The sequence below is a fragment of the Apodemus sylvaticus genome, chromosome 13 (assembly GCF_947179515.1).
Source record: "Apodemus sylvaticus chromosome 13, mApoSyl1.1, whole genome shotgun sequence".
Classification (NCBI taxonomy): domain Eukaryota; kingdom Metazoa; phylum Chordata; class Mammalia; order Rodentia; family Muridae; genus Apodemus; species Apodemus sylvaticus.
The window spans coordinates 67714540-67769389 of record NC_067484.1 but is presented as its reverse complement, the minus strand read 5'-3'; the positions used below and the strand labels follow the sequence as shown (position 1 = coordinate 67769389).

Here is a 54850-nt window from a genome sequence, read left to right as displayed (position 1 = left end):
ATGCCCTTAATCCCTGCATTCAGCAGGCAGAGACAAGCAGATCTTGGTGAGATCAAGCCCAGGCTGCCCAACCAGGGTTGCACAATGAGACCCTTGTTTTTGTTTCTGTTTGTTTAATATTTATTTATTTGTTATATGTAAGTACGCTGCAGCTGTCTTCAGACACACCAGAAGAGAGCGTCAAATCTTGTTACAGATGGTTGTGAGCCACCATGTGGTTGCTGGGATTTGAATTCAGGACCTCTGGAGAGCAGTTGGTGCTCTTAACCACTGAGCCATCTCTCCAGCCTGGTTTTTGTTTTGTTTTGTTTGTTTGTTTGTTTTCTTTTGTCTTTTGGGTTTTTTGTTTTTTTGTTTTTTTGGTTTGTGGTTTAGTTTTTGGAAACAGGGTTTCTCTGTGTAGCTGTGGCTGTCTGTAGACTAGGATGGCTCTGCCTACCTCTGCCTCATGTGTGTGTGTGTGTCTGTGTGTGTGTGTCTGTGTGTGTCTATGTTAACTGCTTGATAAGACCCTGTTATAAAACAAAACAAAACAAAACAAAAAACCCCCGCTGTGTCGTAGAATATTGTACTAAATCCCAAATCCCTGACCCCAGACCCTAGCTTTGCTGCAAACTTGCCGTGTGCAAGTCACCTGTTTCATCTTTCTGTAGCCTTGGCTATAAAATGAAGAGTTGAGACCTGACTGTGACAGTCATACACTGGTAATACCAATACTTGGGAGGTAGAGTCAGCAGGATCAAGAGTTCAAGGCCATCCTCCACTCTCATGAAGATTTGAAACTGCAGCGTTCAGACTATGTGTACAATGGTTCAGTGTCTTGGAGCCATGCTGCATAAGCCCGTACAGGTCCCATATTTCCTTGGGCATCTGCTGTATCTTCTGCTCAGATGAGAATGCTTATACACCAAGCTCTGTCTGGTGTGCAGGAGGCCAAGGCCTGGAGTTTTAGGACTAGATGGATACGATGGTTTACTGTTGGGTTCTGTTTTGTTTTTCTTTGTTTGAGACAGTTTCTCCGTGTAACCCTGGCTACTTTGAAACTTGCTCAGTAGACCAGGTTGGCCTCAAACTCAGAGCTCTGCCCCCCTCTGCCTCCTGAGTGGTGGATGTGTCCTGGATGTCCTGGATGGAGTGCTCCTGATGTGTCACCACTGCCTGACTTCTATAGATCAGGTCTAAGCTATGGTTCCAGCAGTCCTAGGTCACCCCCCACCCCCAACAAACACTCCATCTCTCCTCAACCTGCAAATCCACCAATTACTTGTGCGGTCAGCATACTCTATTTTTGTATTATAGTCTTCAGACTCTGCTTTTAGGCAGTAGAACTATTCCCCCGCCCCAGTGAAGTCCTACTGGAACAACAACATAAATAAAAGGAAACTCTGAAGCATCTGTTTACCCATTTATTCAGTCATGTGTCTACTCACAAGTATTTCAAGTGTCACCTGTGCCACGCACCTGGCTAGACAAAACGGAGCTCCTGCTTGCCTGATTCTCGTAGCCTCTCTTAGTGGCCTGGAACCCAACGGCTCTATGAAACAGCTTGGTATTCACAGGTCTTATAAGATGACCCTGACCCGGAGTGAGGTAACCACTAAGACCTTGCCTCTGAAATGCTTAACTTCTTCAGGTTTCATACTCCTCATCTGTAAGATGGAATAACACCACTGCATTCTCTGTGTGTGTGACTGTCACCAGCCCTAGGCGGGACCACAGCTGGCCTGTCTACAGATGAGAGTCAAGAGCACTGAGCTCCCGCCTCCGGTGTCCAGGAGAGCCCCGCCCCACCCCCATACTATCCTAAGCCAGCTGTGGCTGCTTGGAAATTTCCAGGAACAAAAACAAAAAGCCTTGGGAAAATATTAGCCATTTCTTTACTCTTCCCAACCCTGAAAGGCTGGCTACTGTCAGTATGGATTTTCTAGTTCCAGTTCATACTCCATCCTTTGGGGCCTCAATTCACAGACCCAAGCCTGCCGATAGAGGAAGACTTCCCCAGGTGGGGTGTCAGTACGCACAGGAAGGGCTGCTTCCTGGAAAAGGAAGGGACTGGTCTGGGCAGATGCAGGCTCGGAGCTGTGCTTATAAGCTTGGACCCCTTTGGGCCTGAGGGCCTTCTATGTGTAAATCTTCATCCCATTCCTTGGTTTGCAGGCTAAGTGCCATGGTTGACGATGTGGGCTTTGGTACTGGGCCAGCCTGAGCACAAATCCTGGGTCTGCCTCCACGCCCTGCTCAATCTTGGGGAAGACACTCAATGTTTCCAAGTTTCGTTTTTGTGAAATGGGTATGAAAATACTACCGACCTAGCATGGGGGTGGGGGTGGGGGGAGATATCAAATTAAAGCCTAGTGCTGGGCTCATATAAATACTCTATTTACAGTCTTGCTTTACTAACGCCCCGATTTTCTAGATGAGAAGCATATTGTTGGATAACATAGTAGAACGGGGTCAAGGACACACATGTCCATCATCTGCGTACCTGTCACTGTGAACCAGCGTGACCCACTCCTGTCATGACCCAACAAGAGTTTCATGCCAGGAATTCGATGACAAACAGCCCTCACTCTGGTTCTCTGTCCTCCCTTGTGTGGTGTGCAGACAGGAGAGTGAGCTGCAATTGTTCCTTTATTAGTAGGTCAGAACGCATGGCCCTGCTCTCCCAGGAGCCTGCCCTCTGCCTCCAGTGTCCAGTGAAGCCATCCCTCTGTGCGTGATACTATACTCTGTGGTATCTGATCCTCCTGAGGGCCACCTCTTTACACTCTGCATGTGTTTTACCACAAAGCCCCAGGAGAGAAACAAGCTGTCCCTGTTGTTATAAAGCTCAGCCACCCAGACCATTACAAGGTCTGCTCTAGTCAGATGCTTGTGAGTGCTGGGCTCCTGCTTCCTCTGTGAGGAAAAGCATAGCATCAGTTACCGTAAAGTAAGGGATATTTCTGGCCAATGAATTCCACAATTTTAGAAACCAGCTTATTCCCTGAGATCCTCAAGACCCGAGTGCCCTAACATTTCCCAGGGGACGCTGGTCCTGGATCCAAACACATCCCAACCAAACACGTTCACAGATTCCTGCCACCGCCAAGCCTGCTCTCAGCTGCCTTCTTTCTCCCAGGCTGTGCTTCTGAGCCCGAGGCCCCACTGGTGGCTAGGTCTAGACTGAGGGTCCGCCCGCACACGGAGAGCCTCCTCAGAGCCGCAGACGCAGCTTCCACAGGCACCGTGTGCTGCTCCAACAACATCTCTAGCAGTGAGCTCATCTCCGAGACGAAAGTGCTGGCCAGGCGTGTGCCTGTTGGGCTTAGCTCAGGTCCTGGTCCGACTGTCTTGCCGAATGTCTGGAAGGTTCTTGGTTCCTCTGACGCTGCAGCGTCAGGGGAAGATAAGTTGTCTCGGTAATTGGTAGTGAGGGGCAATGACAATCTTGCCATCCAGGCTGGGTCAGGGGGACTCAGCTTGTCCAGGGCTAGACCTGCAGAGAGGAAGGAGGGACACGGTGAGAGCCAGCTGCACAGAAGGGCAGGGAAGCCAGGCAGGGTGGGGTTGTATGCAGGACAAGAGCAGTGGACAAAGAAGGAAAGGGAAATGGTGGGGGACACACCACGGTGAAAGGGGAACGGGAAGGAAGAGGCCCTGACGGGCAAGCTCTCTGGGCAGGAAAGCTGCTGACCAAAGCAGCCGGAAGAGCTTAGTCGGAAGGGGGCATGAGGACTGATGGAATTAGCCTGGTTCAGCCTGGCATGGAGGCACACCTATGGTATCCCAGCACCAGGGAAACTGAGTCCAGAGAGTTCTATTAAATTTGAGGCCACGCTCATCTGTGCTTCAAGTTCCATGTCAGCCAGGGCAGCATAATGAGACTCTACCTCAAAAACAAACAAAACTGAAAGAAATAATAATGACCATTTATGAACTGCTCATATGCCAAGAAATCGCATAATTATCTCATTTCACCTAGTCAGACCCTTGAGGTCAAGAGTAATTAATTAATTAATTTTGCAGTTTTACTCTCTTCTTGGCAAGACCGGCTGCAGGAAATTCTTCTCTCCATTTTAAGGATGAGGAAACTGACCCTCAAAGACAATCTTGTTTAATAGGTAACCAAAACTGGGTTGGACCTAGGTCTGGTGACTTTGAAGCCCCTGGTAGTCTCCTACCCACACTCTTGAAAGCATGGTCTTCTTGTGTGCGGCTGGGGTCGACCTCTGGAGTTCCCAGGGCCTGCTTTGTCACCACCTGTCCCTGAGCACCTCCCCTCACACTGTTGCTTTTCCACAGGCAGGCAATCCTGGTCTAGTGCCCAGTTGAAAAGGGGCTGTGGCCTGAGGATGGTCCCGAGAAAGGGACAGGCCAGGGGCAGCAACAGTACCTGCCTGGTGTTTGATGCTTAAAAAGAAAACTTATCCCTTAGAGTCTCATGCCACACCACACTTCTCTCATTTTCCCAACAGAAAATCCTGTCTCAAAAATAATTCTAGGGCTGGAGAGAGGGTTCAGCAGTTAAGAGCACTGACTTTCCAAAGGTCCTGAGTTCAAATCCCAGCAGCCACATGGTGGCTCACAACCATCTGAAATGAGATCTGATGCCCTCTTCTGGTGTGCCTGAAGACAGCTACAGTGTACTTACACCTAACAATAAATAAATCTTTTTTAAAAAATTCTAAGGCTGGAGAGATGGCTCAGTTGTTAAGAGCACTGACTGCTCTTCCAGAGGTCTTTTTTGTCCGGAGGTCTTTTTTTTTTTTTTTTTTTTTCTCGAGACAGTGTTTCTCTGTGTAGCCCTGGCTGTCCTGGAACTCACTCTGGCTAGCCTGGAACTCAGAAATCCGCCTGCCTCTACCTCCCAAGTGCTGAGATTAAAGGCGTGCGCCACCACTGCCCAGCTCTTCCAGAGGTCTTAAGTTCAATTCCCAGCAACCACATGGTGGCTCACAACCATCCATAATGAGATCAGATGCCCTCTTCTGGTGTGTCTGAAGACAGCTAGGGTGTACTTAGCTGTCTTTAAATCTTTAAAATAATAAATCTTTAAAAAAATAATAATAATTCTAGAAGCAAGTTGTGTTGGCACTTGCCTGTAATCCCAGCACTTACAAGGCTAAGGCAGGAGGATTACTGGGAGTACTAGGCCAGCTAGGACTACATAAGATTCTTTCTTAAATAACAACAAATAAACAAATAGACATGAATTCCAGCCCTGGAAGCAAAGGCAGACAGACAGACAGAGAGAGAGAGAGAGAGAAAGAAAGAGAGAGAGAGAGAGAGAACAAACAGGCATTTATAGTGACCGGCATTTAATGTTTGTTTCAGGCTAATGGTTTTAAATCTGTGCAAGAAGAAGATGCTGGAAGGAAATAGGGCAAAATGTTAACTGAAACTCTCTGGGCACAAATGATCTGTCTTTCTTGTTTGTTTGTTTGCCTATATTTCCTGCATTACCGGAATGCTACTGTTGCAATGTGGAAAGGTTATCCAGGGTGCAGCTAATCATTTGTTTGCATTAGTGAACGATCCCCTGGTTCTTGTCTTCAGTGTTGGACTGTACAGCATGGGGGAATCCCCCTCCCTTCTCCGGTCTGGGAAGACTTTTAGTGAATGTCTGTTGTATGAGAACAGCTGGAAAATGGCATGAGTTCCCTGTGTAGTCTTTACTATGGCTTCAGTGAGATTATGGCAGCTAGTAAAATAGTCATTACCTCCCCCAGCCACTGTGTGTGTGAGTGTGTGTGTGTGTGTGTGTATGCACCAGAAGTCAACATCAGATGTCTCATTCCATTCCCTTCTTTGTTATTTGTTTGTTTGTTTGTTTTTGAGATGAGATCTCACTCAGTATCCCTTGCTTGGCCTGAAACTCCTTAAGAAGACCAAGCAGGTCTCAGACTCACAGATCTCCAGCTGTCTCCACCTTCTGAGTACTGATTCTCTCACTAAACCTGAAGCTCCCAGTTCAGCTAGGCTGGCTAGGAAACAGGCTTCAGGGCCCCTCCCCAGCCCTGAGATTACAGACGCACCCTCGCGCCTGGCTTTTACATGGGTTTTAAGAAATCCAGATTTAGGTCCTCGAACTTGTGTGGTAAGCATGTCCTCCCCTGCCCCCACCCTTGAGCTGTTGCAACCCATTATCATCACACCCTCATTTAGGCTTTTATCTGTTCATCAAGTCTCCAGTCCTAAGCTCACCCCTCAGTAGCCCCAGGGCATCCAGTTCTTGAACAGCAAAGTCTTTCCCACCCCATTTTTTTTTCTTCCAAAGCTACTTTGCCCTTCTGCCTCCTGCCTAAGGAGGCAGGTCAGGTCAAGCATTGAGCCTGCGGGTTCTAGCCACAGCTGGTCAATGACAGAATTCAAAACTGTAGCCACCAACCACATGTGGGTTCTGAGCCCTTGAAGTATAGCTGGTATGACTAAGGACTCAATATTTCATTTTATTTAATTTCACTTCATTTAAACTTAAAGAGCCATATGTGGCCAGTGGCTATCATATTGAGCAGCACAGCTCTGAAATTTAGAGCCATAGCGTCTATGTTAATAGCCATTAGCTGCGTGACCCTGGGCAAATTATTAAACACTCTTGACCCTCAGGTTTTTTTTTCCATTATGAAATGAGGATAATGAATAGCCCCTTTCTCTTCATATTTTCTCCAGAGAAACTGGACATAGGTGACTTGCACTTAAAAAGCACTCTGTCAATGCTAGTTATGGGTTTTTAGGCCCAGAAAGGGCAAAACCTGCCCTGCCTCGCAGCCAGATGGAAGCCATGAAAAGTAAATCCACAAACAGGGTGGGCGCTCAGGGGAAGCGCGTGCCACCTAAAGGAGGGGGAGTCCACTGAGGGCGCGCGTGCCACCTAAAGGAGGGGGAGTCCACTGAGGGCGCTTGGCTGCAGGAGCCCAGCACCAAAATCCACATTATGTTGTTTGTTCGTTTGTTTGTTTTCGAGACAGGGTTTCTCTGTGTAGCTCTGGCTGTCCTGGAACTCACTCTGTAAACCAGTCTGGCCTCGAACTCATGGAGATCCACCAGCCTCTGCCTTCTGTGTACTGGGTTTAAAGGTATGTGGCACCACAGCCTGGTTCATATTATGTTTATTGTTAAAAATAATTGCTTTCCTTTCCTCTTCTTCCTCCTCTAAACAACAACAACAACAACAACAACAACAGCAAGAAGCAGGGTCTTATATAGCCCAGAGTAGACCAGGATTCATCATGGAGGGCCTTAAGCTGACCTTCCAATCCCAAATTCTGGTATTATAGGCGTGTATCACAGGCACATTTAATACAGTGCCTGTGAATGAACCTAGAAACACTCTACCAAACCAAAACTAATTGTTTTCTACCAAAATTTTTTTTTCTTTCTTTCAATTAGCACATTAAGGAGTTGCCTCCTTTCTGGAGGGAAAAGTTATTTAAATATGCCAAACGAAAAGGTGCAGTTGAGTTGCTACTGCCTGGGTTTGAGCACCCCAGCTAGGAACAAGGAGACTTTGGGCAGGCCGGCTTAGTTCCTGAGCCTGTGGTCACCTGTTTATACACTGCACTTGATATTACGTGCCCACAGAGGACGGCTTGTAGGCTTTCCTGCTGCTGGGCACACAGTCCAAGAATGAAGTGACTGATCACTCAGCACTGACCCTGAAGTCAAGCCTTGTGCTATGTTATTTTTTTTCCTTTTTTTTAATGTTCAAAAGATTTATTGCTGGGCAGTGGTGGTGCACGCCTTTAATCCCAGCACTTGGGAGGCGGAGGCAGGCAGATGTCTGAGTTTGAGGCCAGTCTGGTCTACAAAGTGAGTTCCAGGACAGCCAGGACTACACAGAGAAACCCTGTCTCGATAAACAAAAGAGAGAGAGAGAGAGAGAGAGAGAGAGAGAGACAGAGAGAGAGAGAGAGAGAGAGAGAGAGACAGAGAGAGAGAGAGAGAGAGAGACAGAGAGAGAGACAGAGAGAGACAGAGAGAGAGAAGGAGAGAGAGAGAAGGAGAGAGAGAGAATTCAAGGTTAGCCTGGACTACATATTGACAGAGTAAAACTCTGTCTTAAATAACTATACCTACCGCCACATAACTAAATGAGCAAATATATAAATACTTTCTGAGACTACAAGGCAAATAAAATGCTGGCCATGCCCCTCTCTGCAGTGGACTGGAGCAGAACTCTGCAGCCTGGGTGCCTGGGAGGATGATGGGCACAGAGACAGCACCAGGGTGACCCCCGGGGCATTCCTACCTGTATTGGGGTCCAACAGGCTCGACAGCTCTTCTTCTAGAAGTCGCTTTACAGAAAGGTCCTCCTCCGGGCTCGGGGGCCCTTCCTCCAGGTCAGGTTCTGCTTGGCCACCAGGTCTGACACCTACAAGGCCATCTGTGTCTGGGATGGTACCCCTATGAAGAAAGCCAACGGGGTTTCAAGTGAGGAATTCCCACATAAATGTCTGTTTAGGCAGCGTTTGTCATCTATACAAGGAACTGGTACATAGCCTGGCTTACAGAGTCAGGGTGACCTGGGTCTTACACTCCTGAAGATTGTTTCCTCCAGAGTGAAATGGGAGTAATACCTAGTAACTTTCCTGGGGGGGGGGGGCTTGTAAAATGAGTCTTCATAGGTAAAGCCTTTAGCATGGTGCCCTGCGACAGTGTAACCGGTAGGCACTCAAAGAGAAAGAAAGCCATTGGGAGTGTTGCTCACTACTGCCCCCTCACTCCTCCGATGAGCATAGCACAGAGCAGAGTAAACTTCAGTCAACTTGGTCATCTACCCTGCACCAGCCAGGCAAGGCTTTTTTTTTTTTTTTTTTTTTTTTGGCTTTCTTATTCCTCATTCTTTTGTCAAGCACTCAGGACATGGCCTAGCACACGCAGGGTACTTGACAAACATATGGAATGAGTGAGCAGCTACCTTCCTACCAAAGCCACATCTCTGAGCAAAGGAGTTGATCTCTGTGTGTGTGTGTGTGTGTGTGTGTGTGTACATCATGTCTGCATCTGCACCCCAGCTTCCTGGCTTAACATGGGGCCCCTATGTCTCACTGATCCTCAGGGCCTCTGACAGCCATTCAGGAAGAAGCTCATTCTGTAGACGAAAAGCCTCCCCAGAGCCCCTAAGTCCTATCTGCTGTCTGTTGTCCTCATTTCCCGCTGTGACCCTTGCTGCTGCTGCTGTTGCGCGATCTCCGGGAGGTAGTGAGCTGTGGGTAACAGTGTGGACTACCCTAACCCAGGCGAGGGTGTTCTGCAGGTTGCAGGCACTCGCTCAGTGGACCTTTTCAAGCCAATATGGAAGCGTCATACCCATTTCATCAGTGAGAAGATTTTTGCAGCTTGCCTATCCCCACGCCCCCACTTGTTGACTAAGTAATTACGCAAGAATTCAAATCTAGACTCATGACTCTGGAGTGTATGTACTATTAAGGCTCTGGAAAGCACACCAAAAAGCAAAGGCCTTTAAAGCTGCCCCTCTGACCTCCTGTCCCAGGGCTCCCACCCCCAGGCAAGTAGATAGCAATCTAGAATTCCTTTCCCAAAGTAGGTCATAGAAACTACAACTCTTCACAAAGCCAGCCCTAAAACCTAAAATCAGGACTTGAATTTCCCCCTTACTCCTCTGGGTAAGAGTTGACAATAAAGGAATTCTCTGAGCTGCCTAGCTTGCTTGCAGGCCATAAGTCCCTCGTTCCAGGGGCTGGAGAGATGGCTCAGCAGTTGAGAGCATTGACTGGTCTTCTGAAGGTCCTGAGTTCAAGTCCCAGCAACTACATGGTGGTTCACAACCATCCGTGGTGAGATCTGACGCCCTCTTCTGGGGTGTCTGAAGACAGGGACAGTGTACTTACAGATAATGAACAAGAAATACTTGGGGGAACAGTCAAGAAGCTATACAGATTAGGCCTTGCTAGGAATCCCTGCTTGGTCTAAATTTCCGTTTGCTCATTCCCCTTTTATCCAATTATATTTTTATAGGTACTCCTGCAATGCCAAACCCAATCTTAAAAATGGGTCTTTGGATCTTCAATCTAAAGGTTTCTGTATCACATAAAATTAGGATTGAGAAAATTGTAATGGGGCCAGTGAGGTAGAAGCCTTAGTGGCTAAGGGTACTTGTCACCAAGCCTGATGACCTGATGGGAAGAGAAAGCAGACGCCCCCATGTGGTCCTCTATCCTCCCCACCTGTGCTTCCACCCACTCATATGCAAAATAAATGCAAAATAATTTTAAAACATTTTTATGGCTTTTTCTCTAGATCATTGGACTAATTACCAGTCTATTTCCACAGGCTCAAAAGTTGAGCCTGCAGAAAGAAAATCTATTTCTCCCTTGTATAGTGAGGAATAGGATTTGATATCCTCTTGAAGTGTGTTCAATTCCAGGACCTGTCCTAAGGGCCATACCCTCACATCTATCTACATCCTGATATAGTAAGCCAAGAGAAAGAAAGGAGTAAGTTACAGATTTCAAACCAATCAAGTCATGAGGGGACAGATAGTCAGAGGTAAGAGATGAGGTAATTTCCTTAGTGACACTAGAACCTGTAAATATCATAAATACAGTGGCCCCAGGACGTAGCTTCCAGAGTGGGGGATGGGTGCTGCCTGCGGCAAGTCCCCTCCAGGCTGGGTTCCCAGGGTGTGCTCACCCTTCCACACTTCCCAAAGGCTGTGGGGAGGGTGGCTTGGGGGCCCAGAGGGGACTGTGTTGTGGGTGCTACGTGCTGCTTACCTGCTGCTGCCGGGCTTGGCCGAGTATTTATTTCCTCGGTGGTTTGGTTTGGGCTGGAATTGGCCCTGATGTAGCAAGGACAGCAGCTGGGAGATTTGCTACAAGACAGGAAAAATCTGTTGACTCCACACAATTCCGACCCTGCACGCTTCCTCGCCGGATGTTTCCCTCAATGCTGGGGCTTTCTTTTTATAGTTTTTCCTCTGGCTTCAGATGCTTCTGTGATCAGATAGGGGGTTGGGGGGAATGGACCTGTATGACTGAGTAAGAGACCTGGGGGAGGGTGCTTCCTGGCTTTGTCTGCCACTGCAAGCCCTGGGCAGCTGAAGGAGATAGCATGGGGACCCTTGAAACCATCCCGACAAGTTCATTCCCTGGAGTGGATGGTGGACTTTGAGGGTTGGAGTGAAAAAGGTATTTCCTGATCTGACGGTTGCTGCTTTGATAAGGATTATCTTGGAACTGTATTCAAGCGTTCTGGCCAGTTTGTGTGGGCAATAGGGACGACTTCATTGTGTAGGGAAGAAATGGTGTCACTTCACCCATTCACTTATTCACCCTGTCAATCAGTAGTCATGCATGTAAAAGCATTTGTGCCAAGCATAGTGTTTCTGTGGGACTTGTAAGAACAAGAAAGGGACACTTGCTTTTTTTGTCTCTGGAAGTTCATGGTTTATAAGGAAGGCAGAGATGGGGGCCAGGGTGACAGAAACTGTATTTGAGTGTTGGGAAGGGGCAAGGTCTCAAACATAATTTGTTTTTTGTTTTGTTTTGTTTTGTTTTGTTTTATTTCTAGACAGGGTTTCTCTGTGTAGCCCTGGCTGTCCTGGAACTCACTCTGTAGACCAGACTGGCCTCGAACTTAGAAATCTGCCTGCCTCTGCCTCCCAAGTGCTGGGATTACAGGCATGCACCACCACTGCCCAGCTTCAAACTATTTTGGAGCAGGCAGTAAGTAGGGAGGGACTGCTGAAGAAAATGATCTATCTGCTTCCCGTCCATTGAGACAGGGTCTTACTATGCTGTGCAGGGTGGCCTTGAACCCTCTCTCTAGCCTCCTGAAAGGCTGGAACTACAGGCATAGGCTACCAAACTTGGCTTTCAGACAATTTGACAATTTGACAAGACAAATGGTTTTTTTTTTTTTTTTTGAATTCTGACTGCGTGCCAGGAACTCCTGCTAAGACCTAAGACTCCACAGGAAGTCCACCAGAGTCTAGGGGGTCTAGACAGTAACAGAAGACAGCTTCTGTTAAGGGCCAGGGAGGAAAAAATGGAAGTTTCAGAAGGTGAAAGAAGAGGCGATTGTCTAGATGTCAGCCCTATACCCCGAGGTCCTAGAGAGAGCAGAAGCAGACCTTCCTTGTCTTGGCAGACTGAGGTCTCTTCGTGGTCACTAGCTTGGGAACTTTCAGATTTTGAGATCTACTGAGACCCCACCTTAGTGGTCTCTCATCTCAGAAGTGGGTTCCTAGCTCTACAGCATTGTCCGTGTTAATTAAATATGTTGATACTAAAAATCTCCGACAGACTCAGGGACATAACCCCTAAAAATGCTGCTTTTGGGGGGGCCAGGACTAGGGTATCACTGCAACTTGGGAGGGTTAGGGTCCCATACCCTGCCTCAGGAAGATCCTGCCTCCCCACCAGGCACAGAAGCCCTTAAAAGGAAGCCACCTGCTACCTTTTACCCAGGTAAATCCAACCTGAAGAGCCACGCCCAGTGCTGCATCCAGGCATTCAGAGTCACTTCACAGTTGGAACCCAAATTCTGCGGTTGGACTTGGGTTCACATTCTAAATCTGTCCCCACCTTATCTCCTATCTCCATGGCCCTAGAAACTTACTCATGGCTTCTAAAGCAGTTTCCTCAGCAGTATGGGAATGAGACTGAAGTCCCATGGTGCTTATATTTCAAAATGAGCTGAGGCACCTGACTCACTTGTTGATCGAGCCTGTGGTAGCACTTAGTAATTACCTGCTGACAACTAATCTCATTTGTGCCCCCACAATAGCTGCGGGAAAGAGACACCATCCCAAACCTTTAAAGAGATAGAAGCTGAGGTTCACAGTCCTCCCAGCCACAAGGCCTGGAACTGAAACTTAGGTCTGATCTGATTGAGGAGCTGAACTGTCATAAAGACCTGGGTGTTGGGTATCTTTCTCTCACCCTACAACTGATTCCTCGACGGTACCTTTCTATCCATCACTTTAGTGTGTTGTGCAGAGTGTCTGCTCTCTACTGCCACGGCCAGTGACTTGGCATAAGAGTTCATTCAGAAAGCAACTGGTGGGTGAATGAGAGTGAATGAGTGAAGTCTTTGGCTGTAGCTTCCTCTGGGTTTGTAGGCAGCTGGAGGGTAAGATTCCTAGAAGACTAGCTAAGCCACCCCTAGGTGGTTTCCTGAGAAGGGGGCTGGGAAGGAAGCTGTGTCCTTACTCCATGAGAAACCTGAGCTGATTGTCTGGTCCAACAGAAGTGTGTCTCTGACGCACAGGCAGGCACAGAGAAAACTCTCTGGATGTCAGAGAAACAGTTAGGGATGTGTTAAGCACTATCCCTGAGAAGACCTCCGGTTAGTGTTTAGTAAATCTCAAAGCAGGAAACAGTCACTCATCATCCCATTAATCCTCCCCTCTAGGGCAGTAGAGACCAAGTAAGCTTGGTTTTGTAATCCCATTTTGTAGATGAAGACAGTGAGACTCCACTGTTAAAGGTCGTTCGCTGTGTTCTGCAGTTCTGAGCTGCTGTGTTTGAACTTGGATCTACCTAGCTAGAAGGGTTGTTTCCAATGTGTTGTTCTGTGAAACCAACACATAGACCTTTGGGGGCTGGGGGGGGGGGGTCTCAGGCCAGTCAAATGCTTCCCCTGGAGCCTGTGGTAAGTAGGCCTGGCTCCTTCACAGGGAGGTTACCTAGCTAAGCCAGGCAGGTTTGTAGCAGGCTGGAGAGGTGCTTTGTGGAGATGATAGTACTCATTTGCTGAGCATGTGTTGTATTCTGTTGTACTACAGGACAGACAGACAGTTGTCCAGGCATTGCTGCCATTGGTTGATTCCTTTTGTTTTTAATGCAGACTTGGGAGAAGCATGCTAATAAAGTAGATACCTTCAATAGATAAGCTGCGTAGCTTCTCTATGAGCCACAGGTGGGAAGAGGTAGAGGCAGGATTTGAACCTAGGCAACCTTATTCTAGGGTTTTTACTCCTAATTACTACCTTTGCCAAGAATGCATTAGCACATTACAGGAATTAACTGGCCTGATCCTCAGGACAACTCTACAAGGCACATACCTCTCACTGACATACCCATCTCACCGTTAAGGAAACTGAGGCCCACAGACAACTAATTAGTCTAGGATCCCACAGTGATCCCGGCCACTGCGCCCTTAACTTCTGCATCACCGAGTACTGGGTGAGTCTAAGGTTGAATATGGGAAATGAGGGTGCCTAATGCTTTTAGTGGTCTAATTCTTCTGGGGGTGACCAGAAAAGGTGCTGCCCAGGCCAGAGGTACCTGCACAGGAGGAGAATCCCCAGCAAGCTCCTCCACAGGGTTCCGTTCCGCAAAAGCAGCCACAGATAGCCGAACCAGGCTCCTCAGAATCTGATGAGGACCAGACTCTCCTCTAGGAGACACTTTGCCATTGAGATTCCGCTGTCGCCTTAGGGTCGCAGAGGATGCTGGTGGACTCTGTGGGGCCTCCTCACTGCCTTGGTCTCCAGTCACCCTCCCTATGGGGCTGCCAGGAACCTTCAGAGGCCTTAAGAGTGGCTGGCGTAGGGCAGGTGGGGACTCCGGAAGGTTTAGGTTTTCCCGGGAGGCATTCCTCTGCCTGGGATGGTTGAAGAGAAAGTTGAAGGGGTCCTGCAGTACCTCCTGGCTCTCTGCCAATGCTCCCTGGTTGCCTTGGTTACGCAGGGTCCTGTATAGGGTTGGTGTGAGGTGGAAGGGGGCCTGCAGGCAGGACTCCCAGCCTGCCTCCATCAATGTCTCCTTACTGGTATCCTTGTGAGATGGCCTAACTTCATCAGCCTCGTCCTCCTGGGCTCTAAGCACAGGCACCAGGTGGATATCTGCCTTCTGGATGTGTTTCTGGGGCCTCTTAGGCTGGTGGCGGTACGTTGACTCAGCTTCGCGACAGTTGTAGGCCCCATTATCCTTTTTCTCTGTCCGGCAGATGGACACGAACAAAGCCAAGAGCAGTCCAAAGATGGCCAGCAGTACAGCCAGGCAAATCATAGCCAGGGCTGGTATGCTCAGAACTCCAGGCTCATGAGCAGAGTCCCTTAGATGGTCCACACTGGTGACAAACACAACCTTCAGTGAAACTTGGGTCTGTAAGGAGGGGCTGCCCCGGTCCTCTACCACTATCCCCAGGTCCCACTGACTCCCGATGAGGCTGCTGGCGTTGGTGACATTAATGAATAGCTGCCCCAAGGAAGGGCTGAGGACAAAGAGATGGGCATTGTTCCCACTTTGAATGCTGTAGAGGAGTTCCCCATTGGCCCCCGAGTCTGCATCCCTTGCCACAATTGTCACCAAAAGGAAAGACCAGGGGCTGTGAATAGCCTTTGGTGGTGTACCAGTACCTGCTAGATCCATGCTACCGGGATTCTCAATGGGCAACAGAAGGTGGCCCGTGGAGGCATTTACAAGCACCGAAAGGGTGGCTTTGCCTTCGCTGAGCACAGGCTGAATCACTTCCGGGGCATTATCATTGGCATCCAAGAGGCTAACCCACACTGAGATGCTGGATGCGAGCTGGGGTTGCCCTCTGTCCTCTGCTATCACCTGGAACTCAAAGCCTGCAGTCTGTTCGTAGTCCAGTGACCTCTGAGCAGTGACTTCTCCTGTTTCAAAGTCGATAATGACTAAGTGAGAAACGGGAGACTCCTTGATACGGTATGACACTTTTCCATTACTGCCCAAGTCAGCGTCGTGAGCTTTGACTGTGATGAGGTGAAGATTGGGTGGGTTGTTTTCCCAAGTGGAGACCTCATACTGGCTCTTTTCAAACACGGGGGCGTTGTCATTGACATCACTCACCTGGATCTGGAGCTCCTTCTCAGCTGATAAGGGCTGGGGTCCTTGGTCCTCGGCAAACACAGTGAGAGTGTATACGGGCCACTGCTCTCTGTCCAGTGTGGCATTGGTCAGCAGCATGTACGAGTTGCCGTTAGTCCTTTTCAGTCTAAAGTGGTCCAGCTCTTGATTCAGCCAACAGTGGACTAGACCATTGTTTCCCGAGTCCAAGTCATTCGCGCTGACAAGAGCGATGAAGCTGTCCCTGGGAAGATCTTCTGACACCGGTGACATCTGGGAGGCCCACGTGATATGGATGCTTGGGGCATTGTCGTTGACATCCAGAACTTTGATGAGAACTTTGCAATGGCCTGGGATGGAATTGGGACCCAAGTCCCTTGCCTGGACATCCACCTCATAGGCAGGGTTCTTCTCGTAATCTAAGGGTTGGCGCAGAATGATCTGGCCTGTCTTGGCATCTACACCAAAGGTGTTCATCACCTCTGGGGACACATGCTTGCCAAAGAAGAACTCTACCTCCCCATTGGGTCCTTGGTCCGGATCCGTAGCAGTTAGGTTTATGAGAAGAGTACCAGGGGCAGTGTCTTCTGGGATTTCTAGTGCTAGTGAACTCTCAGCAAACACTGGACTATTGTCATTGGAATCCAGGACATTGACCTTGATCACGCTGGTACCTGATTTACGGGGATTCCCATTGTCATAGGCGGTCAGCACCAGATCAAAATATGAGTGGACTTCCCTGTCCAACTCCTTCACCACCACAAGCTCTGCATGTTTACTCTCATCAGGGCCCACGATAACCTCCAGGGCAAAGTGTTCACTGGGAGACAGGGAGTACGAATATAAGCTGTTAGGGCCGGTGTCTTGGTCAAGAGCTCTATCCAAGGGGACTCGTGTGTACAGAGAGGCACTCTCCGAGATTTCCAGCTCCTGCTCTTCTTTGGGAAACTGTGGCTGGTGGTCATTGATGTCCAGCACCTGAATCTCCACATGAATTAAAGCAGAAGCCCCTGTGGCAAGCACATCAAAGGACACCAGGCAAGGATCTTGCTGCCGACAGAGCCTCTCCCGATCCAGCCGGCTGGAAGTGCTGAGCAGGCCGTCCTCAGAGTTCATCTGAATCGGCAGTGCCTGAGGCAGCTGCAGAATCTGGAAGGCATCTCCTGCCTTCCCACGCCTCTCCTCCACTCCTGGCTCGTGGGACAGGTTCCCTATCACTGTGCCAGACGGCACTTCCTCTGACACTTGGAATTTCACCATGACAGTGGCCACCTCCTGACAATCCCCTGAAATGAACAAGTAGCTTCCTGGCCCTGAGAGCCCTAGCAGGAATGGCAGAAGTAGCATCATGCTTACCGGAGGGTGGGCTGGACTGGAGGTTTTCAAAGGCAGGACTTGTCCCCAGTAGTTCCTGAATGGCTGGGTCAGCCTGGATCTCCCACTTCAGACCTATTGGTACAACTCTGTCCCATAATTAGAAGATGCTATAAGAAGCAGGATTCCCAAGCAGGGCCATCTTCGTGACAAGTGATCTGAGAGGTCCCAGAACAGATAAATTGCTAGAAGAGATTCCTGCTCCACAGCAGCACCAGCTGGTCCACTTAGCAGTGATGGGCAAGTACCGGTCTGAGAGAGACTTGACCTAGTAAAGCAGGATGTAGGGATTTGACTTCCAAACAGTCACTAGACTGGGGAAGCAGAGAAGCAGCTTTTTCCTATGGAAACCCCACCTACAGGAAAAGGGAGGGAGGGCTGTGAGTTTCAATGGCAATTAGAGAAAGAGCATTTCCTGTGAGGCCCAGAGGGCCTGTTGCTGAAGAGGATGAGGCCAGGGCTCCTGGGACAGACTGGATGAGAAGGTGCTATCCATGCAGCAAGGCAGCCAATGAGGGACAAGGAGTCACTGGTAGCCAAGTGAACAAAGGACTTGACCTATCCTGATGCCCCTCTAGGGCATGCCATGCTCCCCATCTCTCTACTTCATCTCTCTTGCTTGCCTTCCTCTCCCATTCTGCTGCCTTCTGCCCCACCCCCATGCCCTGTCCTTGCTGGACTCTCAGCCTCAACTTTGCCCCAGTGCTTGTCCCTTTGAAAAGCAGCTGTGATGAGCACAACAGTCACAGGAGCGAAGTGGCGCGCGGGCTTAAATGCTGACTTTGCAATTTGTCATCCGGGTCTGCCGGGACAAATGACTTACCCTCGCTGAGCTTCTATTCCTCCATCTTCGGTGAGGAGTGGGGAGCAAAAGCGTTGTCCTCTCTGTAGGGAGTTGCGAAGCTTGGATGAAGTGATGTTTGCAATCCCTTGGCCTGGTCCCAAGGGTAACATTGCTGTAGTCCCCACAGCCTAGCCCACCTGTGACTGGAGCTTACATCAGCCATGGGGTAGTTTTTGTTCACACAGACCCCCAAGGGTGCCGGTGGCACTGCTAAAACCTGTCTAATCTGGCTACAAGGCTCCCTCCGCCTCCCTTCCTGAGATCCTTGAGATCCATTGTTCTCTGCATCTGGTCCAGCTTGAGTCCCTGTCTGGGGAACCCCGAGCCTTTCTTCCTCTGTCTCAACCTTTTTGCCATTCCTTCTCCCACACCTTCCTCTCCCTTTCATCTGTCTTTCCTCCAATTCTTCTCACACACTTTTGTTTATGAGAGTCCTACAAACAGCAACTGCCCTGCTGCCTCCACTCCCACCCCAAGATGGAAGGTGACCTCTCCCCTCCCGTTTGCCTTCTCTCTCAGGCAGAGGAGGAGCAGGTAGCTTGCACCACGGCCTCTTGACTTCGCTTCCCCCACTCAGTATGCTGCCTCCAGTACTCATCCAAACTTAAGGCCCAGCTTTATTCTGGAGGTCTGTAAAGCAATTTGAAAGTGTGGAAACTAAGGTCAAATTCCCAAAGATGGGTGTCTGTGCTGAGTCCTTGGGGCCGGCAATGCCCCATTTGGACACAGTGACACCACTCAGGGCTTGTGTTGGCATGGAGACCCAGTCAGGTCGGGGTGCTGAGGGCTAGTAGCCACGTGTGCTCCCTCCCCTTCCTTTTGCCCTTTCTTTCCTTCTCTCCTGCATTGGCTTACTGGTCTCACTGGGTCCTCTAAGCCATGGTGAGCGTCCCGAGTTCATAGACCATTTCCTATGACTCAGCTCTGGGGGCACTCAGAACCCTCACAGACTTAGAGCACAAATTACTTGAATCTCTGAGCCTCAGTTTCCTTTTTTGACAGTGTGTTGTCATCTATAAGGTTATAGTAAGGATGAAAAAGAAAAGCGATTCACACGAAGGCCTGCGTGTGGGGCCTGGCAGAAGCACTCAGCAGACAGGACTACTATTTTCTCCTTCTTGTCCTGCAGGTCTAATGGCTCAAAGGCCAATGTGAAGCCATTTATGCCTTTACCCTTCTGGTTTTGTTCTTTTTTTTTCTCCCCTGGTCTGGTCTATCTTAGCTCCGGATGAGCAAGAGGCAGGCTATACTACAAGGAGAGCTGTGTGGTCCCCTCAGAGGACAGGAGCACAGTGGGTGCTCATTGGCCTCTGATGACAGCGTACATGATGACTTCACTGTCTGACCCTTATTCATCCCTACTACAGCACCAGGCAGGGAAGAGACTGTGACCCCAAAAGGCTTCCAGTCGATGCGGAAGTAGGGGAAATGGAAAGGTGAGCTCAGAGTGGCCTGAGAGTCAGCAGCGATGCCTCAGGCAGGACAGGTGCTCCCTGGCGGGGCAGGTGCTCCCTGGCAGACAGGAGTAGTTAGTTCACTAAGGCGACAGAAAGAGCAAAGCAAACAGACCAAGGAGGCCGACTGGGCAGAGACCCCGAACTGGACAAGCCGGTTCCTGGCACTGCATCTGGGGGCTGTGTGAAGATGGAACCAAGGTCACTGGACGATAAAAGGCCCCGGTTCCCACAGAAAGGGCCTACAACTTACTCTGGAGAAGAGCTTTGGGAAGAACGGTGACATCAGCCACGACTTGCCAGCCGATCTCCTGAGTGGTTTATTTATGTCCTCCGTTTCAACCCCACAGCCAAGTCATCAGGGTAATAAAGAAACTGAGCACAGGAAATTGTCCCAAGATCTTACAGATTTTCCTTCCAGAAAGCCTCCTTCAGCTGCACCCGGGGAAGGTAGCAGAGAGAGGGGGAGGCCTTTGAGAGTCTGCAGGAGGGAGTGCCTGGATGCAGAACGGTTGGTTCCAAACTGGCAATGTTTCCAGAATGCCATCTGGTGGCCAAAGGCAGAGAACGAAGCAGAGGCACGGAGGGGACAGTCACCAACTGAACAGAACAGAACCAGAAAAGATAACACAAACAATAGCACATCTCTTAATAGATGACCCAGCCCGGGTGTGGTGGTACAGGCCTGTTATGCCCAGCATTTGGGAGGTAGAGACAAAATGATCAGGAGTTCGATGTTATTCTTGGCTGCATAGCAAGTTGGAGACCAGCCTGGGCTACCCTGTCTCAACATAGCAACAACAGCAAAAGATAACTAGTGCCCAGAAGAATGGCGGTCATGATTTTATGTGTTATTTATATTCTTGAAAAGAGATTGCTGTGGATATATAGTAATGCTATATAAAATTATATACAATAAATATGTGTGCTCATGCATGCATATGTGTGTTGTGACCCTGAATTTAAAAAAATGGACTAATGAGACTTTGAATGTGTATTGTACATGTGTTTTGCTGTTATTGCTTTGTTTTGGTCTGGGGGGTTCTTTTTTTGTTTTTTGTTTTTGTTTGTTTGTTTGTTTTTCTTTTCTTTTTTCTTTTTTTTAAAAGATGTATTTATTTATTATTATTAAGTACACTGTAGCTGTCTTCAGATACACCAGAAGAGGGCATCAAATCTTACTACAGATGGTTGTGAGCCACCATATGGTTGCTGGGATTTGAACTCAGGACCTTCAGAAGAACAGTCAGTGCTCTTACCCGCTGAGCCATCTCTCCAGCCCCTTTTTTTTTTTTTTTTGTTTGTTTTTTGTTTTTTGTTTTTTTTTTCAAGACAGGGTTTCTCTGTGTAGCCCTGGCTGTCCTGGAACTCACTCTGTAGACCAGGCTAGCCTCTAACTCAGAAATCCGCCTGCCTCTGCCTCCCAGAGTACTGGGATTACAGGCATGTGCCACCACCGCCCGGCTGGGGGTTCTTTTTTTTTTTTAATATTTATTTATTTATTATATGTAAGTACACTGTAGCTGTCTTCAACCGCCATTAGAGGGTGTCAGATCTCTTTACGGATGGTTGTGAGCCACCATGTGGATGCTGGGATTTGAACTCATGACCTTTGGAAGAGCAGTCGGTGCTCTTACCAGCTGAGCCATCTCTCCAGCCCTGGGGGTTCTTTTTTAAAGACAGGGCTTCAGATAGCTTAGGTTGACCTTGAACTCTTCATGAAGTAAAGAATGACCTTCAATTCCTGCTCCCACCTCCACCTCCTGAGCACTGATTGAGGTTACAGATTCGTGCTACCATTCACAGTGTGTTCTATGTGATTTTGTTGGTGTTGTTTGCTTGTTTTTCTAGACAAGGTTTCTCTGTATAGACCTGACTATCCTGAAACACACTCTGTAGACCAGGCTGGCCATCTGCCTGCCTCTGCCTCCTAAGTGCTGGGATTAAAGACATGCCATATGTGTTTATTTTTTAAACTTATGTGTTTATTTTTTAAACTGTTACATGTTTGTTTTATTGGCATTGGTGACATGAAGCGAAGCCACCCCTTGAAAGTCCCAAAGGCTTATGGAACAAGACATCAGACTGTTCACAGTGATTGTCTCTGGGAACACATCCTCCATTTTGTCCTTCTCTCCTTCTTTCTCCTGGGTGAAGCTGACCTTTAGCAGCAACAGCCTGTCAAAGGATGAGCTGCCACTGGAGTTTGTCCAGAAAGACTTCATTTCCTTCAATTTGGAAAAAAAGTTCGGAAGGAGGTAGTATTTGAAATACCTTAAAAACAGCTGAGCACAGCCTCCTTCGGGTCCTAGAGATTTTAAGATGAGGGTCAGTTAAGGCTGGAGCTGATGCCCTTGTTCACCCTGAGCCTGGTGAACTCTTGTCTACCGGGAGGAGCCGAAAGGTGAAATGAGGATGGTGAGAATCAGAGGATCTCTTCAGAGCCCTTGGAATCCCCGGGGCTCACACTGTTAAGATACAGCATTGACTGACAGGACAGCTAGAGAAGCCCACCCCTCAGTCCAGACATCCGGGTCTGGTCCTCTGCATTGGCTCTGCCTGAGACTGCTCTCTAAGCCAGCTCCAGAGAGGCCTGCAAGCACTGCCTCAGGATCATTCCACTCACGACGGTGGCTGGGCAGACCCTGTAGAAGGGAAAGACAGGAGTCTTGACTAGGGAACTCAGCTTTGTTACTCTGGACCACTTGTTCCTGACGTGGCACTTTGGGACTTTCCTAGGACAGGTGACAAATGTCAACTCTCACACTGTGGCATCTCTTTCTAGACGAGTATGGGAAGAGAAATGGACTCTTCAAGGAGAAACTTGCCAAGATATAGGACTTTTTCAAGAAACAAAAAGGTGTTCTGTCTTAGAAAAGAGTGGTAGTCCTCAAAGGGGCCCCACACAGGAATGAATTAGAAAGCTTTGCCAAATGCCAGAGGCAGGGTAAGAAAATTCGTATTTCTCCTTTCCTAGTCTGCCAAGGATGACTCTCTAATTTCTAGCTCAATTATTACTCTTTCTAGAAGGCCTCTCCTTTAAGATCTTTGGGGCAGGGCTTGGGAGGTTGGTTGGATCCCTTTTCTGGAGAGACTGTGTTGTTGTCTATGGAATAAGATGAAAAAAGTAGCAATGAAAGTTGAAGTTATGTGAGAGGGGCACTGGGGAAGACAGTCAGGAAAGGGAGATGACAGTAGGACTTTGGAAGAAGTTATACCAAACTAAGGACCTTCCTGTGATCTTCAGGAAAAATGCAAAAAATAGATGGATGGTAGTTTTAAGCATGCTCTCTCTCTCTCTCTCTCATCCCAATTTCCAGAGGGGGAAGGCACTAATTTACTTATTTCTTCCTTTCCTTTCCTTTCCTTTCCTTTCCTTTCCTTTCCTTTCCTTTCCTTTCCTTTCCTTTCCTTTCCTTTCTCTTTCTTCCTTCCTTACCTTTCTCTGTTTCTTCCTTCCCTCCTTTTCTTTCTTTGTTTCGTTCTTCCCTTTCTTTCTTTCTTTCTTTCTTTCTTCTTCTTTCTTTCTTTCTTTCTTTCTTTCTTTCTTTCTTTCTTTCTTTCTTTCTTTCTTTCTTTCATTCATTTTTCTTTCACATTCTACAGAGTTCCTCTGTGCAGCCTACCTGTTCCAGAACTCACTCTGTAGACCAGAGTGAGTCTGTGACTCTGTGATTCACTGTGTCTGGCTCCTTCTTCCAAGTGCTAGGACAGAAGACGACATGGATCACTACTGCCACCACTGCCACCACTGCCACCACTGCCACCACTGCCAAGCTTCATTGACTTGTTTCAGTTCTGTCTCCATTTGTTTGTCTTGTCATTGTTGGTCTTACTGTTTGAGGCAGGCTCTCAATTTCTCAGCTGGCCTTGATCTCCTGGTCATCCTGCCTCATCTCTCATCTCTCAGGGTTACACGTGTCTCTGCTCCTGGTTTATAGACTTTAATACTGTTGTTCTATGGGTGATTCTGCATGGACCCAATCTCCAACCCAGCCATACTGGGAACTCTGGTTAGTTTCTCAGAAGCACTAGCAGCCTTATAGAGCCAAATTCTACAACCAACTCCACAGCATCACCAGGAAGTGAGGATGTTTCCCCACTTAGCACCCTGCAGGTCACCTTACTCCCAATACCTGCCTCTCTGCCGCCCTGACTTCAGTGGCCACCTGGCTCTGTCTCCACATTCTACATAATTCTCTGCTTCTTAGATCCCACTTTTGGCTCTTCTTCCTTATGGCTCCCAGGTGTAGCATGGCTCCCAGGTGTAGCATGGCTCCCAGCTATTGTCCTCAGCCTTCTGAGCATTATTAGCTCAGATACAGATGGTCGGATTTGGCATAGGAAAATACAAGTTGCCCAGTTAGTTCTGAATTTTAGATAAACAGCGAATATGTTTTTTGCTCTTAAGTATTTTTACTCAACAGACCTGCCCAAAAATAATGTTTGCCTTTAGCACAACTCTCTTCCTGTCCTCCCAGCGACCCCTCCCCATCCCTACCCCAGAATTCTGGTCTACACAGGGAATTTTATCAAACACATTGACTGGGAGCATCATCTGCACATGAATATTCATAAGATGACTCTGTGGTTGGCCTTGTTATACACTCAGCATTTCTGGGTCAGTCCGGGATCGAACTGTTCTCACACTGAAAGAACCAGCCCAGAGGAAGCCTGGATCACACTCAGTCATTAAATCATTCAGTCACCCAATCATTCATTTATTTGGTGGAATTCAGCATGTTCTTCTCTGTTTACAAGGTCAATTTTTAGGGGGCAAGGGAAATAGTTCAAGTTGACCCACATTTTCCCTCTCTCTGAACCCAGGAGTTGGGCTCCCCCTCCCCTCGTATAGAATCTAGTCAGCTTAATCCTCCCCTTGCTCCAGAAAGGCTCTTACAGGAAGGAAAACGAGCCTTCCCATCGTTACATAAATTCTCATGGGGCTTCCCTTTACAAGTTTTTGACAGTTAGGAGTTGAGCCTGGAGCTCTGAGAGAAACTGCCACACACTGATTTATGATGGCAGCTGCTGCTAAAGCTCACCCCCCTTCCTCGTCACAGAACCTCGCTACCTGGAGGTTACAAAACTCCTTTCAGTCCTATTCAAGGGAATAATAATAGAGTGCCAGCTTGCAAGTATAAACAGGATCATTCTGTGCCTGTTATTGTAATCAAAATTTATCTTGTATCAAAAGTACAGGAAATACTCCATGCTGTCAGCCACCTGAAGCCTCTGTAGAGATCTGTCTTGACGTCATCCTGGGATGACCCAGGGGCTTCTTTGGACTGCACCGATCCAGGAAGCCAGTCACACCAGTGATCTTGACTATCTTTCCTTACAGACCCAATCATCCACTCTATTTGTGAAACGTGTTGAGTTGGTCTAAGCACGGCCCTGGGGATGATGTTGCAGGCTCAGGACTGCCCAGGATCATAGCTCCGCTCTGGGATTTACCCTGTCAGAGACAATGGTAAACTGACCTTCTCTGTAGTCAATTCCTCAACTTTGGGACTTGGAGTTTAGTTCAGTGATAGAGTGCTTGCCAGCAAGCACAAGGCTCTGGGTTCAGTCCTCATCTCAACAACAACAGCAGCAGCAGTAGCAGCAGCAATTCTCAGCTTTAAAACAGAGGGAAGGGGCTGAAGACATGTCTTTGTGATTAGGAGCATATTCTGCTCCTGTAGTGGACCTGAATTTAGCTCCCCGCAACCATGTATCCGCAGTTCTAAGGGGATTTGATGCCTCTGGTCTCATACTGTGTACTTATGTGCACAAACTTTCACACACACATGCATAATCAAATTTTAAAAGACAGTAAAATAGGGATGATGACAGCTAGGTTGATGACGACGGTCATGGTGATGACTGTGTTGAGCCACTGTATGTTTAGCCCTGTTAGTACATAACTTCTTCCAGCAGGACCTAGTGCACGGTTAGGATTCTGTTAATTACTCATAGCAGGGTTATTTGCATGCTTCTGTTTATCAATTTATCATTGGTTTGTTTCATTTTGTTTTTAGGATGAAATCTCCATTAAGAAAATAATCAGCCAGGTGGTGGTGGTGCACACCTGTAATCCCAGCACTTGGGAGGCAGAGGCAGGCAGATTTCTGAGTTCGAGGCCAGCTTGATCTACAGAGTAAGTGAGTTCCAGGACAGCCAGGGCTACACAGAGAAACCCTGTCTAGAAAAAAGAAAGAAAGAAAGAAAGAAAGAAAGAAAGAAAGAAAGAAAGAAAGAAAGAAAAGAAAAGAAGAGAAGAGAAGAGAAGAGAAGAGAAGAGAAGAGAAGAGAAGAGAAGAGAAGAGAAGAGAAGAGAAGAGAAGAGAAGAGAAGAGAAGAGAAGAGAAAAGAAAAGAACAATCAAGTTTTGAGATTCCCTGAAGATCTACATGGTGAACAAATGAACAGTGACAAGCCGTGTCAATGGGAAGAGCCACTGGGTCTTAGTTGACTTTCTTTTTTTTGGAGGGAGGGATTTGTTTTTTTCGAGGCAGGGTTTCTCTGTATAGCCCTGGCTGTCCTGGTGCTCACTCTGTAGACCAGGCTGGCCTCGAACTCAGAAATCCGCCTGCCTCTGCCTCCCAGAGTGCTGGGATTACAGGTGTGCCCCACCACCGCCTGGCTCTTAGTTGACTTTCTAATGTATGGGAAAACACAATCCCTCCACTCTTGTATCCTTTGTGTCTCTAAAGCCAGAACCACACAGACGTAGCTAAGGCTTGGATGGCCCTGGCCCCCTTGAATCACATGGGCAGAGCTTTTGTTGAGCTGTGTTTTAGGAGCAGAAAAAAAAAAAAAGGACAAGTTAGAAGGTTAGCTGAGTGTGGCTTTGTCCTAAGGGTGCCCAGCCCCTCATTCCACTGCAGAGCCCGCGGTCTCTCCTAATCTCTTTGCCTCTTTCAGCGCAAGCCTTGGCTGTAGCTGAGTCTACCCGTGCTCTCCTCTTCAAGTTACGCACTTTGTATTTCTCTCTGTCTTATTTGCTTTTTTTTTTTGTAGACTTGTATAGCAGATTAAATAATATGCTCTCTTGAACTTGCCTCCACCCAAGAAATGAGTCTGTAGTTGCTTATTTAGCTTCAGGCAAATTCTTAGGACAAGGGCAGAAGGCAGCCACATTCTTTGTTAAAGTATCACAGGAGTGGCCTCTAGCACAGCTGCTAATATTATTCCCTTCTAAAATCTCTTGAATTGAGTCTCCACAGAACTCCTTGCTTTCAGCACTCTCTTACAAGATCCCAGACAGCTCATTACACTCTGCTTACAGCATGCAACCACTTTTCTAGTCTTCCACATTCCTACAAAAAAAAAAAGAAAAAAGTCAGATTCTTCCCAGAAACAGCCCACTATCTGGTACTAATATCTATCTTAGTTACTTTCTATTGCTGTGATGAAACACCAGGACCAAGGCAACTTCTAGAAGAAAGTTTATTGGGCTTACGATTTCAGAGGACGAAGAGTTCATCACGTCTGAGAGCATGGGAACAAGTGGCAGGCGTGGTGGCAGAAACAGGAAGCCGGGAGCGTATGTCTTGAACAGCAAGTGTGAGAGGAGAGAACAAACTGGAACCAGGTAAGGCTCTTTAGTTGTCAAGCCCACCCCCAGTGACACACCTCCTTCAGCCAGGCCACACAGCCTAAACTCCCCCCAAACAGTGCCAACAGCTAGAGACCAACTGTTCGAATGCCGTCAACTATGATAAGAGGGATATAGTTTTCTTTAAGATTTATTTATGTATATGAGTACACTGTAGCTGTCTTCAGGCACAGCAGAGGAGAGCATCGGATCCCATTACAGATGGTTGTGAATCACCATGTGGTTGCTGGGGATTGAACTCAGGATCTCTGGAAGAGCAGTCAGTGCTCTTATCCAATAAGAGGGATATTTAAACCACCACAGTGGGATAGCATAGTGATAGAATGCTGCCTATATATATATGTGTGTGTGTGTGTGTGTGTATGTGTGTGTTCCTGAGTTTGATTTTCAGAACTGAAAAAAATTCAAAATTCAAAAATTAATGGTATTTCTGTGCTAGGCAGGGCTCACCAGCTTCAGTATTCTTCAGGGACTGGGTAGAACTTATCTGTCCACACTGCTGTTGTCTCTAAGCATAAAGAGCTTGGTTCAGGGATGCTTGTGGGTGGTGGACTCTGAAAAGGAGGCTGAGTGCCTGGGAAGGGAGTTTCTGATGCCCAGTGGAGGGCAATGACTTGTGGAAAGTCTGTTGACTTCTGTAGTAACCATCCCACTGAATGACTCAAGCCCACTATCTGCTCATGGTCTGGGTCTACTCAGCTGCTAAGCTCACATACTCCACTTTCACACCCAGGCCCCTCATCTGTGCACAGAGGATGAAGTTAGGTCTCTTCCACTCTGAGTTCTTACTCTTACCTATCATTATCCTGTAAACCTGTTATTTATTTATTTAATTTATTTTGGAGATAGGGTCTTTTTTGTTTTAATTTATTCGCTTTACATCCTGATAGTAACCCCCTCCCTCACCCCTGGAGATAGGGTTTTATTCTGTAGCCCATATAAACTGGGATTAATTTCTCTATGTAGCATAGGCTAGCCTCTGACTTATAGGAAGCCTCTTGCTGAGCCTCCTAAATCCTGGGATTATAGGCATGTGTCACTAAGCCTGGCTTCATTATGTCATAAAGTTTGAAGCTACATCCATAGGGCCTTCAATTTTACAGCATTGGGTCAAAACTATGTCTTCCTCGGCATTATTTATTGCAGCAAATTCTAATTCTCTCACAGGCTACAGAAGAGTCAGACCATGAGGAATCTGCCCTCATCTTGGCTGCATCCTTGTAACAGTATTTTTTCGTTGTTGTTGTTTTTTTTGGGGGGGGGGGTGGATTTGTTTTTTTCGAGACAGGGTTTCTCTGTATAGCCCTGGCTGTCCTGGAACTCACTCTGTAGACCAGGCTGGTCTCGAACTCAGAAATCTGCCTGCCTCTGCCTCCCAAGTGCTGGGATTACAGGCTTGCGCTTGTAGCAGTATTGGAATGATCACTTCTTCCTAGTAACACCATTTCTTCTTTTACACAACAGGGAGACAAAACTACCTAAGTCATGGGGTCCTGGATTTTTAAATGAGATCATGCATATAAAATGTTTAATGGAGAGTTAGACACAAGGAAAAAGTTCAGTCTGAAAACTTAACCAGGCACATGAAACCAAAGAGAGAAAAACATGCTGTTTTCATGGAGTTTAATGACACGTTTATTAAAAGGTTCTAGCCAATCTTTTTCTCAAAACTATAGTCCAAATCTTTAATTTGCTTTTAATTTCCATCACATTATTAACTCTGCTTTGAAACACTCTTCCTCTCAATGCTGTGCTGTGATCTCTGGTGTGAGGTCATGGCATGACGTCACAATCTACCTTCAGCTCCGACCTGAGACTCTCTCGAGGTGATTCTTGAACCCCTTTGCTCTTTACATCTGAGAGACCGTGAGGTATTTGGTGTCATTGGAGGTTCTCCTCTCTCCCTTTGCATCTTTAAAGGGTATGTATTTCATTTGGTATCTGTTCCAGGATATCTTACTTGGCCAAGACCTGAAGAATTTTGTGTGCTTGCCCTAGAGTCCCAGATCTGCAATTTACATTTTGGGGGGTTGGGGATGGGGTCCGGGGAGGAGGATACAGAATGAGAACACGGGAGTTTATTAGATCATTAAAAGCACACTAGCTTGATGGTTCCCAGAAGTAAAACGTTTCTGTTTAAATGTCACATATTAATGCTATATAAGTCCCCTCTTGTTTAATCAAGACACAATTCACCTGCACGGAAAAGTTAACTCTTTAAAAAATATACAGTTGGTGGTATCTAATACATCCACCAAATTGTACAATGGTTACTGCTAATTCTACCTTGTTCTATTCCTCAAAAATACTAATGCTTACATCCCATATCCTTCCTGATAACCACTGACCAACTTGCTATCACTTTGCTTACCACAGACATTTCATATAAGTGGGAAAATATGAAATGTGGCCTCTTATATCTGACTTCTTCCATGTGGCATAATGTTTTCTAGGTTCATCCGTGTTGGAGCATGTAAATTGTTTATTGTTGTATATTGTTTTTAATTGCTGAGTAATATCCTATGGTTGGATATGCCACATTCTATTCATTCATTGATGGATTTTGGATTTTCACTTTTTAGTTCTTGTACACATTGCTGCTATGAACATTTATGATCAAATATTTATGCAATTATAGTTTTTTTAGTTCTCCCGAGTATTATACCTAACAGTAGAATTATTGAGTATTATTACAATTCTATATTTAACTTTTCTGAGGATCAGAAAACTTTATACAGTATGGGCTGTCTTTTTACTTCCTTAGTAGGGTCTATTGAAGCACAGATATTTCTAATTTTTTTCCCACAAGCTCATGATACTTTATTTAACTGTTGATTATGTTTTAAACCTGTTAACAGGGAGGATATTTTCTATTGAAACCATTCCTTGCTTAACTAAGAATGGGTAAATACATGACATCTTAGAAAAAAGTGCCAAAGCAGGCATTTTTCTTTCTATTTTAGTATTTCTAGACACATGCAACATAGTCTTGTGTTTGTTCTCCTAGCCGCATCTGTCCTAACAGCATTGCATTTTTCTTTTATTTTTATTTTCTTTATTTACATTTTTCTTTTTTTTAAAAATGGGGGTGGCATTTATTTACATTTTAAATGTTATCCCTTTTCCAGGTCTCCCCTCCAGAAACCCTCTATCCCATCCCCCTTCCCAATATTTCTAATTTTTATAAATCTAATTTATGTTTCCTAAAACTATTGTCTTTGAATTCTTGAAGATCTGGCTCCCATATTTACTTCCTAGAGTTTTATGGCTATGCCTCTCACATTTAAATATCCGGTCCATTTTAGCTAATGTTTGTACTATGCCGTGAAGTAAGAGGAGATGTAATTTTAAATCAGGCTAACTATGTCAATAATCATTGTGGTTTTTAGTAACGTATTGAGGCTGAGTGTCAATTTCCTATGTAAAAGAGACTAGCAAACAGAACCCGAATAATAAGGCCTTGGTAAAGAGCAGGAAAATGCTCAGTGCTTGAAGCCTCCAGCTGCTCAATAAATGCAGCAGTTAATAAACGCAGTGCGTTTTTAATGTGTTATTAAGGGAAACATGGGAAGATGAATTCAGCATTCACCTCAAGGTGTGAATCCCAGGTCTGGGATTGATTGTTAAGGGAGTCTCTGCCCCTAGGTAGTCCGTTACTTCAGGTTCACGTTTAGGGATTGGTAAAACCTCTCGCTATTCAGAACCTGCATTTGTACAATGAGCTTGTACAAGGCTCATTCGGTCGGTGGCGGCTCCTGCAGCGAGGGCCACCGCCTGTAGAGGGCGCGCAGGGGCCAGCTGCGCTCACGGCGGCTGCGCAGAGCCCACCCTACGCCCGCATCCGCCCCTCTCAGCTGACAGCTCTGGAGACGGAAGAGGCGGTGCTCAGGTGGTGCGGATTGTCTGCAGGCCTGGCAGGCAAGCGGCTTGCGAGGCCCAGTCAAGGGCATACTGCGGAACTATAGGGCCCGGCTCGGCTGAGCGGCCGGAAGGTACGGCGGGGCGGCGCTGTGAGCGCGCGAGGTAGAGCCAAGTGGCCCGGCCTGCTCTTGGACACCCGGCTCTCCTGCCCGGGCCGGAGCGGGGCGGCCCGCTGCGTGGGCGCCGAGGGTACAGGGCGGGGCGGATGGGCCCAGCGCCTCTGGCACGCCCCGGGGACAGTTCTTCTGCGCCGTTGCTAGCCCCGGGCCTGTAGCCCTGCCTGATCCTGCCCGGTGTTGCTGGGGCGTCGTCCAAACACGACTGCATGGCGATTGGTAGACTGCGGGGAGAGACCTGGGCTGACCCCAGCGCCTGAGCCTGCAGGGAGTGGTCGGGAAGATGAATAGGATTTTCCCAGCCTAGGAAAACCTGGCGGAGGAGGGGCTCCTCGGCCTGCTGGAGCGGCTTCCGGTTTGCAACAACAGTAGCATAATTAAATTTTATCTATTTGATGCTGCCAGGCTTTATTCTTGTTCCCGGTTCACAGGTGAAGAAATTACGCATTTTATGCCCAGAGACAGTCCAGAAAAGAGCCCAGGGCGTCATCTGTCTATTTTTGATTAATGAAATAGTAATAAGACTTGCTTCGTGTGGTTGTGGAGTCTAGGCGTCAGTTAGTGCACCGAAAGGGCTTAGCACAATGCCTGGCACCGGTAAGAACTTAGTAATTGTTACTGTTCTTACCAGTGTTACTGTGACAACCGTCCCAACTTCCTTCTAGGGGTGGAATGTGACAAAGTGGTCACTGGCCGCTGTGCCCCTGGTCCTCCATTCCTGCGCATTGCATTTTACTCCAGGTATTGTCTCAGTGTCCCGGGCACCGCTAGATGCTAAGATAATAGGTAGATGGAAAGGACTTGGGCCTGTTACGTAAAAGACTACTAATGCAGACTAGTAGGAGAGGAAATGCAAGGCTCGTTTTTAAAGAAGACGGTGTCTGTTGGGAAACTACTATGTGGAGGTGGGACTTTAGGAATTGCTGTCAAAGGCTAAGTCGATGGATTCAGAGGAACTGAAAGCTAACAACCTGAATTAAGGGCCACTTGGAACCAGCGTTTTAGTTGAGCTGGGGCCAGGTAGGATAAGTCATTAAGGGACTGTCAAAAAGAGGTGTTTTTTGAAGTCAGGATTGTCAGCCTGGATCTGTACTTCTTGGAAAACTGGACGTATGTTCTCTGGCAGCACGTATACTGAAATTGAAATGATACAGAGATTAGCAAGGCCTTGTGGCAGAATGACAGGCAAATTCATGAAGTGTTCTGTATTTTGTGTGTGTGTTGAGAGAGAGTGATTGTGGGGATAGGTTATGCAATTAGAAAGGAGACTAAGAGGGAAAATAGAGATTTTCAGGAAGGGAGGGGACTAATAGAACACACGTGACCTGAATGCTGAAAGGGGAGAGGCTGCTAAAGGGAAGGGGATGGAGAGAAAGGGGGGCCATTTTTTTTTCTTTTTGAGGGTTTTTTCTTTTGTTGTTGTTGTTGTGGTGTCGATTTTGGTTTTTCAAAACAAGGTTTCTCTTTGTACCCCTGGCTCTCCTAGAACTCGCTCTGTAGACCAGGCTGGAACTCACAGAGATCTGCTAGCCTTTGTTGCCTGAGTACTGGGATTAAAGGTATATGCCACCACTGCCTGCCTAGGAATTCAAGGCCAAATGGGGAGGAATTTGAACAGAACCAGATTATGTATGAAAATGCTGCAATGAAACCTTTTTGTAGTCTGGTTTCTAAAAAGTTGTTGGGGGGGGGTGGGAAGCTAAACCCATTTTTGTTTTACAATGTTAGAGTTATGTCACCTGCAGGGCTAATTTATGAAGCAGGTGAGAATACAAGCCAGAGGGATGGGTACTAGAGGCCTGATTTAATTGATCTTGAATATGGCCTGGGTATTAGAATTTTGTTATTGTTGTTTGTTTGTTTTTTCAAGACAGGATTTCTCTATGTAGCCTTAGCTGTTCTGGAACTTGCTCTATAAATCAGGCTGGCCTCGAACTCAGTGATCCACCAGCCTCTGCCTCCCAAGTGCTGGGATTAAAGGCATGTGCCACTCCCCCTCCCCCAACCTGGGTATTGGAATTTCAAAAAGCAGTTTCCTCAGGAGATTCTGATATTGCAAACAAGACGGAGAAATGCTAACCTAAAACCATGAAGTTGATAAATGCATCTCTCGTATCTGAAAATTCTTTGTTTACAATGAAATAAAAAGGCTTAATCCTATCCTCAACATGTGCTGCTTTCTGGTCAGACTGTTGAAGATTCAGTGAGGTAATGTGATCAGACTTAGTACCATACACATTTGCTTTTCTATAAGCGTAAACTAATTATGATACTAATTACGGTGTGACTTATTTGGGAATCATTTCTGAAAATATGGTTTAATAATTAAAGTTTTATATAACATGTTCACACATAATTTCAGGATGTTCCTCACATTCCATAACCCACTTAAACCCACTTCTCTGAAACTAAACTCCAATTTAGAGGCCATTCTCCCCTGAGCTACAGCCTCAGCCATGGAGGTCTGGCTGTAAACTCTGAGTAAATCTGCCAAGCTTAAGTATATTTGTATGCCCTTGTTCTGTTTTAAAATGTTATTCTGCCTTCAGAGTTAACCATGTCACTTTCGAGGCTAATTTATTAGCAGGTGAGAATGAAAGCCAGAGGGCATGGGAAACAGAAGTAGAGGAGGGAGAAGGCAAAAAACAAATTCAAGATACTTGGGGTGTGGTATCACTCATATAACCACCCCAGTTCCAGGGCTGAGGGCAGTCTGATAAGGTGTTACTATTGGGGAACATGCAGTTGCCCTTTAACCATGTGACTCGGTCTGTCCTGGGAGAGTAATACTACCTGTGGACTAGGGTTGGTGTGTTAGAGTGTTTAAGTCATGATAGTACAGATGAGGATTGGGATCTGGGAAGGATCCTCACATCTTCCCTGTTTCTTTTTTGCAGATGGCAGAATTTCTTTAGTATATCTGATGCAAATCTCACATCTTGGTTTCTTATCCAGCTTCAGTCTAGCTTCACTGGCTAGAAAATAAATGGGATTTGCACAAATTCCAAGCCGAAGTGAAATACAGATTGCAGCATTAATATCCTTTTCTTCTGGTTGTTACTAGCAGGTACTGAGTGACCTAAAATGGAACATGTCTGTGCTTTAGACGGGACAGTTGCAGAGCCTGACAACTCCTGAGGAAAAGCACAAGTTTTTTGAAAACGGAATTGTTTTATATATGGGAGGTTTAGAAAAAATATGAGAAGAAGGAAAACGGAGTCATTTAAATGGCTGTTCAGATTTTGTAGCATTATCTTTTAGGATGCCAAATATACTCTCACTTTTGTTTCAGGCCAGCTCCCAATTCAGTTTCAGAGAGGAGTTATAGGAAGCAAAGGAAAGTTCTTTTCCTGGACTAGTCATTAAGCACAACAACCAGCCTTTAGCTCCGAGTGCCTGGAGATTTAGTAGCAAAGAGTATGGATTCATCCTTTGTAGCTGTTTGCAAGGACGTTTTATATACCGTGAAACGTCTCCCATTATGTGCAGTTCTGTTGTTGACTGATTTGAACGATTGTCTTCAGTCTCCAGCAAACTCAATGTCGTCCGAAGATCGGGAAGCTCAGGAGGATGAACTACTGGCCCTGGCGAGCATTTATGATGCGGATGAGTTTAGAAAAGCTGAGTCTGTCCAAGGAGGAGAAACCAGGATCTATTTGGATCTGCCAAAAAATTTCAAGATATTCGTGAGCGGTTAGTTAACAATATCTTTTTAAAATTGGATTATTTATTTAGCTAATAATATCTTAACATAACTTTTTCTAAATAAAAATTATTCTCGATTTCTTAATACTTGTCGTTTGTGTCTGTAGTCCTAAGGGGGGATTATTGATAAGTATTAGTGGCACAGATTTAATGTATTTTCTGTTTTAAAAGAAAACTGGGGGGAGGGAGGTATAAAAGTTTTTTATTTAATCCTGCCTTTTTGGCCACTGAATTAAGATACCCTGCATATTTTATGCAGCTAGTCTTCTAATTAGTAGTTGATCAGCATAGTCATTGCTGATCAGAGGTAATTAAAGAAAACAGACAGTAATGTGTAGCTGTGAAGAGTCTTGAAGCTCCCTAGAGTGCCACATGGTTGATTTCTGCTTGATTTCCAGAATCAGGGTGACAGGTATGGGACAGGCATGGGACATGCTGTTACTCTGCCACCTTTTGTTGGAGAAAATCAAAACTGTTCGGTTTCTTTGCAGAGACCTTGATGCACATTTTTTTACAATGTTTCTCTAGAAGCCGAGATCACGTAGATGAACCTGTGACTGTGTTGTGTGCCGTGTTATGTCCTCAAGCCTGATATTATTTTGTTGGCACAAACTTCCCCAACCGATTCTGACTAGTTGGCATATACTGGTCTTAGTAAGTCATAGTTGTCTCATAGAAATAAATGTCTTTTTTCTCTAGACTGTGTCTTTGTCTACTATGAATCAACAATTAAACAAACATTGTTCATGACTTGGTCATTAGTGTTAGGAATTGTACTAGGAAGTGTGCAAGAATGAGTTGTGTGACTTTATACATTACACGGCACCTAAGTAGATTTTTCTAGGGCTTAAAAGGTTTTGTTTTGTTTTTGAAGGCAGAGACTAGAAAATTAATATTAAGGGGTGGAAGGTGCTTCGGGGAGGGCTTTTGTCCCCTTTACTAAAGCATCAGGGCTGAGCACTGCTCAGTAGTTTTGCACACTCCAGTGTTGATCAACTGATCCTTTCTGATTTTTGTTTTTGGTTCAGGCAATTCAAATGAGTCTCTCCAGAATAGTGGCTTTGAATACACCATTTGCTTTCTGCCACCACTTGTGCTGAACTTTGAACTGCCACCAGATTATCCATCCTCCTCCCCACCTTCATTCACTCTTAGTGGCAAATGGCTGTCACCAACTCAGGTAGACCCAAAACTTAATTTCTCCTATCCATTTTTAGAAACTTTTAAAATCATCTTTAATTGAAAACTACCTTGGTGATCTTTAATTCAGTGCATAAAGAACAAATGGCTTTGATTTTGTAATTTTCCCCCTAGTGTTCATGAATCCTATTGCTAATGAATTGAAAATGCATGATGATTTTAGAAGAATGGCAGGGCTGGGGTGTGGCTCCGAGGTAGAATTCCTCACATTTGCAAGGTCCTGGGCTTTAGCCTCAGTACTGGAGAAAGAAAGAAAGAATGGCAGTAAACAAAACTTAATCCTTGTGAATTGCAATAGCAATGATTTTTTTAATCAAGTGTATTGTTTCTTTTCCTTGAGACAAAGTCCTCCTTATTTTCCTTAGATAATGATGTGATTTTTCTTAATTTCCTATTCATTCCTTAAATCAAAGATTTAATTGTAATTACAACAGAAAATTGAGCTAAATTTCTACAATAAACAAACTCCTGAATAAATGTAATAAATGTTTCTCCATCAAATCTGTGTATTAATAATGGATAATTGTCACTGAGCTATGAAAGCACACTAACAGATGTGTGCAGTTCTCGTGGACACTTTCTTCTGAAACCTGATGCCTAATGTTGAAAGCCTTCTTTCTCTCTGTGCTGTTTATCCTTTCCTACTAATATCAACTCCGTCTATTAGTAGGTAATAATTGTACATATTTATGGGGCCAAATGTGATATTTCAATTGTGTAAGCATGTATTGATCAAACTAGGGTAATTAGCATTTCTGACTCTGTACCATTTGTATCAATTTGAGCCTTCAAATGCCCCTCTTCAACTTCAGTGTTTGATTAAGATATAAATATGACTTGAAGCTAGTGCAGTGTTCTGAGATGGGATAGAGCAACGATAAGCTGGTATTCAGACAAAAGCTGTCCGTTGTTGACCTCAAGGAAATAGCTCAGTAGTATTTCCCTTTAGTCATATGGTTTTGATATGTTTGTTTATTTTTGAAGCTAGAGTTTTGCTACATAACCCAGGCTGGGCTCAATCTCATGAATTCTCTCTCAGCTTTCTGAGAGCTGGGATTATATGTGTACAACAACCCATTTGATTTTATTTTATAGTTTTTGTTCTCCCACCTAATCTTTTCTATAAAGGTACCTTTGTAAGAATTAAGGTCACAGTTTAAAAACAAAGTTAAATTTAAAGGGGATAATGCTTGTAGAATAGAAAAAGATACTGTTATAATGTGACAGAAGCAGTAGGTAGAAGGTAGCTCATTATCTGTTGAGGCTACCATTTGTGATCACTGACATTTAGCAAGTTCTTTAGATGTTTAGAGATCCATAGATACTCTGATACTCTGCATACTTTCATTTAAACATATTTACATAAAAAGGATAGGTTAATTGGATATATGACTTTCAGATCTTCGTATCTACTTACTTTAGGGTACTGGGCATAGGGAAAGGTTCATTACTTTTCATGTTTTAATTGGTTGTGTTCCTTTTTTCTTTTTCTTTTCTTTTTCTTTCTTTTTAATTTTGATTTTGATATTCAAGACTGACAAGTTTTCTCTGTGTAACAGTCCTGACTGTCCTGAAATTCACTTTGTAAACAGGCTGGCCTCAAACTCACAGATGCCTGCCTGCCTCTGCCTTTCGAGTGCTATGATTAAAGGCATGTGCCTTTACGGTTGTGTTTCTTAGTTCAATTTTTGTTGCTATACTCTGACTCCATAGCATTGTGAATTTTACCTGTGAAAATGACACACGGACCTGTCATTCTCTGGCGGGTGGAATCAGAAGTGGTTCTAGTTATCTAGTATTTTTCCCTACTCCACCTGTATATACCTCTCTCTTCTCTACTTCACATTTATATGCATGTCTCTTCTGAAGTGGGACTGGTGAAGAAAGGAGGGAAAAGAATGGCCTCTTTATCAGACCTCACTTACATGGCAGGCAGAGCTTCCCCTTTAAATAGTTATTCCACGGGCTGGAGAGATGGCTCAGTGGTTAAGAGCACTGACTGCTCTCCCCATGGTCCTGAGTTCAATTCCTAACAACCACATGGTGGCTTACAGCTATCTGTAATGGGGTCTGATGCCCCCTTCTGGTGTGTCTGAAGACAGTGACAGTATACTCATACATAAATAAATAAATCTTAATAATAGTTATTATACTTTGGGGCTAGAGAGGTGATGGCTAAGTGGTCAAGAACATTTGTTGCTCTTGCAGAGGACCCTGGTTCAATTCCCAGCACCCACATGGAAGGTTACAACAGTCTATAACTCCCAACTTCTGGGAATCTGATGCTCTCTTCTGACCTCAGTGGATACCAGGCTCAAATATGCAGGCAAAGCACTCATACATGTAAAACAAATAAAAACAAAACTCCTAAAATAAATATGTCTTACACTTTACATATTTTAGCAGGTTTCTCAAAAAACATGGTTTGCATTAAAAGCTTCAAGCAAATATGAAAAAGCTTTAATTGTCAGTAAATATTAAGTAAGTGCTCACGCAAAATTATCAGAAGCACCACACAGAGCAAGGAACAGAAAATGACATTTTTTCATTGTGATTTAATTTACAAAATTTGCTTGCCATCTGGACAGCTTGTTTTTAGGTGTTTACCTGAAAAAAGAAAAGCTGCTTATAATTTCTGAGCTCCAGTTACAAATATTTTTCATTTTTATTGGGAAATCCTCTTACGCTTGAGAAACCTTAACACTGTTAGTGACAGTATGCTGAGTTCCCTCTTCTACACCCTTGCCTGCACTCAGCTTTTGATGCTAGCCATTCGTGCCAGAGTGAAGCGGTGTCTCACTGTGTCCGGGGTCTACATCACCGGAGTTAGTGAACCTGAGCTTTGCCTGGCAAGTTCATGTCTTCATTTAAGAACTGTTAGGTATTCCCCTGTGTGTGTAGTAAGCCCAGGGCCTGTGCATGCCGTGTAGGTTTTCTGTCAGTGAGTGGTACCCTGGGTATTACTTATATTGCTTAATGCTTACTTACATATCATTGCTTAAAGCAGGTCTGGTAGCCTTTGACCTTCTTCTGGAGACTGAGGCAGGAACACCAGAAGTTCAAGGGCTGGACCTGTAAAAGGGCTCCGCAGGCAGGGGCACATGTCCCCAAGCTTGATGACCTAAGCTTGACCCCTGAAACCCATGTGATTGAAGGAGAGAACTTATTCCTGCAAGTTGTCCTCTGACCTTAACATACAGGCCATGGCACATGCATGTTTGTACCCACACATAACTACATACAAAATAAGTATATTTTAAAAGGCAAACCTGAGCAACGTAGCAAGAGCGTACCACGTAAAGAGAAGACTCAGAACTCTACCTCATGGTAGCACATCTGCCCTGGACTCCATTCCCATTATTACCAAAGAGAAAAAAGCAGATTATTTTGGAGACTTGTGCTTTTAAAATTTGTCATATATGCTGGATATTCCCTTCTGAGGTGTCGTGTGCAGCGCGACTGTTTTCTCCCACCTCATAGGTCGTCCCTGTGTTCCATTGTTCCCTGTGTTCTGCAGAAGCTGCTCAGTTTGGCAAAAGCTTTCATAAGTTTTGAGTTGACTTTTGTAACTGGTGTATGTGTTGGGGATGTGCCTTTAGTTTGGCTTTTTTGAGTGTGAATATCCAGTTTTTCCAGCACCGTGTGTTGAAGATACTATCCTTTCTTGGATGTTTTTGCTTTGCTGTTTCTTGTGGACTAGATAAACGAGCACTCACCATTGAGCTGTGTTCCCGGTTTTGAATGATTCCTTTTTTGTTGTTGTTTGTTTGTTTATTTATTTATTTATTTATTTTTTGTTTCAGCCCATTTACTATTCATATGTGCCTCACAAATTTCTGTTGGATAGATTTGTTATAGGAAGTACAGTTAATCCAAAAGAGGAGCAGAAGGGTATGGGAGAAGAGAACACAGGTAACTACCACATTTTCCTACCCAGATACTAGTGCAGTGAGAGCTGGCAGGGCCTGGAGAGCTTCCATACAGGGTTCCTTTTCTAATCACCATTCCAGATCACCTGCAAGGAAGGGCAGGGCTCCTGAAGAGAAACTGTCCCTTTAGAACTAGATTGCTTTCTAACACCTGAGGTACACAGTGATGCCGCAGCTGTGTCGGTAGCTCCAGCAGCAGCCTGTTCCGTATCCCCTGGCAGCCTGCTGTCTTCATGCTACGTCTTCTAGACGCTGATTTTGATTGACTCTGGCTCTTGTTGCTGAATAGTTGAGGAATAATTTGGTGAGAATGTTGGTACTGTTTTGTTAGTAAGAACAAGCAGTGTCAGGAAGTTACGCTGAGATAAGCTTCAGAAGGTCAGGAGCTGGCGTACCATCATCTTTTCAAATTCAGCATCCTCGTGTGTGCTCTCTCTCTCCCAGCTCTCTGCTCTCTGCAAGCACCTAGACAACCTGTGGGAGGAGCACCGAGGCAGAGTGGTGCTGTTTGCCTGGATGCAGTTTCTAAAGGAGGAGACCCTCACCTACCTGAATATTGTCTCTCCTTTTGAGCTCAAGATGGGGCCTCAGAAAATAGTCCAGAGAAGGCCAGTGGCTCAGGCGCCTCCTGGCACAGAGCTTGGTTTGGAAGGAGCTACTGCAGCAGATGTAGACCAAGAAGAAGCTGTGGATGAGAGAGCTGTGCAGGATGTAGAGTCATTGTCAACTCTGATCCAGGAGATCTTGGACTTCAATCAAGCTCAGCAGACGAAGTGCTTCAATAGTAAACTGTTCCTGTGCAGTATCTGCTTCTGTGAGAAGCTGGGTAGTGAGTGTATGTACTTCTTGGAGTGCAAGCATGTATACTGCAAAGCCTGTCTGAAGGACTACTTTGAAATCCAGATCAAAGATGGTCAAGTTAAATGCCTCAACTGTCCAGAACCACAGTGCTCTTCAGTGGCTACTCCTGGTCAGGTACTGTCCTCTGTCGATATCATGTGCCCTCCAGGTCCTTTTTCACAAAGGGAAACAGAAATTTTTCTTTTATTTCCTTTCGAGATAGGTTCTTTCTATATAGCTCAGACTGGACTCAAACTCAGGATCCCCCTTGCCTCTGCTTCCCAAATGCTGACATAAAAGGTGGTCTCCACTACACTTACACAGGAATTTTATTTAATGTATTAATTTAGCAGTGTTGAGGATCAACCCTAGGCCTCACATATAGTAGACAAGCCATTTCCCACTAAGTCAACCCAACCCTCAAACTTTCTTGATAGTCCTCATGGCGTTCACCAAGTCCTTAGGTGCAGTCCACAAGTTTTTCCTTGTGTCTATTAAGAATGCTGAGAGATGGGTGTGAACATACCCAACCACCTATAATCCCAGTACTCTAGAGGTACAGACTGGAGTCAGTATCATCCTTGACTGCTTAGGAAGTTCAAGGCTAATTTGGGCTGCATGAGATTCATCTCAAAAATCAAGATGGCTCAGCAGGTAAAGGCACTTGCCACCAAGTCTAATGACTTGAGTTCAACCTAGGAGAGAACCAACTCTCTCAGGTCGCCTTTTAACCCACACCCCACACAAATACATACACAGGCAAATTCCTGTTCTCTCTCAACCTCTCCCTCTCTCCTCTTTCCCTCTCTCTCTCCCTCTCTCTCTCCTTCTCTCTCTCCAGGGTTTCTCTGTGTAGCCCTCCCTGGCTATCCTAGAACTAGCTCTGTAGACCAGCCTGGCCTCAATCTCAGAGATCCACCTATTGAGTGCTGGAACTAAAAGTGTGTACCACCTCACCTGGTCTCAGTTCTGATCAGTGAATGTGTGGATCGATACAACCACAGCCTCAATCAGAGAAAGGCATAGGAGGCTGAGGCAGATGGATTGCTGAAATTTAAAGCTAGTCTGCTCTACGTAGGAAAGCCCATCTCAATCATGTCTTCCCCTCACAACCCCGCCCCCCCAAAAAAGTATAAACTATTGCCAATCCTGCTTTGATTCTGCAGTGAGAATAGGGTGTGACTTTAGTGCCTGTCTATTTTATATCAGCAGCCTCAGAGTCTTGATAGGATCAGAACTAGTTGGGAATCTTAAGATCTATGTGCTTTATATTTCATCTAGGTCAAAGAGCTGGTGGAAGCAGACTTATTTGCTCGCTATGACCGTCTCCTCCTGCAGTCTACCTTGGATCTGATGGCAGATGTGGTGTATTGTCCCCGTCCATGCTGCCAACTCCCTGTGATGCAGGAGCCTGGCGGTACCATGGCTATCTGCTCCAGCTGCAATTTTGCCTTCTGTACCTTATGCAGACTGACCTATCACGGGCTTTCTCCATGTAAGGTAACTGCAGGTATGTTGTAACTGTGGACCTAACCCTCATCCAATAGCCTTCCCTTGTGAAGGCCTGTGACCTCCATTCATACATTTAGAGTTCTCCTCATACCTGTAAGAGTTTGTCAGAGCGCTACTAGAAGCAGAGTTGCGTGTCACTTATGACCAGCTTTTGCTCCAGTGTACCCTGGGCCTGATTGACACATCTTGCTGGGTGCTGGTTGAAATTCTCATTCAGAGGTTATTTTGTCAGTTACTATCTTGGCTGTAGGGGAAAGGGATGAGCAGAAGAGACAAAATCTTTTCATGGAACTTCTAGTCTAGTGGGGCTGACAAACAACACAGTAAGTAGTGGTAAGTACTGAGGAGGAGAAAGAAGACAAGAACTGGTTAGGAAGGGTTCTGAGGGGAGGGGGACTTAATTAGCTGGAAGCAGGCAGAACCAGTTAGGTGGGAATGCTTTCCAGGAAAAAGACTAGCATGTGGACTCTGCCAGTGACTGTGGAGTAATGCAGGCCCTAACAGCAGATGCGGGCATCCAAACTCCACTCCTGATTCTTTGTGTCACCAGCCCCCAGATGCCTTCTCCCTTAGTCCCTGTGTCGGAGTGAGCACAGGAGTGACACATGCTTGCTAGTTTGGGTGCAGGTGCTCTAGGGAATCAGGCCCTTTTTGTCAGTCTGACTGGTCCTTGGTGCCCTAGTTTTCTCAGTGAAGATGACAATAGTCATGTGTTGTAAAATGAAGAGAACTAATGAAAGTATCTGTGACAGATAGAGAAATTGAAAGTTAGGGTTAAAAAGTTAGAGCAATTTCAGATCAACTCAAATCTAATACATATTTGTAGTTATTAATCTTTGTAGTAATTCCTTCTGTTGTATTTACAAAAGTATTGATTCCTGATAGGAGAACTGGTCTTTCATCCTTGGCCAAGTGAGAAACAGTAAACTAATTGTTTGAGAAGAGCAGAGCTCTAATGAGGAAAGTAGACTAATAAAATATCAAGAGCGGGCTAGGGAAATGGTGCAGTGGGCAAGAGTGCTTGCTATGTAAACATGCGATCCTGAGTTTGAATCCCAGCATCCATGTAAAAATCTGAGTATGGCCACATATACCTGAAACCTCATCTTTGTATGACAAGGACTGGTGGATCCTGGGAGCTCACTGACCCAGCAGCGTAGCCTAAGTGGTTCAGTGTCTTAGAAGGATAAGGCAGAGAATGATAGAGGAAGATAGTGGATGTCCTCCCTTGGCCTCCACATTCGTGTGCACAGTACACATGTCTCTACTCCCACATACACTACACACATCCTCCAAATAAAAATTAAGTAACTGGGACTTTAATGAGAGGTCTTCAGTTGTATTGAGGAACTGATGGAATGCAATTGTGGAAAAAAGCTCTTATCTACAGCTGGAACCTTTGCAAATGGTTGCCTAATCCATTTAAGTAGTAGAGAAGCAGTATAAGACAGTTGAAGAATATTGGGGGGGAAGGGTGAAAAGAACTTTTTTTAAAATATGGGTGTATACATGTGGGTGCAGTGCCTGTGGAGGCCAGAAGAGGGCGAAACATTCCCCTAGAGCTGGAGTTACAGGCTCTTGTGAGACCCCATGATGACATTTGTGCTGGAAACAAAACCCAGGTCCTCTGGAAGAGCAGCAAGTGTTCTTACCAGCCAAGCCTTCTCTCCAGCCTGAAGAAAGAACTGCGTTAGAATGTACATTTCTCTGTCTGTCTGTCTGTTCTGGTGCTGGGAAGCACACTCATTTCCTGGTGAGAATATGGAAGTCAGGAGACTCCTTGAGGGAGTTGATCTTCCACCATGTGGACCTGAATATTGAAGTCATGTCATTACACTCGGCAGCCAGTTCTTCAACCACTGAGCCATCTCACCGGCCCTAGGAAGAGTTAGCTCTTCAGCACCTGCAACAAAGAAAATGTAGTCACTATTTTTGTATGTCAAAATCTGGAGTTTTATGATGACTGATGTTTATATACTATAGAATCTGTATTTACAACTTAGAGATTTTGGCATGGCAGTGGGGTTGAATCAGGGTCTTGGCTAGCACTCTGCCACTTGGCTCCCTGGGTTTTTTTTGTGTTTTGTTTTGTTTTGTTTTGACAAACCAGTTTTTAATTGAATGTTGCTAGTTATATAAATACTGACATTAAGAAATCAAAGGCAAAGGAAAACTCGCCACTTTAGCAAATATGACTCTTCTAGTGGCTGGACTCCTTCCCTCCTTTGTCGTGGTACATAAGTAACATTTACCTGGTTGTTGTGTAAGTGTGTTTTTGGATCTTATGATTTGGATTGAATGGTAGCTACTCTAATCATAAGTCTTTCTGTGTGTGTCTTGATTTTTTTTTAGCATGTTGAAAACTTTATCTAATGGATTTAACCTACAGAAGATTGTTCACATTTTCACATACAATATATTTATGGTTTTTACTGGCATATTAATTATATATATGGGTTTTATTATAAATTTTTCTTTTTTGTTGTGTTTTTTTTTTTCCCCCAAGACAAGAGTTTCTCTGTGTAGCTCTGGCTGTTGTGAAACTCCCTCTGTAGACTGGGCTGACCTTAAACTCAGATCTACCTGCCTCTGCCTCCTAGGGGCTAGGATTAAAGGTGTGCGCCACCACTACCTGACTTTCATTATGAAATTTTTATACATGTATATATTTTTATTATAATCATTCCATCACCCCTTTTTGTCTCCCCTTCTCCACTGATCTAAATTTTTATATTTAAATATTATGGGTGTTTTTTTGTGGAGTTTTTGTTTTGTTTTGGTTTGGTTTGGTTTGGATTTTTTTGGATTTTGGTTTTTTTTCGAGACAGGGTTTCTCTGTGTAGCCCTGGCTGTCCTGGAACTCACTCTGTAGACCAGGCTGGCCTTGAACTTAGAAATCCGCCTGCCTCTGCCTCCCAGAGTGCTGGGATTACAGGTGTGCGCCACCACTGCTTGGCTGTTTTGTTTTCAAGATAGGTTATCACCAAGTATTTCTGACTGACTCAGAACTCTGTGCAGATCAGGCTAGCCTTTAAAGTTTACATAATGACATCTGCCTGATTCTGCCTCCTAAGTGCTGGGGCTAAAGCTATGCAACACCGTGTCCATTATGGCCGTTTTTAATGTTTTTCTAGAGAAATTAATAGACTTACGGAATGAATACCTACAAGCAGACGAAGCTACTAAAAGGTTCTTGGAACAGAGGTATGGCAAGAGGGTGATTCAGAAGGCCCTGGAGGAGATGGAAAGTAAAGACTGGCTGGAAAAGAACTCCAAGAGCTGCCCCTGCTGCGGGACGCCCATCCAGGTACCTCTGCTGAACAGGCTGGAGCTCAGCAGGGCCCTCAGGAGCCCACTGTCACTCGGAATAGTTAGGTTTTGAAAACGCATTTGGGTACCTACTCAGACCCTGACTGAGATTGAATTTCAGTAGTGAATACTGTAAGTGACCTTAAGTGTACACTGGCTTCTCTATTCAAACTGCTTTCATACAAAGACAATTTATCATACATTGTGCCCACCTCAGAATTGACTAGACGATGCTGCATTCTGCTTTCTTTTGTTAATAACAAGACCACAGGCTAGGTTAGTTACAAAACTTACTTTGGATTGATCTGGTTCTGTCCTGAGACCATGCTGAGCATTGAGTGGTGGGAAGTGTAGTTCTCTCTCTCTCTCCACTGGTAGTTCTCTCTTGTGTAAAGTCCTCAGTCTCCAGTGATGGCCTTATCTCACCCTCATCTTCTCCAAGGGCCCTGCTTCTAGATGCAACATTCAGGTCAAGTTCCACGTGTTAATAACCCACAGTGGGGAGTAAATTCCCAACATGAGGTTTGAAAGGGACAAACTCATTAGTAAGAGCATACAGAGCTACCGTCAACTCTTAAATCTCTGTGGTTTGCTTGTTTTTATTCTGTGTATATGGCTGTTTGCCCACATGTTGTCTGTGCACCATGTGCATGCCTAGGGCCTGCAGAGACCAGAAGGCAGCTTTGGGTTTTTCTGGAACTGGAGTTACAGGTGGTTGTGAGTCCCCATGTGGGTGGTGAGAATTAAACCTGGGTCCTCTAGAACAGCAGCTAGTGCTCTTATCTAAGGAGCTATCTCTCTAGCCCTAATTTGTGTTTCTAAAACAGTCTTACTAGGTCTAGGGCTATGCCTCAGTTGGTAGAGTGCTGGCCTAGAATTCAGGAAGCCCTGGGTTTGGTCCCTAGTACAACAAACTAGACCTTATGACAACAAACTAGACATATGTGACAAAAACCAAATATGTCCACTTCACTCTGGAATGGACACCTGGAGTCCTTGCATTTAGGAGGTAGAGGCAGGAAAACCAGAAGCTCAAGGTCCCCTGTAGATGTGTAGCAAGTTCAAGGCCAACTTAGATTCATGAGCCTTGGTCTCAAAACACATAGTTCTGACTTTCCAGAACTATCTATCCTTCAGAATACCAAATGCATTTAACAAATATGTAGTCAGGAAGTAGAAGCATTTTCTCTATTACTCTGAGCCAAATAGACATTCATTTCTTCTCACCAAAATTTTAACCGATTTTAAAATCACAACACGGCCTTCCATTTGATTTTATTTTTCTAATCTTGTACATTGTAACGGAAACTGATGATCGTTCCTTAGTTGCATCATCAAGGAATGTGGCATCATATTGACCACTTCTGACATGCTTGAGCCCTGCGACTCTACTTATTTATGCCGGTTAGTGTAGAAATTTAAAACTCAGGCCCAGTCTGGTTGGCATAGTCTGTAGTCCCAGCCATTTGGGAGGCTGAAGCAGGAGGATTGCCAGTGAACAACTTAAACCCTGTCTTAAGAAGTGGAAAAGGAGAGGGATGGAGCTTAACGGTGGAAAGTGGGCCTGGCATGGCACTGAAAATACAGTCACGTTTTAATGCCAGTCTGGTTATGTGTCCCCTCCTCTGCTTCATTTGAGTCTAGGAGAGAGAGCTTGCTGAGTATCTAGTTGTGGTAACACCTGCTCAGTATTTCTGGATTTTACTTACAATGCAACATTATAAGCATAAGTGGTCACCTCTGTGTTTGCTGCCTACACATCATTCCTCCTGGAGAAAAGACAAAAGACCAGAGAAGTTTACAGGGCTGTTTTCGGCACGTGCATCGTCTTCTGCTTTTACCACTATGATACTGTTCTTATCTCCCTTCCCACCAGAAATTAGACGGCTGCAACAAGATGACCTGTACTGGCTGTATGCAGTATTTCTGCTGGATTTGCATGGGTTCTCTCTCGAGAGCAAACCCTTACAGACATTTCACAGACTCGGAATCTCCATGCTTTAACAGGTTTGTACACACAGGGCTCCCTAGACTTAGCAGGTAAAATACTTAGGTGTGCCTGCGTGAGGATGCATGTGGTGCAGATGTACTCTGGGTGGGCAGAGACCCAGCAGGGTGTGGTCTCCCAGAGTTGGAGCTGGAGTACAGGTTGTTTGCAGGATGCCTGGTTTGTTACATGAGCACTGGGATCCCAGCTCCTGTCCTCATATTGTACAGCATTCTTAACCACTGAGCCGGCTCCCTGACGTCTGGATGTTGTCATGCCAGTATGCAGGCTAGTCTGTTTCCCGAGTCCCCGTGTTTTCTAAAGTAGCATGGACTTGGGCTTATACTCTCTTCCCACAGGTGACTTTAAGTCTTCTTGAAAATGGCTTTATGATCAGAGTATACACCTCTTGAAAACTATTTTTTATCCTCAACTTAAAAAAATTTATGCTTAGCTGCCAGTAGTGGCATGCTCCTTTAATGCCAGCACTTGGAAAGGCCAAGGCAGGGAGATTTCTGAGTTCTAGCTAACCTGGTCTATAGAGTGAGTTCAAGGACAGCCAGGCTACACAGAGGAACCCTGTCCCAGGGGAAAGATATGTTTATGAGTGTCTTGCTTGCATGTATGTCTGTACACTACATGTATGCCTGGTGCTTACAGAGTCTGGAAAAGCATGTTGTATCCCTTGGGACTGAAGTTATAGTTGTGAAGCCACTGTGTGTGTGCTAGGAATTGAACCCAGGACCTCTGGAAGAGCAGCCATGCTCTTAACAGCTGCGCCAGCTCATCACCCCTACCCCACCTTACTTTTTTTTTAATTTTCATTTTAATGCTTTATTATTAGAAGAATAGAAAGAGAAAAGGATATAGAGAAATGAAGAGAAAGGAGAAGCTAGAGGGACGGCTGTGACCACGTGGAAAGGGGGAAAGAATGGAGAGAGGGGGGCAGAGAGACCACCTCACATTTTAAAGACAGCATATGTGACATAGGCTGGTCTTGAATTTTAAAAACGTTTTGAATTATTTGTGTGTGAGAAGGTTTGATGTTGGTGTGTTTGTGTTGTGGTGCACTTGTGAAGTCAGGACAGCTTTCGGAGTTGTTAACTGCTTCTGTCACAGTCCACTGGGAATGGGTCCTGGAAATCTAACTCAGGGGAAGCAGTTCTGTTTGATGGGCCTGACTTTAAAGTCAGTACTCCTTTTTTTGTTTTTGTTTTTGTTTGTTTGCTTGTTTTTCAAGACAAGGTCTCTCAGTGTAGCCTTGTGTGTCCTGGAACTCACTCTGTAGACCAGGCTGGCCTCAGACTCAGAGATCCACCTGCCTTAGTCCATACTGAGCTTAGTCCTCCTCTTATGATAAAAGTTCTCAAGCATGTAGAAAGGTTGAAGACTGCAGCTGTTACTGGTGAGAGTAAACAGTACACTGACGTATTCGTTCTCTCTACTGTCTCCAAGAGGCATTGCTAAACTGCTTGAAGATTAATTACGGCAATGCTCCACTTTCTTACTTCATTATATATCCTAAATTTAGAAAATGCCTGCAAGACTGGTAGTTTATCTCTGTGGTAGGTTCAATGCTTAGCATGTGTGGGAACTATGAATTTAATCCCCTCCCCTGCGCAGCTCCCCCAAAACCAGAGTGTTCCTATGTACTAACAGTATGTTAAGAGTGAATAACGGCGGGCTGGAGAGATGCCTCAGTGGTTAAGAGCACTGACAGCTCTTCCAAAGGTCCTGAATTCAAATCCCAGCAACCATATGGTGGCTCATAACCATCCATAATGAGATCTGATGCCCTCTTCTGGAGTGTCTGAAGACAGCTACAGTGTACTTACAGATAATAATAAATAAATCTATGATGGCTGGGCAGGGTGGTAGCGTTAATTGTAGCTTTCAGGAGGTTGAGGCAGGCAGAGTTTGAAGCCAGCCTGGTCTACATAATGAGTTCCAGGATAGCCAGTGCTACATAGAGAGAACTTGTCTCAAAATAAATAAATGAACAAACAAACAAGTGTGATATACTAGCATCTGATAAGCAAAACCTATTTAAAACTTGCATTCATTGGGATAGCAAGATGGTTCAGCAGGTAGAGGCCCTTGCTGCTCATGATCTGATGACCTGAGTTAGAGCCCTAGAACCATACACAGGCAGAAGGAGGGAGCCAACGTCACAGCTGTCCTCTGGCCTCCACATGTGTACCTCCAACTACACACACACTAATCTGAATGGATAACCTTCTTACTTAACAGTCACGGGTGCTAGTACATCAGTTAATTGAGCCAGGATCTAGTCAGGTCCAGTCTGGGTGTTTCTCTTAATATAAAGGTTGGGCCACTTACTTGTCAAGGAAAAACTTAACTCTTTAAAAACTCCAAGCCAGCTTGTACTGCTAGGTGACATCTCTAGAGTTGTGTCTCCATGACATCCGTTAGCTTACTTCTCTTTCTTCTCTCTTTGCTGACACTGGAAGTTACATGTGGATGGACGTTTGATTAGTTGTAGTAACCACTTTAACAAGGATATTTCATGTGATGTACTGCGTATGGTTCCCTTTGGGAAAACCATGCTCAGGCTGACTCTGTTAGTATGCTATCATGTAATTCATGCAGAGGCATGTTTCCCTCTTATTATTAGAAAAGAATCTGAGGTGGTTCTTTGACACAGTGTGGGTTATTATTCAAAAGCTCTCCAAGGTCAGCATTGGAGTTTTTTGCCATTGGTTTCTGTAGAACCTACACTCATCATTTTAAAAGTGTAGGAGAAATGGAAAAAGTTAGTCCTGTAGTGAACTGCTGCAAGCTAGTGTTGGAAATTGCACCGACTTTAGAGAGTAAAAAGGAAAGAAAACACAGGGCACACTGCGCACTACCCACGAGGATGCCAGGCTGTGAGAGAGAATGGGAAGATTAGCACATGGCTGGGTGTTTCCTGGGAGTTCAGTTTCTTCCAGGGTACATGGTTCCTCATTCTTGTTTATTTCACAACTATATACATTATCCATTTGGTGATGTACATTCCCCATTTTTGCAAATAAACTAAAAAGAGGAATGGGGTACAACTAAGAGGCAGTTTCCAGGCATACAAGAAGCATACAGTGACCAGTTCTTTTCTTATCTATTTTTAGACAAGGTTTCTCTGTGTAGTCTTGGCTGTCCTGGAGCTCTGTAGACCAGGCTGCACTTGATCTCAGAGATCCATAGGCCTCTGCCGCCCATGTGCTGGGATTACAGGCATGGACTGCTAGCATTATTTCTGAGTTCTTGAGAAGGGCCTTGCCTTTCTCCCCATTCCCCCCCGCCGGCCCCCCTACCTTGATAAAAACCATTAGATTACATTTCTAAAGCTAGCCACCGAGGTCTGTTCCCTTATTTGACCACTTCTTCCTCCTGAGACTGACTACCAAGGTCCAGCTATCAAAGTATTGAAGTCTAGAAATAAAAGCCCCTTTTGTCTCATCTAATTAACATGCCCAGTTAAAATTAAATACCTCATCCTAACACAAGGGTAGGGGGTGTTCCCCTTTTCTAAACTCCCATTTGCTCATGGGCCACATCTGTCTCTACTGAGGCAGGCCTCTGTCCCTCTGATACAGATAACCCCTTTGCTCTCCTTTGTTCCCTTCCCCCCTTCCCCTTCTCCCTTATCCTCTAGCCCCTGTCTTTGTCTCTTATTTCTTGCCCTTTGTCTTTCTGGGGCAAGTAAGTCTCCTTTGGTTGAGAACTTGGTTTGGGGGCCCTGAGGTGTTACCATCTGTCTCCTTACACATCTCTCAGCATCTTTGGAAGTTCCTAGATTTTAACCCTCCTTAATGAAATGGTTAAAGAAGAAAATTTATGCAGAGATCTTACCGGAAGAATAGACTGCTTTTGAGAGAAGGAAAGACAGATTATGCTCTTTTGTTTAACTGCCTAAGTGTGTGCCTTATTTTATGCTTTCAGATTGTTCCATGCCGTGGATGTTAATGGAGATATTTGGGAAGATGAAATTGAGGAGGATTAGTCCATTCCTTCTGCTCACAATATAGAAGTGGAATGGTTTGCCCTGATCTTCTGTCAAGTACACAAAGAGACCTTGCAGGGTATTTAGGGTGCCATCCATTCACTCTTCCAGTGTAGAAGGAAGAACAGGGTTTATATTTTCCTTTGGTTCTACTGATTAAGGCACGTACATTTTCCATGTAACATAATCTGGTAAAATTATATGCCAAAGGATCAGAAATGAAAACTATAGGAGATTAAATATTATAATATGCCCAAACTGTGAATAGTTAAAAAGTAAATATTTATTTTCTCCCCCAAGCTTTAGGTTAGGGAGAAGGTCAAGAGTTAAGCTTTTAGACCATGTCCAAGAAGCCTGATATTGTTGGAGTGCTCTCAGTTCCATTCCTCAGCTGGGGACAGTCACAGCCCCAGCCATGCTGTCCTGGGAGCCTGATCCATTCTCAGTACACCGCTCACTCCCATCCGTGCTGTGGAGTAGCCTCTGCTCTGTAACTGACCAGTTGTCCAGTGTCGTCCTGTTCTACCGCTTGCCAGATAGAAGTCTATAGTACATTAAAAATATTGTTAGTACCACAATCCCTGTGATACTTGATATTTATGAATAGTGTATTGAATCCACTGGTTTAGAGCCAAACGTAGAATTTAGGATTCTGGCTCAGAATTCCTCCAGATTCAGAGTCAGAACTGTCTCTGCCCCTTTTGTTCTCAACTTTCTCCTTTTGCCTCCCACGTTTTGTGAACAAGGACAGTTTTAATGTTGATTCCGGCAGTGTGTGTCTTTATTTCCTCAGTAGAATAGAAAAAAGCCCAGTATATTCCTCATGAATGCTCACTAAACCTGTGAAGAGCATCATGGTTCTACCCTGACCTTGTGAACCCGAGTCCTCCCTAATCACCTACAGGAATTGGGCTTCCCCCCCTCCCCTCTTAAACAACAGTGTTTCGAGTGATAATAGTACCTTGATAGCTGGATTCCTACTTCTGGGTTTTATTGGCTTTTTGAAAACCTGTCTTCATGTAAGTGGCTTGGTAGTCACTTGGGGGATGTTTTGAAAGGACAGTAATTCACCTGTATCTTGTGAACATGCGTTTTCTACTTTGACACTGAAAATTAAGGAATTGCTTAACTGTCAGCTCAGACTGCTTCTGGATTGTCAATGAGGATGCTTAATCTTAACAATAAAGTAATTTAAAAATCATCCTGTAATTGAAGTAGACATGATGTCCTGTCACCAAAGCACTGAGCAAAGTTAAAACTGATTTGTGTTTCTGTTTATTCTGTTGGTTGGGGTGTTTTGTTGTTGAGTTTTCTTCTAGAGATTGACCCAAGACCTCAAGTGTGCTGAATCTGAGTCTGCCACTAAGTGACAACACACAGACATTCTTAAAGAGAGAAGGAAAGGGTCCCAGAACCTCCTTTCTTTCCCAAGGCACATATTTTGTTTGAACATGTTCTTTTCGCGGGCTTCCATCCACACATGTTATATTATCACTAGAGTTAAAATAAGTGGAAGCCAGGCAGTGGTGCTCACGCCTTTAATCCCAGCACTTGGGAGGCAGAGGCAGATGGATTTCTGAATCCGAGGCCAGCCTGGTCTACAGAGTGAGTTCCAGGACAGCCAGGGCTACACAGAGAAACCCTGTCTCGAAAAAAACAAAAAAGCAAAAAAACAAAACAAAACAAAAAAACCCAAAAACAAAACAAAAATAAAAAGTGGAAGGTAAGAAAAGGAAATCAAAAACTATTGAGTATCCACGAGAGGTATTAGCAGGACTTCAGTTTGGAGTTCATTGGAGCCACTGACACACCCTGGTTCATGAGCTATTTGACAAATGATAGCCATCATTTTAGCTATTGTGCAGTTTGTTGGTGAAATCTTAGAAGTGAGAACAAAGCCTTTATAGTACTGTCATGAAAGGAACAGCCCTTGTTCATGTGTGGCTGCAAGAGCGCCAGCAGTGGTGAGTCTGAGACTTGTTTACTCACCTGATGATCTTTGTTTCTTCCTTAGGTACAAAATCCCCACCCTCAATTTTCACATAGACGATTGGGTTTTTAGATTATTATTTTTGAAGCAGCTAATTTTGAGATGGTATAGTTTTAGTAGAATTGGGGGAGATTTTTTTTTTTTAATGTGTATTAGCTGTTTTGCCTGCATGTATGTCTCTGTACACCACATGTGTGCCTGGTACCCATGAGGGACAGAAGAAGCTTTCAGATCCTCTAGAAGTGTAGTTAGAGATTATTGTGAGCTCCCATGTTGGTGCTAGGAATTGAACCCAGGTCCTCTGGAAGAGCAACAAGTCTTCTCTGCTGAGCCATCTCTCCAGCCTCAGTAGATAGATTTTTATTAGATGAATAAAGTAAGAGACTGGGTGATTCCCTGGATTGCCCTGTGAAATAAATGCGTTTCTAGAATGTTGTGTCATGGGAATGCCTCTTGGAATAAAGAGGTGTCTCCCTACCTCAGGTTCAAGGCCTGTTGACATAAGGCCTGAAACTTGCCATAAATTGACATGAGCTTTGGAAGACCTTTTGTTGTAAGTTTGAAGAGGCTCTGACTCACTCCTGACTTTTTTACTGTAAAATGCTTGTGGATCTAGGGCTGATAAAAGATAACTTTCCAAATAACTTTTTTTTGAAATGTGGGCCATCACTTTTTATGACTTTGGCTGCCTGTGTTAACTGAGATGCATGTTGTGTAATCTATTTTTTTAAAAAGAAACTTAATTTTAGAGTCAGAAAAACTGGAAAGAAGCAAAGCATGATGGTGCATGCTTGTAATCTCAGTGCTGGGGAAGTGAGACGGGGACATCAAGAGCCCGAGGCCAGCCTTAGCCATGTAGGGAGTTAGTTCCAGGCCAGCCTGGGCGGCCCTCTACTGCAAAGCTGTCACTCAAGTCTCTGTGTCCCATGTTTCTCCATTGTCGATGTTGTGTGTTAGAAATGTGGCACCGCCAATGGCAGACACGATTACTGGCCATATCTTACACCATTTTCTTAGTTCTTTCCTTGTTTATGTTTTCTGTTCCAGGATCTCATATCTCGGCATCTCACATTACATTTAGTCCCCTGTTTCCTTAGTTTCCTGTTGGCAGTCATAGTTGTCCCATCCATACTTATTGTATAGATGAATATCCATTATATATTGATGCATCTGGATTGATCAGAGGCTGAAAGCTACAAGCTCAGCAAACCAACGAAATTATATTTTATTAGTAGCTTTGATCAATTAGTTCAGGACATTTCACTGGCTTTGTTTCCAGTTTTAGGTTGTTTACCTGTTACG

At 45.2% G+C, this 54850-nt stretch overlaps 2 protein-coding genes and 1 pseudogene across 11 annotated transcripts; 2 read left to right on the top strand and 1 right to left on the bottom strand.

The window, feature by feature from the left end:
* Positions 1 to 1393: 1393 nt before the first annotated feature.
* Positions 1394 to 17443, bottom strand: Pcdh12 (protocadherin 12). Its single transcript, XM_052155558.1, has 4 exons — positions 14235 to 17443; positions 10719 to 10816; positions 8231 to 8385; positions 1394 to 3478 (listed from the first exon to the last, which is right to left on the bottom strand). The coding sequence occupies exons 1-4, from the start codon at positions 17112 to 17114 to the stop codon at positions 3069 to 3071; spliced, it is 3543 nt and encodes a 1180-aa protein (XP_052011518.1). The 5' UTR covers positions 17115 to 17443; the 3' UTR covers positions 1394 to 3068.
* Positions 17444 to 30887: 13444 nt separating this feature from the next.
* Positions 30888 to 52759, top strand: Rnf14 (ring finger protein 14). 10 transcript variants are annotated; one of them, XM_052155366.1, is made up of 9 exons: positions 31074 to 31507; positions 32563 to 32635; positions 34601 to 34769; positions 35810 to 35961; positions 40355 to 40885; positions 42032 to 42260; positions 45397 to 45569; positions 47448 to 47578; positions 51498 to 52759. In XM_052155366.1, exons 3-9 carry the CDS (start codon positions 34616 to 34618, stop codon positions 51556 to 51558), a joined length of 1431 nt encoding a protein of 476 aa, XP_052011326.1. In that variant the 5' UTR covers positions 31074 to 31507; positions 32563 to 32635; positions 34601 to 34615; the 3' UTR covers positions 51559 to 52759. The 10 variants fall into 10 exon arrangements, with proteins under 10 accessions (XP_052011323.1, XP_052011324.1, XP_052011326.1 ...); XM_052155363.1 differs by lacking the exons at positions 31074 to 31507; positions 32563 to 32635 and adding an exon at positions 30888 to 31031; XM_052155364.1 differs by lacking the exons at positions 31074 to 31507; positions 32563 to 32635 and adding an exon at positions 30888 to 31062.
* Positions 32191 to 32289, top strand: LOC127664316 (uncharacterized; annotated as a pseudogene).
* Positions 52760 to 54850: the final 2091 nt, after the last annotated feature.

Excerpts from the sequence above, each read along its gene's own strand:
- Pcdh12 (XM_052155558.1), bottom strand. The coding sequence starts at position 17,114 with ATGATGCTACTTCTGCCATTCCTGCTAGGGCTCTCAGGGCCAGGAAGC. Across the intron at positions 10,817-14,234 it reads GGGATTCTCCTCCTGTGCAG|CAAATCTCCCAGCTGCTGTC; the intron begins GTACCTCTGGCC and ends CCTGTCTTGTAG. Across the intron at positions 3,479-8,230 it reads CCTGTTGGACCCCAATACAG|GTCTAGCCCTGGACAAGCTG; the intron begins GTAGGAATGCCC and ends TCCTCTCTGCAG.
- Rnf14 (XM_052155362.1), top strand. The coding sequence starts at position 31,472 with ATGCTGCCAGGCTTTATTCTTGTTCCCGGTTCACAG. Across the intron at positions 40,886-42,031 it reads CAGTGGCTACTCCTGGTCAG|GTCAAAGAGCTGGTGGAAGC; the intron begins GTACTGTCCTCT and ends TATTTCATCTAG. Across the intron at positions 47,579-51,497 it reads GAATCTCCATGCTTTAACAG|ATTGTTCCATGCCGTGGATG; the intron begins GTTTGTACACAC and ends TTATGCTTTCAG.